This window comes from Globicephala melas, chromosome 3, assembly GCF_963455315.2.
Source record: "Globicephala melas chromosome 3, mGloMel1.2, whole genome shotgun sequence".
NCBI lineage: Eukaryota > Metazoa > Chordata > Mammalia > Artiodactyla > Delphinidae > Globicephala > Globicephala melas.
In genome coordinates, this window is record NC_083316.1 from 167,834,540 (window position 1) to 167,893,249 (window position 58,710).

Here is a 58,710-nt window from a genome sequence, read left to right on the forward strand (position 1 = left end):
GCTTGTCAGAGCAAAACCACGGGCAGGAAGGCCTGGCTGCTGGCGGAGGTTTGCGGTCGCCAGGACGGCCCCTGGGCAGCTGCCGGGGGCCTGGAAGAACCGGGTTGTCTCCACGGATGCCAGGGAGGCTGCAGGTGGCCCAGGATCCAATGTCCCACTGCGTGTGTGAGCCACTGGGAAGCCACACAGCCTGCCTGAGCACCCAGACTGCTGGGAGCCCTGGGTGGGACTCAGCGGGCGAGGCACGCCCCAAAGGTGCTTAATAACCAAAGGCAAGAGGATTTATGCAAGCTGGTGAACCTCTCTGTGCCTCGGTTTCCCATCTGTGGGAGCCTTGTGCGGCTGCTGTGAGGACTGAACAATGCGATTTATGCATCAAACATAAGCACACAGCAGGTGTGCAAGAATTGTCACTTAGATAAATACACAATAGTAAAACTTTTATGGAGCACCTCCTGTATACTGGAGATGCCGGAGGGACCGGGACAGCGTGCAGCGCAGTGGGGGAGACATACACAGTCACACCCATATGGAGAGGTGCTTTGGGCAGAGAGGGACATTGAGGTCCTGAGAGGAGCTCTCTTTCTAAGGTCACAAAGGGGCAGGGAGGTTACAGGGAGGTCTCGGAAACAGGAAGACCAGTTTGTCTTGGAGTCCCAAAGGCCGGGGGCCAGAGTGCTCCCCACCGGCTGAGGGTATGCTGCAGCCCCCTGGGAACCTCTTTTCCCGTCAGGCCCCATGGGCGCTGGGACAGAAAATAGCCATGGTCTCTGCAGCCAGCTTGCTCTGTTCAAATCCCAGTTCTGCCACTTTCCAACTGGGTGACCTTGGACAAGACGCCCCCCATGCCTCAGTTTCCTTACATGTCTACTGAGTCTTGTTTAATATAATGCTTGTGGTTTGAATAAATGTCCTCATATATGAAGAGGGCCATGTAGACCCCCGGAGTTCCTGACGCCGCAGCATCCCCACGATCCCCGCGGATCCGATAGAGGATGGATTCTGGGTATGCGGGACTGGCCAGAATGGACCGGGGCAGCAATTTGGGGAGGGGAGCGGCGATCAGGCCCTCCACCGGGACAAAAGCAGGGTACCTTGTCTTAGGTCACTCCTCCACCCTCCACCCCCGCCCCCGCCCCCAGTGCCGCCGGCCGCCCACCTGGCTCCGCCCTCCGTTCCGCGCCGCCTTTGCTCCGGGCCGGGTTTTGCGCGGCTCCGGCCCGGCTTGGTAAGGGGGGGGTTGCCGGGTGAGGGGGGGGGCGGAGGTGGCAGAGTCGCGAGTCGCAGCGGCGGCCGCGGCGGGCAGAGGAGATGCGGCCGCGGCGCGCCCCCGGTCCGGCCGCCGCGCAGCGCCCCCCCCGGAGCCGACGCCAGCGCGCCGGGGGCCGGGGCTGAGCCCCCTCCCCCAGCGCAGCGCAGCGGGCCCGGGGGCGGGGAGAGCGCGCGCCCCCAGCCCCCCTCCCCACCCCGGGATGCCTGGCTGAGCCGGCCGGGCCGGGACAGGTGCGCGCACGAACCGCCCCCCCCCCCACCCGCGCCCTCCCGCCCTCGAGCTCCCTCCCGCGCACTCGCGGCGGCCGCGGCTCCGAGGTAAGCGCCCCGGGGCGTCTGCAAGAGGGGGGGCTGGGGAGGCGCTATCCCGGGGGTGTCTGTCGGCACGCAGCTGGGGGCTGAATCGTTGGCTGGGGTGGCCGGGTCAGGCGCTATAATGGGGGGCCTGGGGGCCCCGCCACTGCGAGGGGAATGGATTAGGGCCGGAGAGGGGGTTTGTGGAGCTCTGTAACGGGAGGATCTGCCGGCAACGCAACTGGGGAGGGGGCTGGATTTTAGGGGGGTCGCAGTATGGAGCGATATAATGAGGGTCCAGTAACAACGCTTTCAAGGGTCTGGATTTGGGCCTGGGGCGCTGAATGAGACTCCATAATGGGGGTGTTTAATGGCACTGCAGCTGGGGGGGCCTGGATTGTTGACTGGGGGCCTGTATGTGGAGCTATAATAGGGGTTCTGTCGGCACCGCAACGGGTGGAGGTTTTGTCCGGGGGGGCCGTAAGAGGCATAATAATGGGGGCTCGCGGCTGCGCCGCTGGGGAGCTGGATTTGGGCCCAGGTGGGGGTTTCAGGGCAGGCAGGGGGCCTGCTGGCCGAGGGTGGGAGGTGGTGCTGGGGGGCGGGGCCCTGGGCGCTAAGTCGAGGGCCCCCCGGGGCTGGTGCGGTGGTCCTGGCGAGGTGAGGCCCCTCCGCCCCACTCCTTGGTCCAGCCGCCGCACCTTGGGCGCCCCTGAACGAGTCCAGGGCCCGGGCCGCGGGGTAGGGGCCGCGGTGGGGGGAGAGAGTCAGCCGGTCCTGTTCCCCCCCCATGCAGTGGGAGCCCAAGGGTTCGGGGCCCCCCAAGAGCTGACAAAGGGACAAAGAAAGCGTCTCTCTCCGAGAGCGCTGGGAGGGGTGGGGGGCGCCGAGTGTGGCCCCCTCCCGTGGGCGCTGATTGGTCTCCAGGGTGGGGGTCACGTGCCCCCTGTCCCGCTCTCCCCCTCGGGGTGCCCTCCGAGTTTGGGGCACCTCCGCCCTGCTCTGCCCCTGCCCAGACGTGTAGACGCTGAAGCTGGGAGTTTTTGCAAGCGTCCTGGGGCTGGGGGCGATTCCCAGACCCTCAACCCCTGTTTGGCCCTGTCTGGCTGAGGTCTTTGGCATCCTCCCCCTTGAGGCTGTCATCTTTGACTCCCAGACTGGAGGGGAACTGGGGCTTGGGGTTAGGGGATTGGGCCCTTAAGTTTTGGGGGTCTCTTTTGGGTTTAAGGAGGAAGGGGGGGACTAATGGCTGGAGCTTCAGAAAAGCCCCCCCCCCAGTTTGCAAAATTGCATTGCTTCATATTTTTCTGGGTTCCCTCAGCTTCTCAAGGGTACAGCGCACTCTCCAAAATCAAAGTTCAGTACCCCCGGGGCATCTCTCCCCTACAGACGCTGGCCAGTCCCTTTCCCATATCCTAGTAGATATGTTTTCTCTCAAGGATGAAATTTTGAAATTTTTGAATGTATCTGAGCAATTGCTGAAACTCTATTTAGACAGAGTACAGGGTGTGGGGAGAGGCTGGGAGTCATAGGTGGGGTCAGTATTCTCCTGGGAGGGGGTCCTGAGCTCTTTGGGAAGGTAGCTGTCCCTGTGGCACAGAGGACCTTGGATATTGGGTAGGTGGCAGACTGGCAGGAGACTCGTTAAACTGTAGCGTGTCCACCCTGAACTGGCCCATTCCCAAGAACAAACAGGGAGACTGAGGCCCAGAATGGGTGGAGAGGGAAGCCAGGCCTCTCCACTGCTGGGGCTGTTAGACGGGGTCAAGGGGGAAAGGAGCCTCCACACCTGCTGAAACCCAAAATGCCAGCCCAAAGGTTTCCTTGGAAACCCTGGCTCCCCACCCAGCCAACCTGGGCAGGGCAGAAATTAGACCTGGAGCTTCCAACGCCCCACCCCTCTCTAAAAAAAAAAAAGCATCATAGAGAAGGCTGGGGCCTGAGAGGAGGGGTGCTGCTGTGTGGCCTCAGACAGGTCTCTAGCCCTCTCTGGGCTGCGATCTCCCCAGAAGGTTTTAGGACCTGAGTGGAGGGAGACAAGGCAGAGAGAGGTCCCAAGGAATACCCTGGGTTTGTAACCTCTCCCTCCAGTCCCCACCTGCCTTCTGCCAGGGCTGAGCACCCATGGGGCCTAAGGGTCCTGTCGCCTCCTCTGCTTTGAGGTGAGAGCACGACTCCCAGCGGAGGTATTGAGTCACCAGGGAGGGGCCATTCACTTCTGTCCTCTGGTCAAAGAAGGTGCTGGAGATGTGAGCTGCAGGAGGGTTTGTCATCTGCAGTGGCTGCCCAGGGCTTGAGCCGAGAGTTGCTGGGGTTACCGGGGGCTGGACCAGGAAGATAGAAATCAAACTGTCCTTGCAAAGGTGACCCTGACGTCAGCTGGCGGGACAGGTAAGCTGGGTCCCCCGGGGCTGAAGGATCTGCCAGTTGCTGCCCATCTCCTAACTGAGTTAGGGTGTCCCTAACTGACCCTGTGGTGTGGCCCTGTCCTGTGTGCACAGCCCTTTGCCAGGTGATGATGGGGAACCCAGAGAGGACTCAGCCAGGGTCAGGACAGGTGGAAGCAGGGATGCCAGTGCCAGCATCCCCTGCCTGGAGGAGGGGATGCTGGCACTGGCCTTGAGGGGTGAGAAGGCGGTTTTGCCAGGAGGCGGGGGGGACAGGGATCCCAGGTGGAGGGAGCAGTGGGGAAAACCACGGAGGGGTGTGTTGGGGGACTCCTGAGTGACTGGGCTATTTTAAGGGTGGGAGACAATAAGCAATGAGGCCTGAGAGGTGACAGGGGCCGCGGATGCCAAGCTGGGGAGCAGGCTTTATCCCGAGGGCAATAGGGAGCCATCGAAGATCTTAGAGCAGGGGAGGGAATGGGCCACGTTTCGGACCTTGAGCAGCCATGGGGAAGGATAGCTACCAGGAGACAGGTTTTCCAGAATGCTGGAAAAATGTTTAGGATACAGTGATTCCAAAATTCTAAGCCATTTAAGGGGCTGCAGATTCTCAGACTGATTCATCCAAGACCCAGTGGTGATTGGGGTTGACCGTGGGTGGGGCCTCATTTAGCAGAAACAGGGACACTGAGGCTCATGGCAGCCTGGGAGGGGGCCCCGGCCGCCTGCCCCACATCCCGTGGTCCAATTATCTAGGAGGCGGCTTCAGGGGACAGACCCACACGCCAGATACCCCCACCATTGTGATCGGTGTAGGTTTGGCTTGCCAGAGCCAGGGTTTGATGTGTGGCCTGAGAGGTCTGGGCCTGAGCCACATAATTCTCTCTTATTATCACAGTCGTTCATCACCTGCCCTTGAGGGATGTCCAGATGAAGTGGCAGGCATTAGAATGTGCTAAGGAGGTGACTTGGGAGGCCAAGGACCCCCTCTTCCATCTCTTTGGGCAGGGATACAGGGGTGGCCCCCTACCAGCCACGCTTGAAGCTCCTTCGCTGGCCCCAGGGTCCAAAGGTGGTAGCCCCAGGGCCTGCTGGGAGGGAAGCCCAGTCTAGTGAGGACTACATTTCCCAGGGTGCATTTTGTCCCAGGCTGAGCCTGCCTTCCAAGGGCTGACTTAGGAGAGAACTTCCCAACTGCAGGATCCCAGAGAGGATTGTGGGTACATGGGTTTTCAGGAGGGCCCGGGGGAGACCTGGTCCAGAGTGGTAGGGAAGGTCAGTCACTAAACAGATGCTCCCAGTGGCCTCTGTGTGCCTGGCCCTGGGCTGGGTGATGCTGGGATCGCAGAGAGGGAGATTTAGCTCTAGTGCCTGGTTGGCCCTCAAGGGTCTTCCAGGCTCAGGGAGGGGAAACAGGCCGACCCTGGCCCTCTTGGCTACATGGGATCAGAGTTGGGGCAAAATGGGGCTGAGGAAATCTGGCTCTTCCCAGTGGATCAGAGAAGATGCATCGAGGATGGGCATTGCCTCTAGGACCATGATGGATGTGTAGGAGTTCACCAGGGGGAAGCGACATGTTTTCTGATAGTTTCAGAACCTTCTCCCTTTCCTGAAGGCCCAGTAAGAATCCCCTGGGGCAGTTGAGACAGCCCCTCTGAATTTTTGCCTTTAGAGATTGCCACAACAGTTGGGTCAGACTTACCTGGGTTGGAATTCATCTCTTCATTCACTCATTCCCTCATGCCGCCTCTCTAAGCCTCAGTTTCCCCATCTGTGAAACATGGATGCTATTCTCTCTCCTTTAGGGTTGAACATTTAAACAAGAGGATGCAGGGAAAGTGCCAGGTCTGGACTTGTTCTTTTCTTACTCCGGAAAAAGGAATAATTTTGAAAAGCAGAAGCTTGTGGCCTCTGGTCCTGATCTCATTGAGAGCTGTGGAGTCTTTGCTCTCATTTCATGAGTTGACAGATATTTAATGACTGCCTACTATGTGCCAGGTGCTGGGAACCCAGCAATGACCAAGGCAGAACAGGCCCTGTCCTTGCGAAGCTCACACTAGATGGGAACATGGACACTAACTCAGGAAAGAAAGTGAATCAAGTATAACAAGTGCCCCCAAGGAATGACACTGAGAAGGGCGGGGCTGTTTTAGCTGATGATGTCAGGGAGGGTGTCTCTGAGGAGGTGGTGTTTGAGCTGAGACCTGGAAAATGAAAAGGAGCCAGTCATGCAGAGAACTGGAAGAGCCTTCTGGGCAGAGGGCACAGCCCGTGCAAAGGCCCTGGGGCAGGACCATGCACGGTGTGTTGGAGGAACAGTGAGGAGGCCCCTGTGTCTGGAGCAGAGGGAGTGAGGGGGAGAGAGGGAGGAGGGGAAGGCAGGGAGTGGACGGCGCAGGTCGTGCAGGTCCCTGTGGGCCACAGGGAGGACTTGGACTTTTATCCCAGTGAGGTGGGAGCCCTGGAGGACTCTGGGCAGAGGAGAGGCGGGGCCTGACTTAAGTGCTCACAGGCGCCTTTTGGCTGCTGCAGGGAGCAGACTGTGGGCAGCAAGGGCCAGAGCTGGGGGACCAGGGTGGAGGCGTCTGCGCTGGTCCAGATGAACCATGATGGGGGCCAGCCAGGGTGAGGCAGTAGAGGGGAAAAGAAGTGGGTGGATCAGGATAGATTTTGGACTTACTAGATGTGGGGGACTGACAGCCCCTTTCTCTGGGGGCACATAGTGCTAAGGTTAAGAGTGTGGTGTCTGGACCATATGGCCTGGGTTCAAAAACCAGTCTGGCCTTTTCCTAGCTGTGCAACCTTGGGCATATTACTTGCCTACTCTGGGCTGCCTGCAATTCCTCACCTTTAAAATGGGGAGGAAACCCCTCCTACCTACCCCACCAGTACTTTCTGCAAAGCCCTTTGCACAGGGCTTGGAACACAATAGGAGCTCTATAAATGTTTGCTGTTATTTCCCTTTGAATGTCTAAGTCCCAGGGTCTGGGAAGAAATGAGGCACAGATTGGGGTTGCAAATTCCCCGAGGTCACCCAGCAAAACGGGGGCCCCTGTCCCCTCGCCGTTTTGCTCCATTGATGCACAGTTCTCACGCCCCGGCCCCCAGAACCCACGTCACTCTGCCAGCATCTCCACCATTCCTGAGCCCTGACTCACCAGGACTTGTGGTCCTCTAGGACCCCAGGACCCATTTCCCGCCTTTGTCTTCTTCAAGTTCATCGCCAGGTCTTCCGTTCCCAGCAGCACTTGGCAGGGCCCCGCCTGCCTCCCGCCCAGCATCGCTCAGCGGTGTCCCCCTCCAGACCTGCCTTTCTGGTCTCATCCCACTTGGGGATCCCTGTGGCCTCCCAGACAGGGCCTCTAGAGAGGGACAGTGACTGGGGGACTTCTGGTTGGGAGGATCAGCCTCGGGGAGAGGAGGGCTCCCAGAATCCCAAGTGAGAGGGGCCGGGCTCACCATCTTCTGCTTCCTCCAGATTGAGGACCCCAAGGGCAGGGACCAGATCTGTTTGCCCTCCCTACAGTGGAGCCCCCTAGAGCCGAGCCTTACTCCCCTCTGTCTCCCAAAGCTGGGTCCCAAGAGCAGCACCCTGCTCTTCTGTGTTTCCTCCAAATTGTGGTTGAGACCAGGGTACGTTTGCCCCCAGGCCGGCTCAGGGCCCCCCACTTGGGAATCTGTGGGCTCCTGACCCCCAACTCCCAGCACCATCCCAGATTCCCTAGGAGCCCCCAGCCCCCTCGAGTGGCTCCCTCCCAGGCCCCCTAATTACCCGCTGGGTATAAATGACACTTCAATTTCCTCGGAATGGTCGCCGCATCACCAAGAAAGAAGCGCCCCCCTTCCCCATTCCTAATTACAAGTTGCTGCTTCCGATTTGCCTCCTGGCAGCCCAATTTCCAAACAGTGATTAAAATTAATTACCCAGGAGTGCCCCCTGTCTGTCTGGCTGGGAGCCCCGGGGACCTGTCCATGTCCCCCACTCAAGGTCCTGCTTCTGACACCTGGTCTCCCCACTGGCTCTCTGAGTGGCCTGGCACTGGGGCAGCCTCTCTCTGGGTCTCTGCTTGCGTATCTGCAAGATGTGCAATTAGGCTGTGCAGCCTCGTTGACAGATGGCACATTGTGGGCACTCGGTAAATGACAGTAAGAGGCAGTTTAGCCACGTGGCCTGGGTTCGAATCCCAACTACACCCTTCTGTGCTGTGAGACCTTGGCCAAGTGTCTTAACCTCTCTGAGCCTGAGTTTTTCCCTCTGTGAAATGGGGATAATGGTGCTGGTCACTGCCTCATAGGGTTGGCGTGGGCAGGAAACCAGTTCAAACATGTGAAAGTCTTGGTCGAGCAGCTGGCACACAGTAGGGGCTTCATCAAATTTTAGCTTAAATCCCTGCCCTGCTGGGCTGCTGTGGGGTGCACCGGGGAGTCGACTTGGGTACTCTGAGCACCATCCTCTTTAAACGAGATGCTCAGCATTAATTGGGTGCTTACTGCATGCCCGGCTCTGTGCATGGTCCCGGTCAGGGCTGAATCCCCGGCCATGTTGGCACACGGTAGGTGCTCAGGAAGTCTGGAATAAACAGATCTTTGTAGCTCTTTCATAAATTGGATCTTTTTGTGGGACATTCATTCAGCCGGTATTTGTTGAGTGCCTACTGTGCACCAGACCCCTTGCCCCCGTGGAGCCAATGTTCTCATCCCTGATTTACAGAGGCAGAAGCAAACCCAGAGAGGGGAAGGACGTAACCCTGGGCCGCACAGCAGTCAATAGTTTATTAAGCACCTACTATCTGGAGCTTATTTACCCATCATGATAACCCGTTGGGGATGGTTATCGTGCTCAAGTCACTGATGGGGAAGCTGAGGTTCCGGGAACCGAGAACACAGGGAGGAAGGCTGAGGACCAGGAGGATGTGCTGGCCGCCTCCCAGGCTGGGGAGGGATGAGTTAACCAGCGTGGTGCGAACGTTGCGGGGCGAGGGAGCCCCTCTCCTCAGCGCCCCCGTGGCCTGGGCCCCAAGGGACTCCCTCTGGCTACTCTGCCAAGTTCCTAGACAGCCCCAGAGCCCGGCTGGGCTGCGCTGGGGGCAACTGAGGCAGGTGGAGGAGGCAGCTGTAAGCAGAGCTGGTAACTAGACCTGGACGACGCAGGGGCCCGGCTGCCTCGCCAGGTTACTCGATCCCCTCGGGGACGCCGGGCCCCGGAGCTGGAATCCTGGGGCGGCTGGGCTGACAGGAGCTCCTTCCATGGAACTGGAGACGGGCATCCCGCCCCCATCCTTACCACGGCAGATGGAGAAACAGGGGCTCCGAGCCTGGCCTCGGGTCACTGAGTCACCTGCTGTGGTATGGAGAGGCCCAGAGAGGGCAAGCTGCTGGCCCAAGGTCACCCAGCAAGGTCATTTCACAGAGAGTAAACACGTGTGCCAGGCCCTGTTCTAGTGCCTTATTTTACAGATGAGAAAATTGAGGCTCTATGTCTTGTCTGGAAAAGGGGGAAAGTCCCAGGGCTCCTCTCTTATGATATGGCAGCCTCCCCGCCCATCGGCATCTTCTTGCTGTTCCTCTGATGGTTCCAGCCTCCAGGGCTTTGCCTTTTCAGTTCCCTCTCCAGGAGCTCCCCTGACCACCAGCCAAAGCAGCCCCTTTGCCATCACTCTCCATCATTCTCTGCATTTTCATCTTCAGGCTTCGATATTATTGTCAGAAGCTGAGTTCTGTTTTCTGGTAATGCGTGTACCCCTCTCTCCCCACTGGACTGGGAACCCCCCAAAGGCAGGGCTTTGCAACTGTCTTGGCCATCGCTGCGGCCCCATGCTGGGAACAGTGTCTGGCACACAACTGGTGCTCAGTAATTGCTCATCCAATGAGTGAATGAATAGCTTCCAATTTGGGGTACAAAGAGCCAGAGTTGGTCACAGATGCTCCCAAGTTGGTGAGGTTGGGTGGAGCTGAGGGCGGGGTCATGGCTGGGGGAGCCCGGGGAAACGGAGCTCCCCAGGGAAGGCAGTTAGAGAAGGCTTCCTGGAGGAGGGGGCATCCCCTGTGTAGACTTTTTTTGGGGGGGAGGGGGCTGCACCTCACGGCATGCGGAACTGCCCCGATCAGGGATCTAACCTATGCCCCTGCCATGGAAGCATGGAGTCTTAAACACTGGACTACCAGGGAAGTCCCGGGACTCAGCATTTATAACCGCTCCCAAGTGAGGCTGCTGCTGCTGGTGGTCCGAGGACCATATTCGAAGTAACAGAGGGTCTAAGAGGACCCTTTGAGAGTGTGACATTGGACCCCAGGTGGGAGGTGGGTGGGAGGGAAGGGGTTGCTAGAGTCCAGGGAGTGGGGGTGGAGACCTGAAATAAGGAGGGAGCCATGTGGGTATCTGAGAGAAAAGGCTTTCAGGAGTGAGGAACAGCCCGTGCAAAGGCCCTGGGGCAGGACCGGGCCTGGTGTGCTGGAGGAACAGTGAGGAGGCTCACGTGTCTGGAGCAGAGTGAACGAGGGGGAGAGAGGAAGGAGAGGACGGCAGGGAGGGGACAGGGCAGGTCGCGCAGGGTCTTGTTGGCCCCAGGAGGACTTGGATTTTTACTGGGAGGGAGGTGGGAGCCTTGGAGGGCTGTGGGCAGAGGAGGGGCGGGGCCTGACTCGGGTGCTCACGCGCGCCCTCTGGTGGCGGCTGCGGGGAGGACAGACTTCGGGGATGAAGGGTGGGAGCTGTGGACCGGGTGGAGGGGACCGTGGGGTCCAGGCAGGAGATGCTGGGAGCCGACCAGGGAACAGACTAGAGAGGGGTGAGAATTCTGGATGAATTTGGAAGACCCCACAGGACTTGCTGGCATTGGATGTGAGGGTGAGAAAAGAAGGGGCCGGTGCTGAAGGGAGCTGGTGGGGGTGTGACTCCCAGGTGGGGCCTGAACCATTAGCGGAGACAGGGAGCCTGTCCGTCAATAGATCAATTTGGTCTATGCGTTCAGCACCATTCCAGTGAAAATCCCAACATGTTTTATGTTTTATGTTATTTGTTTTGGAACTTACCAGCTGATCCTAAAATGTATGCTGAAGCCCTGGGGTAGCCCAGGTAGCCCTGGCCAGGTGGGAAAAAATGTTCCAGAAGGAAATTTGAACTTTTGACGAAGTTAGAGTAGCTAAGGCCATATGGTACCTGGGAAGGTCGATGGGAGGGCGAAGCCAGGTGGCCTGGGGGGAGTTTCCATCCCTGCCTCAGTTTCCTCATCTGTATAGTGGGACTGTACCAAGGCTTGGAGTGATGGTTGGGAGGTCAGGCAGAGAGGCCGTGCCACAGCGTGAGCCCTCCCGGCTGGGGGTGGACCTCTGTCTCTTTATGACCGTCCCTCCCACCCCCATGTTCATGGATGCACGTCTCCAGGGCTGCAGGCAGGCAGACACATGGGTGCCCTGCACGCCAAGGGGTGCACACGCTGGCCACGCAGCCCCGGGGTTGGGAGGTAGTGCGGCTCCCAGTGACCAGGTGCCAGGGCCGGCGGTGGGGCCACTTCCAGGCAGGTGGGCGCCGGACAGCTGCTGGCAGAGACGCCTCGAGTTTCATGGAGAGAAGCAGATGGTCTTGGAGGGGCGGGAGAGGTGCCACCTCTCCGATAACCCCAGGTCAGGGGGTAAACTGAGGCCAGGGGCAGTGGGTTGGCCCCGACGTGACCCAGACTCCCCCAAAGAGCATGTGGGGTTCAGCTCTGCATGACTGTCAAACTAACAAATGTCGATTGAGCGGGTTTCAGTCTTGGCTCCACTGTTTCCATTTGGGCAAGTGACTTCGCCTCTCTATGCCTCAGTTTCCTCATCTGTGTAAGGGGCACAGCACCCACCTCTCCGGTGTGTTGTGCGGATCAAATGAGTTCATTTAAGTCCTTGGGACGGTGCCTGGCACATCCCAAGTGCTTGGTGTTTGCTACTTTTATTCTTTATTGAGCTTCTACTGAATGCCAGGCCTTATGCTGGGCAGTGGGGACACAGTGGTGGCCAAGACAGACTCAGTCCCGCCCTCTCGGGGAGCTCAGAGTCCAGTGGGGAAGATGAACGGTTAACCAGGCATTTGGAAGATAGGGTGAGCAGGGCCCTCCGGCACAGGCAGGCAGGAGCCCAGAGGAAGTCAATCCGGGCTGATCTGGGGAGTCTTCCTGGAGGAGATGTCTGAGACCTGACGAGCGAGCGTGTTCACCAGGTTACTGGGAGCAGGAGGAAGGTGTTCCAAGCAGAGGGAACAGCATGTGCAGATCCTCAGAGGTGGAGATGGAAGGGAGGGGACTTCATTTCAAGGGCACTGGGGAGCCATAGAAGGGTTTAGAGCAGACGTTCTCAGCTGGGGGTGGTTTTGCCTCCCAAGGGATACTGGGCGGTGTTTGGGGACATTTTTGGTTGTCGCAATTGAGGGATGCTCCTGGCATCGAGTGGGTGGGGGCCAGGAATACTGCTCCACACCTGGCAGCGCCCAGAACCTCCCCACCCCAAAGAATGACCTGGCCCTGAATGTCAGCAGTGCCGAAGGGGAGAGACCCTGGTTTAGATCAGGGAAGAAACAAGTGAGATTTGGGTTCTGGAAAGATTCCTTTGCTACCTTGAGGAGGATACTGAAGGGGCGGGACTGGAAGCCAGGGGACCAGGTAGGGGGTGGGAGCTGGGCTCTGGGGCCCTCAGGGCAGGGGAGGGACTGGGAGGCCGACACTCTTGTCTTTGGCTCAGGAACAATGGGGCTGGTAAGAAAAGCCCAGTTTGGGTTTCAGGGTTCCCAGGGTGGTTCTGAGGGGCTGGGGGCAGCTGTGGACAGAGGGAGGACAAGAACAGCTTTCTAGCCCCGAGTTGCTGCATCACAAAGTTATGAAAACCAGGAGAAAAAATGAGCCGTGAGGTCCCATCCCGAACTGGGGCCTCAGTCTTCCCATCCGTGAACTGGGTGTTAAATAACTGCTGGCCTCGCTGGGTTGAGCGATGGCGGAACGGGTGATTATCAATCTTGCCGTGACCATTCGTACGCTCAACCCCCAGGAGCAAAATCCTGGTAGCAGAGAGCCCTGGGTTCAGTCCAGCTGCTACATCCTCTCTGGTGGGTCATGGCCCCTCAATCAGTCCCTCAGTTTCCCCATCTGCCAAATGGACTGAATGTTATACCAACCGTACTAGAGCCATCAGGGGTCTCCGTGAAGCAATTCCTGGAAACCACCCAGCCCGGCCTCTGGTACTCAATATACCAACAGCAACAACAATAATAATTAGCATTTACTGAGCACCTGCAGCATGCCAGGCACTTTGCTAACACCAACCACAGGCCTGTGAGGTCGATACTGTTACCATGCCCATTTCACAGACGAGTAAACTGAGGCCCAGAGGGGTGGAGTGACCTGTTCAGGGTCACACAGCATGTACATAGCAGAGCTGGGATTTGAACACTTATGGCCTTGGAGCCCCTCCCCTCACCACAATGCTGCATGGCCCACGAGTGGAAGCTGTTGTCCTGAAGTTTCTGAAGTTAAAAATTATTCTGGGGGGCTTCCCTGGTGGCGCAGTGGTTGAGAGTCCTTCTGCCGATGCGGGGGACGCGGGTTCGTGCCCCGGTCCAGGAGGATCCCACGTGTCGCGGAGCGGCTGAGCCCGTGGGCCGTGGCCGCTGAGCCTGCGCGTCCAGGGCCTGTGCTCCGCAGCGGGAGGGGCCCTGGCAGTGAGAGGCCCGCGTACCAAAGGAAGGAGAAAAAAAAAATTATTCTGATAAGACATGGGGTAAAAGGCACAGAGCACCACCTCACACCCATTAGGATGGCTGCTATCAAAAAACAGAAAATAGTGTTGGCAGGAGAAATTGGAACGCATGCGCAATGCCAGTGGGGATGTAAAACGGTGCAGCCGCTTTGGAAAAGAGTGTGGCAGTTCCTCCAAAAGTTAAGCGTAGAATCACCATACGATCCAGCAATTCCACGCCTGCACATACACCCAAAAGAATTGAGCGCAGGGTCTCAAAGACCCGTTCACAACATAGCCAAAAGGTGGAAGCAGCCCCAGTGTCCATCAGCCGGCGAATGGATAAATAAAATGTGGTCTATCCACACAGTGGAATATTACTGAGCCTTAAAAAGTCAAGGTATTCTGACACTCATTACAACATGGATGAACCTTGAGGACATGATGCTCAGTGACATAAGCCAGACACAAAAGGACAAATACTGTCTGATTCTACTTGTGTGAGGTCCCTGGAGGAGTCACAGCCATAGAGGCAGAAAGTAGATGGTGGGGGCCAGGGGCTGGGGGAGGGGTGGGGAGTCAGTGTTTCATGGGAACAGAGTTTCAGTTTGGGAAGATGAGAAAGTTCTGGAGGTGGATGGTGGGGATGGTTGCACAAGAATGTGAATATACTTAGTGCCACTTAAAAATGGTTAAGATGGGGCTTCCCTGGTGGCGCAGTGATTGAGAGTCCGCCTGCCGAAGCAGGGGACACGGGTTCGTGCCCCGGTCCGGGAAGATCCCACATGCCGCAGAGCGGCTGGGCCCATGAGCCATGGCCGCTGAGCCTGCGCGTCCGGAGCCTGTGCTCTGCAACGGGAGAGGCCACAACAGTGAGAGGCCCACATACCAAAAAAAAAAAAAAAAAAATGGTTAAGATGGCAAACTTTGTTATACATTTTACCACAATGTTAAAAAAAATGTTTAGGGACTTCCCTGGTGGTGCAGTGGTTAGGAATCCACCTGCCAATGCAGGGGACACAGGTTCAAGCCCTAGGTCCAGGAAGATCTCACATGCCGCGGAACACCTAAGCCTGTGCACCACAACTACTGAGCCTGTGCTCTAGAGCCCACGAGCCACAACTACTGAGCCCACGCACTGCAACTACTGAAGCCCACGCAGCTAGAGCCCGTGCTCCGCAACAAGAGAAGCCACCGCAATTAGTAGCCTGCGCACCGCAAGGAAGAAACCCCCGCTCGCCGCAACTAGAGAAAGCCCAGCACCCAGCAACGAAGACCCAACGCAGCCAAAAATAAATAAGTAAATAAATAAATCTTAAAAAAAAAAAAAGGCACAGAGCAGACAGAACACCAGAGGCGGGGTGCCCCGGCAGGTGTTGTAAGGAGGAAGCTTGTAGGCTGGGGTAGGCAGCAGCGGGGCTGGTGATCCCGTTGTGGGTCTTGAATGCAGTGTCTGGGGCCTGGCTCGGGGGTCGCTGGGAGCCACGGGACGTTGCTAAGCAGGGGAGGAGCCGGGGAAGGAAACTCTTAAGGAAGTAGAGCCAGATCCGCGCACACGTGAGATCCTGGCGTCCGCTGAGTCACAAATCCTGGAAGTTCAGGGTCACAGAGAGGAAACTTCGCTGTTCCACGCAAGGCCTTCCTGTTTTTTGGCCCTGAATCCTCAGAGGCAGGCGTTCCAGGGCCAAAGTTCCCGCCTCGCGTCCACCTCCACGGGTTCGGGATCCCCGCACCCCAAGGCTGGGGCAGGGCTTGGAGATGTACCTGCTGCTCAGACGGGGAAACTGAGGCACGGGGCTTGCCCAGAGGCTGCGAGTGTCTTCTTGGGGCCTCCGGACTGCACTCCTTCTGGGAGGGGCGTGGAGGGCTGGGTTCCAGAGGGTGAGTTCTGTTCACACCGCCCACCAGATCATCACTTGGGACGGGTGGGGGATGGTCTCCACTCTACACACCTGGAAGTTTCTCCCAATTCCCTTGAGCGGGAGCGGAAAACAGGCCCCCTGAAGAGGTCGTGAGGCTCCTGTCACAGAGGTATTCCAGGAAAGGACAGAAAGGCTGTTATCGGGAAGGAAGTCAGACTTACCGGGGCCTCTGAGGTCCCTGACCAGCTAGCATATTCTGCTATTCTAAAGTACTGCAGTTCCCAGATTGTGTTTTATAAAATTCCAAGAGCCTTCGAATTTTTGGTTTTTGAGACTTTCATTTTAAGGTTTTTGTGTTTTAACTCTAAGAATTCTTTTTTTTTAAATTAATTTATTTATTCATTTATTTAATTTTTGGCTGCATTGGGTCTTCGCTGCTGCACGTGGGCTTTCTCTAGTTGCGGCAAGCGGGGGCTACTCTTCGTTGCGGTGCGTGGGCTTCTCATTGCAGTGGCTTCTCTTGTTGCGGAGCACGGGCTCTAGGCGGACGGGCTTCAGTAGTTGTGGCACACGGGCTCTAGAACGCAGGCTCAGTAGTCGTGGCGCACGGGCTTAGTTGCTCCGCGGCATGTGGGATCTTCCCATACCAGGGTTCGAACCCTTGTCCCCTGCATTGGCAGGCAGATTCTTAACCACTGCGCCACCAGGGAAGCCCCAGTTCTAAGAATTCTTAAAACATATGTTTTGAGGTTGAAGTTTTTATAAATACATGTTTTGAAATGTTTATCTATTTTTTAAAAATAAATTTATTTATTTATTTATTTTTGGCTGTGTTGGGTCTTCGTTGCTGCACACGGGCTTTCTCTAATTGCAGTGAGCAGGGGCTACTCTTCGTTGCGGTGCACAGGCTTCTCATTGCGGTGGCTTCTCTTGTTGCGGAGCACGGGCTCTAGGCATGCGGGCTTCAGTAGTTGCAGCACGTGGGCTCAGTAGTTATGGTTCGTGGGCTCTAGAGCCCAGGCTCAGGAGTTGTGGCGCTCGGGCTTAGTTGCTCCGCGGCATGTGGGATCTTCCCGGACCAGGGCTCGAACCCGTGTCCCCTGCATTGGGAGGCGGATTCTTTTTTTTTTTTTAACATCTTTATTAGAGTATAATTGCTTTACAATGGTGTTGTTAGTTTCTGCTTTATAATAAAGTGAATCAGTTATACATATACATATGTCCCCATATCTCTTCCCTCTTGGGGAGGCGGATTCTTAACCACTGCGCCACAAGGGAAGTCCCTGTTTATCTATTATTATTATTAATTTTTAATTTAAAATCATTTAATTTTTTAAATATTCTCGTGATTATCCTTTTGTTGTTAGAAACTGTTTCCTGAGCTTTCACTAAAATGTGGTCAGAAAGTTGTTCTGGTAATTAATAAGTGCTGGTGTTATTGTTGTTGCCATGATTGTTGTTATTTTTAAATGATTACCCCCCAATGGGGAATTTTTCTGGAAATCGAAGGTCCCCGCCGCGGCGGCTCTCGAGCCCCCTCTGCTGGCAGCAATGGGGACTGCAAGCCACACGGCTCACCGCATGGCCCCTCGCTCGCAGGTGTCACCTCCTGTCGCCCTGACCTCGCCATGCGGACCCCGCGAGCGCCCCCTCCCCGCCCGGCCCTACTGCTCCTGCTGCTGCTACTGGGAGGCTCCCACGGCCTCTTCCCCGAGGAGCCGCCGCCACTCAGCGTGGCCCCCAGAGACTGTGAGTGGGGGGCCTGGAGAGGGGGAGTCCCGAGGGAGGGTCTTGCTCCCCAGCTGGATCTGCTGCCCCTTCCCCCGGGGGCTCACCAGGCCAGGCTCATCCTGGCCCTGAATCACACCCCTCCTCGTCCTCTCCCCAGACCTGAACCACTATCCCGTGTTCGTGGGCAGCGGGCCAGGACACCTGACCCCCGCAGAGGGCACCGACGATCTCAACATCCAGCGGGTTCTGCGGGTCAACAGGACGCTCTTCATCGGGGACAGGTACGAGGGACTGTCGGGCAGAGCGTGCAGGGTGAGGTGTGGGGGAGTAGGTGGTAGCATTTTAGGGAGGTTTGCATGCTGGGGCCTGTTGTTTGGCTGGAGTGTGAATGTGTGTCCCTGGGGTGGGATTTTTAAGGGTGCTGAACTCTGGGTGTGGTTGGAGCCCAGAGCTTGCTATGATGTGTTACCAGGTAGGGACAGCTGTTTGGTCAAAATTCACTGGGTGCTAGAGGGGGTGCTGAAGTGGCCCCAAAGGCTTTTCTGAGAAGGTGACATTTGAGTTGAGAACTGCTGAGGAGCCAGCTATAAGGAAATCTGAGGGAGAGGGAGAAGTCAGGGCATAGGACACAGCCCGTGCAAAAGTCCTGGGGCCGGACTCTGCCTGGCATGGTGGAGGGATAGCAAGGAGGCCCGTGTGGCTGGAGCAGAGTGAGTGAGGGGGAGAGAGGGAGGAGGGGAGGGCAGGGAGGGGACGGGGCAGGGAGAGCAGGGCCTTGTGGGCTGTAGGGGAGGACCTGGGCTTTTACCCCCAAGGGAGGTGGGACCCTGGAGGGCTGTGGGCAGAGGAGGGGCAGGACCTGACTCAGGTGCTCACAGGTGCCCTCTGGTGGCGGCTGGGGGAGGACAGACTGTACTGGTGAGGGCAGGAGCCACTAGACTAGGGCAGAGGGGACAATGCTGGTCCAGGTGGGCAGTAATGGGGGCTGAACTAGGGTGGTGGTCATAGAGGATGTGAGAAGTGGGTGAACCCTCGCTAGATACTGAAGGCAGAGGTGACATATTGGGAGGGAAGGAGAAGGGAGTTGAAGGTGACTCCCACGTCGTGGGGATAGAGTTGCCTCAGCCGAGATGGTGGACAGGGCGGGAGCAGATCTGGGGGATGGTCGGGTGCCGTGTGGCCAAGCTGAGTGTGAGACAGAGTATGAGACACCTTTGAGCCCCCTCGTGGAGACCTTGAGGGTTAGCTGGACCCCAAATCTGGAGCTCAGGGGAGGCCCTGGCTGGAGACAGGACTGTGGGTGTCATCCAGGCAGAGACGTGGTTCCAGCCCTGAGAGTGGACAAGGCGGCCCAGGAGGGGTATGGATGGGGGAGGGAAGAGGCCAGAGGACCCAGGTGTGGGCCCACCAGGGAGAGAGGAAGGGCCCGGAGAGGTGGGAGGGAAGCCAGGAGAGTGCAGGGTCCAAGAACCCAGTGAGGATGGAGTTCCCAGGACGAGGGTGGACTGGCCGGGGGAGACGCTGTGGAGAGGGGGAGGAGGACAGAGAAGTGACCGCTGGACTTAACAGGGGCCAGTGACCTTGATTAGGGCAGTTTCTGTGGCATGGGGGGAGCGCTGAGAGTCTGGGAGAGACTGAGGGGTGCTGAGACGGGGACAGCGGATGTAAAGGCATCAGACAGTGCGTTGTGTTGGGTGTAGGCCATGGGGTGTGTGAGCGTGAGGTGGCGTGGTAAGGCATGTGGGGTGTGCCAGAACCCGTGGCTCACTTTAGGGCACGAGGAGGCGTGTCAGGGCATGCACATGCGGAGCTGCACGTGGCAGAGGCGCTGGCACGCCCCTGTTTGGCACGTGTTGGCCTCACGTCTGCTGTCAGAATAGTGGGCGGGGAGGGGAGGCTCTCCGATCTCATTAACTACACCCCTCCTCTAGGGACAACCTGTACCGGGTGGAGCTGGAGCCCCCCACGTCCATGGAGCTGCGGTACCAGCGGGTGAGGAGGGGGTGCAGGAGGGAGGGGAGGGGGCAATTCTTGGGGCTCCCGCCAGGGGCCCCGGACACTGAGCTGGGGAGCAAGGTGGATTCGGGCCTCCCTAGCAGGGTTCCTAGGGCTGTCAAGGACCCCGCTCACCTCACCAGCTCTCTGTGTCCCAGAAGCTGACCTGGCGCTCCAACCCCAGCGACATCAACGTGTGTCGGATGAAGGGCAAGCAGGAGGTAAGTGGGCCCTGGCCACGCCTCCAACCACGCCCCAATCCGTCCTGGCCACCCCCCCCAGGGCAAATCTTCTGCTTTCATTCTATGCCAGGGCCCTGGTGTTGCCATGGCTAATCCCAGAGCCTGGCCACAACCCCAAGGTGGTCCTCTGTCGTGGCCGTGCCCTTAGCCCTCGTCTTGCCATAGCTCCACCCCTTCAAGTGCCCTATTTCCCTGTCTGGGCCCCTGCCTTAGTCATGGCCTCGCCCCCAGCCGAGTCCTAGTTTAGCCCCCTGATTTTGCCATGCCCACATCCCTGGCCCCTCCTTGCAGGCCCCGCCTCTTTCCTGACCCCGCCCACACCCGTGACCACACCCACCCTGGCTTCTCTCTTCCCGCCGCCCCAATCCAGGGCGAGTGTCGAAATTTTGTAAAGGTGCTTCTACTTCGGGACGAATCCACCCTCTTCGTGTGTGGTTCCAATGCCTTCAACCCCGTGTGTGCCAACTACAGCGTGAGTCACCGCTCTTCGAAGCCCTGACTGCCCCAGGTTCAACCTCCACGCCTTTGCTCACTGGCCCTCCACTGGTCATGCCCTATCCCCAGGCCACATCATCTCCTACAGGAAGCCTTACTGGATATGCCCTCCCAGACCCCTCACCCGGAGCTCCAGAGGAGTCTTCCAAAGGAGGCCTGTACAGGCTGCAGCAACTTAAACTCCAAACCAGTTATAGGATGAATTAGGATCGATTCAGACCCATTTATTACAGATCAGTAAATTGAGTCCCAGAGAGGTTAAATGACTGACCAAGTCACACAACATCCAAGGTGGCGCCAGGAGTCCCCTTGGAGGGGGTGGCTGGGGGAGCCAGGGGCTGCTAGGTATAGACAGGAGCTCTGTCACTCAGTCCCTGTCCCCCCGCAGATGGACACACTGCAGCCCCTCGGGGACAACATCAGTGGCATGGCCCGCTGCCCATACGACCCCAAACACGCCAATGTTGCCCTCTTCTCTGGTGAGTGCCCCCAACTCTGACCATCTGATGGGGCCCCAGTCCACAGCAAGACATGGCATTTTCCACTCGTGGAGTCAGGTCATTTAGAAGATGGCTGGGAGACCATCTCTCCAGCTATGAAACAGGCAGAATCTCAAGGGCAGGGCTCAGCCGAGGTTGGGGATGAGCTGAGGAGTTGGGGCTCAGCCCGGGGCTTAGGGCTCACTTAGGCTCAGGGCTCAGTCTTGAAGTCAAGTTTTGACCCACCCAGCCTCCGGCCTCTATGATCTAATCTCTCACCTGCCTCCCCCTGACTCACCCCCGTCCAGAAGGGATGCTCTTCACAGCCACCGTTACCGACTTCCTAGCCATCGACGCTGTCATCTACCGCAGCCTCGGGGACCGGCCCACTCTGCGCACCGTGAAACACGACTCCAAGTGGTTCAAAGGTGGGGCGATAGGGGCAGACCTGGTAGGGCTGACATTCATCAAATTCCCCCACCAGAATAACAGTCCCAGAGGAGACAGGCAGGGAGCTCCCATCTCATCTTTGGAACCTACTAGCCTCTTTGAAGATAAAGTTAGAAGAAAGATTTAAGTTGGATCTAAAGTAGAGCCTGCTGGAAATGGGTGGCTTAGCACCCTGAAGTGGGACAGCATGAGCGGTATGGTAGGAGCTCAGCTCAACACGTGAAGGAGGAAGGTGACAAAACAGTAGACGTTGTCTGTGGAAAGAAGACACGGTGATTTTAGGATTCTGACACCTACTCCCTCCAAAAAACCCCCAAAACTTTGGTCTCTTTTATTTTGCCCGGGTAATCAGCTTATATTCCCCCCTTCACTGTAAAAGGAGCCACCCAGGCTACTGTGTTCCCAGCCCCAGAAACTCCCTTTCTCCTGTCACGGGCTGAGTTCTGACCCCTCGTCTCCTACAGAGCCCTACTTTGTCCACGTGGTGGAGTGGGGCAGCCACATCTACTTTTTCTTCCGGGAGATCGCAATGGAGTTTAACTACCTGGAAAAGGTAGGGCCCTATTTCCCCTCCCGAAGAGGCCCAGGCAGTGGGGCACGCAGCTGAGAGGCTCTGATCTCGGGAAGTGGGGAGCAGAGGTGGTTCCGTGAAACTCCGCCTGGGGCGAGAGAGTCCCTCTGGTCCTCAGGGCCTTCCACTCTAGCCGGGTCCAGGCCCCTGGGGCTTGAAGACATTTCTGGAGCAGCCCTGGGTGAGGGTCCCGGGTCTGAAGTCAGATACACCCCTGATTCCAGTCCCAGTGCCGTTGCTGTTCACCTGTCCACCCACCCATCTACCATCATTTATCCATCCTTCCTCGACGGCCCATCTGTCTGCCCACTCACTCTCCCACTCAGCCGCCCTCTCACCTACCCACCTATCTGTCCTTCAGCCCACCCACACTTCCAATCAAACCACTTATCTATCCATCCGCCCACCCCCTGACTCAGCCATCCTCCATCCATCCGTCCACTCATCTACCCTTCCATGCACCTATATATCCATCCACCCACCTCCCACTCATTGACTTCTTTATCCATTCATACACCTACCTGTCCATTCATTCATACACCTAACCATCCATTGAGCTATCCTCCTACTGATCAGCTCATCCATCTACCATCCATCTCTCCACCTACCTGCCCACCCCTCTATAATCCAATTATCTATCCCATCTCCTCCTCATCACCTGTTCATCCACTCCATTCAACCTTCTATCCACCCATCCACTGATCTGTCATTACCTCCTTCATCTGCCTTTCCATCCAGCCATTCATCCATTCCCCTACCCATCTCTCCACTCATCCACACTCACATCCATCTGTCCACCCATCCATCCTTTCATCCATCCATCCACCCACCCATTCATCTACCCATCTATCCATTCATGCAGACTCACACCCATTTACTCATCCAACCATCCAGCCAGCCACCCATCCATCCACACACCCATTCATCCATCAGTTGATTATCTCCTTCTTCCTTATCTTCACTGTCCATCACTGTGTCCTTCAAATTCATCCATCCATCCACTGATCCATCCATACATCCATCCCATCCCTCAATCCACGGAGACATTTAAGTGCACAGACTGCCACTTACTACTAGTGTGACCTTGGGCCTCGGTCACTTTCCTTTCGCTGTGCCTCAGTTTCCCCTCTGTACCCCGGGGATATCAGTAGGCCCTCCTCTGTAGAGCTTTGGGAGGAACATGAGAGATGAGGAGGATAAAGTGCCTGGCACTTAATGAGTGATCTGTAAGTGGAAGCGATGATGATTATGCTTGTCCATTTTGCTGGGGAATCTGGTGCTCAGGGGGCTAAGGTGACTGGCTGGGGCACCCACAGTGACCCACGGCCAGGCTCCTGCATCCCATCCTGGGTAGCGGGCAGTGCGACCTGCGGGCAGGCCTTGTGGAACACAGGGCTCAGCCCCCGCCCGCCCCCCCCCCCGCCTGCTGATGTGCCAGGTGGTGGTGTCCCGTGTGGCCCGGGTGTGCAAGAATGACGTGGGCGGCTCCCCTCGCGTGCTGGAGAAGCAGTGGACGTCGTTCCTGAAGGCACGGCTCAACTGCTCGGTGCCAGGGGACTCCCACTTCTACTTCAACGTGCTGCGGGCCGTCACGGGCGTGGTCAGCCTGGGGGGCCGGCCCGTGGTCCTTGCTGTTTTCTCCACGCCCAGCAACAGGTCAGCGGGCACCGTCGGGAGCAGACTGGGACCACCGGGTGGGCACGGGCGGAGAGTTCCCATGTTACCTCACCACATATCCCCTGGGTCCTGCACTGGGTAAGATTTGACTCCCAGGAGGCCTCAGCCCCAGGCCAGGGGGCACCAAGCCAGACACTGACCCTCCGAGGCCCTTTGGCCAGAACTTGGCAGATGGGGGTAGGGGGGCGTCCCCATCCTCTGCCTTTGGAGGAGGGGTCGGGGAGGGCTTTCTGGAGGAGGCATCAATGGTTGTGAGATGGAAGAAGCGGAAAGAGCATTCCAAGTTGGAAGAACAGCCTGTGCAAAAGCCCTGAGGCTGCAATGAGCTTGCTATGTTTAAACCATAGGGAGGAGGCCCGTGTGGCTGGCTTGGAGGGAAGTAAGGGGGAGAGCGGAGGATATGAGGGCAGGGAGGTGATGGGCTGTGGGGAGGAGCCTGGATTTTATCCTGAGAGCCCTAGGGAGCCATGGGAGAGTAAGGAGCAGAAGAGGGACCAGGTCAGGTTTGCATTTTTGGAAAACTACCTGGGGAATGGGTTGAAAGGGAGCAAGGGTGGCACCTGGGAGACTGGATATGCAGGCAAGTGACAAGGCGGGGCCTGGACACGGGTAGCTGTGGAGGGGCTGAACTACGATCCAGTCTGAGAACTGTTCAGCAGGTGAAGTGACTGGACTGGATGGGGGGTGGGGGGGCAGCAACCTCTGGCCCAGGGAACTGAACATGTGACAGCTCCGGAGGACAAACACTCCTCCACCTGCTTGCCCAGGGCAGTCCCCCACCCCCACCCCACCCCTGGCCAGGCTCACTGCTCCCTTTCATCTGCCCCCACCCACAGCATCCCCGGCTCGGCCGTCTGCGCCTTTGACATGACACAGGTGGCTGCCGTATTTGAGGGCCGCTTCCGTGAGCAGAAGTCCCCTGAGTCCATCTGGACACCCGTGCCGGAGGACCAGGTGCCACGGCCCCGGTGAGAGCCCCCTCGACCCTGAGACAGGTGCCTGGGTAGGATCCTGACCCTGGACCAAGGGCTTGGACTTCCAGGCAGTTAGTTATTTTAATAGCTGTTGCCGAGTTCAGCTGTACCCATTATGCAGGTGGGGAAAACCGAGGCCCTTTGGGCAGGGCAGCAGGTCCCCTGGTGAATCAGAGCCCCTATGTGGGGGCCTCCATGTCCACCCTGACCACCCCCTCGTCCCCACCCAGGCCCGGGTGCTGTGCAGCTCCCGGCATGCAGTACAACGCCTCCAGCGCCTTCCCGGACGAGATCCTCAACTTCGTCAAGACACACCCCCTGATGGACGAGGCAGTGCCCTCACTGGGCCACGCACCATGGATTGTTCGGACTCTGATGCGGTCAGTCCCTACACGGGGCCGGGGTCCTGGTGGCCGGGCTGGGTGGGAAGGAGAGCCCTGGCCAGGGTGGTGGGCAAGGAGGGAGGCACAGGGCCAACTTCGGACATGAGGGAGAAGCCAGACACTCAAGACAGCTGGGCATGAGGCTCCGGGGATACCCAGAAAGAGGGAGAAACAGAGAGAGGGAGAGAGAGACCATCTGACACAAAGAGATGTTGGGAGACAGGGAGAGAGACAGGCAGGCCCAGGTAGGAGTCGGGTTTGGGGGGGTGTTTCTCTCCATGATGTGCCCCCTTGGAGCCACGCCCATGTCCACCTTGCCGGGCGTGGGTGGTGTCTCTGAGTGCGCCCAGGACCCCAGGGGGCTGGGAGGCAGCCTGACCTCTGCCCAACCCTGGCCCCAGGTACCAGCTGACGCGAGTGGCCGTGGACGTGGGCGCCGGCCCCTGGGGCAACCAGACTGTCGTCTTCCTGGGTTCTGAGGCGGGCACTGTCCTCAAGTTCCTTGTCTGGCCCAACGCCAGTGCCTCGGGCACCACCGGGCCCAGTGTCTTCCTGGAGGAGTTTGAGACTTACCGGCCGGACAGGTGAGGCCGGGCAGAGGTCAAGGGACAGGGCCAGTGGGCAGGGAGATAGGGCGTGCCCCTTGAGTCTTACCAATCTGCTCACCCCCAGGTGTGGACGCTCTGGGGGTGGCGAGACAGGGCAGCGGCTGCTGAGCCTGGAGCTGGATGCGGCCTCGGGTGGCCTGCTGGCGGCCTTCCCCCGCTGTGTGGTCCGAGTGCCTGTGGCGCGCTGCCAGCAATACTCAGGATGCATGAAGTGAGTACTCCTGGGCCAACTGTGGGCAGGGGAAGTGAGGGGAGGTGAGCATGGGAAGAGGGAGAGAGTCAAGTTCAAGTCCAGGCCCCAACAGCATCCTGACTCACTGAACGATGAGCAGGGCAGAGGGCAGAACATGTGCAAAGGCCCTGGGGCAGGACTGGGCCTGGTGTGTTGGCGGAACAGAGAGGGGGCCTGTATAGCTGGAACAAAATGAGCGAGGGGGAGAGAGGGAGGAGGGGAGGTCAGGGAGGGGACGGGGCCGGGGGTGGGTCGTGCAGGGTCTGTGGGCTGTGGGGAGGACTTGGGCTCCTTCCCCCACCCCTGGAGTGAGGTGGGAGCCCTGGAGGTCTATGGGCAGAGCAGGATGGGATGTGAGTGACATTTCTAAGAGCATCAGGAGCAGAAGCTGGGGACCAGGGAGACAGCTGTTTGTCTGCCTCTAAAATGGGTGGGAGGGACGTCCCTGGGGGTCCAGTGGTTAAGAATCCGCCTTCCAATGCAGGGGACATGCGTTCAGGCCCTGATCGGGGAACTAAGATCCCACATGCCGCGTGGCACAGCCAGAAAAGAAAATTAAATAAATAAAATGGGTGGGAAGATCACATGCAGATAAAACACTGGCACATCTCTGGACTCACAGCGTGCCCTCCACACACTGGAGAGCACCTGACCCTGTGCCCGCCGACTTGGCAATAATGATGCCATAGCACACACCCAAAGCACAGACTCAGGGGCAAGCCTGCCTGGGCTCCAACCCTGGCTCTGTCCCCTGGGCAAAAGTAAACTTTCCTGAGCCTCAGTTTTCTCATCTGTAAAATGGGGAAGAAATAGCCCCCACCGCTAAGACATACCTTGCGAACTCGCAGAGTTGACAGTAAGAGGTGCCTCAGAAGGGGCTGTGGTTGATCTGCTCTCCGGGTCCCTTGTCTGCTCCAGGAACTGTATTGGCAGTCAGGACCCCTACTGCGGCTGGGCCCCGGATGGCTCCTGCATCTTCCTCAGCCCCGGCACCAGGTACTGGGGACAAGGGAGGTGGGGGGCGGGTATGTGACCCACGTGATGATCGGGAGTTCCCCCCGCCCCCAACCACAGCTCTGTGCGAGAGGTTTCTGCTGACTGCGCCTCTCTGCCCCCCTACCCTCATCAGAGCCAACTTTGAGCAAGACGTGTCCGGGGCCAGCACCTCAGGCTTAGGGGACTGCACAGGTAAGCGAGGGAGAGGGGAGGAGGCCTGGGGACTCGGAGTCCTGGTCCTCCAGGGTTCTCACACCCTCTGGGGCCCATGCCCAACGCGAGGGCGGGGGGGCGGTACTGGCTACCGTCAGGGCTTGGGAAGGGCAGGGGGCCCCACTTCCAGGTAGGGAGGTGGGAAAAGGACCGACAGATGGCGAGGGGGCGCTGGGGACCGCAGAGAGAGAGGCCAGGAGACAGATGGGCAGACAAACTTTAAGACAGATGCCAGGGGACAAAGAGATGGGCAGACGGGCGTTGAAAGGGTCAGAGAGGCGCCACGAAGCAGAGAAGCAGACAGACGTTGAGTGCGTAGGCCAGCCGGAGGCCGCGAGAGGTGCGCAGGGGACCGTCCCCGGCCGGGCCCCTCACACGCCGCCCTCCCGGCCAGGACTCCTGGGGGCCAGCCTCTCGGAGGAGCGCGCCGGGTTGGTGTCGGTGAACCTGCTGGTGACGTCGTCGGTGGCGGCCTTCGTGGTGGGCGCCGTGGTGTCCGGCTTCAGCGTGGGCTGGTACGTGGGGCTCCGCGAGCGGCGCGAGCTGGCCCGCCGCAAGGACAAGGAGGCCATCCTGGCGCACGGGGGCGGCGAGGCCGTGCTGAGCGTGAGCCGCCTGGGCGAGCGCCGGGCGGGCGGCCCCGGGGGCCGGGCCGGGGGCGGCGGCGGGCCCGGGGTTCCCCCCGAGGCCCTGCTGGCGCCCCTGATGCAGAACGGGTGGGCCAAGGCCACGCTGCTGCAGGGCGGCTCCCACGACCTGGACTCGGGGCTGCTGCCCACGCCCGAGCAGACGCCGCTGCCCCAGAAGCGCCTGCCCACCCCGCACCCGCACGCCCTGGGCCCCCGCGCCTGGGAGCACGGCCATACGCTGCTCACGGCCTCCCTCTCATCCTCCCTCCTGCTGCTGGCCCCTGCCCGCGCCCCCGAGCCGCCCCCCGCGCCCGGCGAGCCGGCCCCCGACGCCCGCCTCTTCGTCGCGCGGCCCGGCCGCGCCTCCCACGGCGACTTCCCGCTCACCCCCCACGCCAGCCCGGACCGCCGGCGGGTGGTGTCGGCGCCCACGGGCCCCTCGGACCCGAGCTCCGCCGCCGACGGCCTCCCTCGGCCCTGGAGCCCACCGCCCACCGGCAGCCTCCGGAGGCCGGGCGCGCACGCCCCGCCCGCCGCCGCGCTGCGCCGCACGCACACGATCAACAGCGGCGAGGCCCGGCCCCGCGGCCGCCACGCCCGGCCCGGCACGGACTTGGCCCACCTCCTCTCGTACGGGGGCCCGGACAGGACTGCGCCCCCCGTGCCCTAGGCCGGGGCCGCGCGCCTCGGCGGTGCCAGCCACGGGAACCAGGAGCGAGAGACCGGGCCAGCTCCGAGTGGGTGCTCAGACCCCCGGCCCAGCCGCGCGGGGTGGGGGGCGCCCTCCGCCGCCCGGAAGCACAAGGGGCTCGACTCCCCGCCCCACCGCGCCCCGGGGCCGCAGGACCCTGAGGCGGTCTGGGGCAGGCGGGCGGGCGGGCGGAATGTGCTGTGGATTTGAGGTTGACCTTCTGCGCGTGGATTTTTGGTTTGTTTTCCAATTTGCGTTTCTTTTGCAGTTTTCTAACCAATTGCACAACTCCGTTCTCGGGGTGGCGGCCGGGGGCTTGGCGGTGGGAAGGGGAGGGGGCACATCTGCAGACCCCAGCTCCCCCCCCGCCCCACCCAGAGGTCCCTCCTCGACCCGGCCCCCGGCATGTATGTATGTATGTGTGTGTGTGTGTGTGTGTGCGCGCGTGCATGCCGTGTCCGTGTGCAAGGGGCCGGGAAGGGGAGGGAGGCGTGCGCGTGTGCCCGCGGGCTGCTGCGGCGTGTGCGTGGGGGCGGCCACGTGCGGTGTGTGTGTCTGTGTGCGAGCGTGGAGGCCCCAGCGGCCTGGGCGTTGGCTGAGCCGATGCCGGGGCTTCCAGAAAGCCGGGGGCCTCCAAGGTGCCGGTTAGGAGTTTGAGGGGTGATGAGGAAGGGGTTTCAGGCAGGGGGTCAGGACGGCCTGCCCAGAAGTCGTATTGGCGGCTGTCTAAGGGCTCGGGCGATCTGGGAGATGGCGAAGGCGGGCGGGCCCCCCTGTAAATATGGCCCCAGGGTGGTCAGAGGGTCCCATGCCACCCATCCTCTGTGACCTCCCCCTTGACCTCCAGCTGACCATGCATGCCAGCTGAGTGGCCAGCTGAGAGTCCTGGACCCTCTCTGGAGTTTGCCTCCCCCAACCCCCTGTCAATAAAACTGTTTACAACCACCGGCCCCCAAGGCTCTGGGTCTGCTCTGTCTCCTGGGGGTGGGACTTGGACAGTGGCCTGGCCTGGCCTGGGGCAGTTGGGAGCACCTGGGAGAGTCCTGGCTGGGTCACTGCAGCAAACAGAATGATGGGGAGCTGGGTGTGGAAATGTGGAGAGTCGCGGGGGTCCCAGTCTTCATCTGGCTGGGGGCCAGTCTCTGGTCCTTCAGCAAAAATTTATTATGCACCTACTGTGTGGAGACAAAGACCCCTGTCCTCATGGAGTTCGCAGCCTAATGGGAAAGACCAACCACATAAAAGCAAATTAGGACTTGATTTGAATTAGCGATATGTGTAATAAAGAAAAAGCCAGATAATGTGTTAGGTAGGGGGTGATTGTGTATGGTGGCGGGGAGTTGAGGAGAGCCTGTCAGAGGAGGTGACATGTAAGCTGAAATAAGATGGGCTAGAAAGAGCAGCTGTGGGGAGATGTGCAGAGTGTTCTAGGCAGAGGGAACAGCCAGTGCAAAGGCCCTGTGGTAGGTAGGAAGCTTGGCGGAGGGCCCAGGCCATTAGTATGCCTGGAGCAGCCACACTAGGTGAATGAAAGGCGAGCAGCTGGAGATAAGGAGGGAGAGGAGCACAGGGCCCCAGGCAGGCAGGGCCTCACCAGTGAGGAGTACAATTTTTTTTTTTAATTGTGGTAAATAACATATACGATCAAATTTACCACTTGAACCATTTTTAAGTGCACAGCTCAGTGGCATTAAGCACATTCACACTGTTGTACAGCCATCCCCACCATCCATCTCCAGAACTTTCTGGTTTTCCCAAACTGAAACTCTGTCCCCATGAAACACTAACTCCCCACTCCCTGCTCCCTCCAGCCTTATGAATTTTAAGTGGGACAGGAAGCCATCATAGAGTTTTAAGCAGGGGACATGATCTGATTTCACTTTAAGAGATCACTTTAGCATTATGTCACTACAATTCACAACTCTTCCGGCCCATGTCGATTAAGCACCTACTGTGTGCTGGGCTCTGGGGATAGAACAATGAGCAGGACAGAACCCCTGTCCACCGCTTACCGTCGGGAGACTGATTGAAACAAAGAAACACAAAACACCATGATGGCATCTAGCAGCTCCTCCTGTACCTGTGTGTCTGTTTTCAGCTTGATTGAAATATATTTGACATATAAGATTGTGTAGGTTTCTGGTGCATATCTCGATGATTTGATACGTTTGATATATATGGTAAGATAATTATCACAATAAGCTTGACACATCCATTACTTCACATAGTTACTTTGTGTGTGTGTGGTAAGAACATTTAAGATCTACTCTCTTAGCATCTTTCAAGTATACTGTACAGTCTTGTTAACTAATCACCACGCTGTACATTACATCCTCAGGACTTAGGCATCTTAGAGCTGGGAGTCTATATCCTTTGACCAACATCTCTCCCTTTCCCTCACCCCCCCAGTCCCTGACAACCACCATTCTACTCTTGGTTTCTATGAATTTGGTTATTTTACATAACTGAGATCACTCAGTATTTGTCTTTCTCTGCCTGACTTACTTCACTTGCATAATGCCCTCAAGTTTCATCCATGTTGTCCCGAATGGGCAGGATTTGCTTCCTGGTTATGGCTGAATTATATTCCATTATGCATATATACACCACATCCTTATCCATGCATCTGTGAATGGATACTTAGGTTGTTTCCATGTCTTGGCTATTGTGAATAGTGCTGTAATGAACACGGGAGGGCAGATATCTCTTCAAGTTACTGGTTTCTTTTCCTCTGGATACATACCCAGAAGTGAGATTGCCAGATCATATGGTAGTTTTATTTTTAATTTTTTTTTGAGGAAACTCCCTACTGCACCAATTTACATTCCCACCAGTGGTGCACAAGGGTTCCCCTTTCTTTTTTCTTTTTTTTTTTTAAGGGTTCCCCTTTCTCCACACCCTCACAACACTTCTTATCTCTTGTCTTTTTGATGAAGCCATCCTAACAGGTGTGGGTGACATCTCGTTGTGGTTTTGATTTGCATTCTCCTGATGATTAGTGATGTCAAGCACTTTTTCATGTACCTGTTGGCCATTTGTATGTCTTCTTTGGAAAAACATCTACTCAGGTCCTTTTCCTGTTTGTGTGTGTGTCTGTTTTTGTGTGTCCATCTCTGCAGATACGTTGTTCTCTCCTGTGTGTCCTGCCCTGTCTGTGTCTCTGGGTCTATGTGTTTTTCCCTGTCTCTCGGTCACTATGTATGTCCGTGCATTTCACGCAGGTGGTTATCTGTCTTTCTTTATCTGTGCCAGTCTATGCCAGCCTGTGTGTTTCCCTCTCAGCCCGTATGTCCACTAAGACAGAATGCTTAGTCATCCTCACAGCTGAATAGGGACAAAACCCTTCAGAGATTGGGCTGGGAAAAAGAGGCCATAGCCAGGCATGCGGATAAGGATAATACGTCACACCTGAATGTTTAGAACTCAACAAGAATTTAAGCACTGAATAGCCAAACCTGTGAGCTGCAGTCAAACAGTTCTCAAAGGGAAGTGTGAGCCTTCAGATGCACTTATTAGGAGATGAGAAAAGTCCAAAACAAATAGCACATCAGCTTCAGCTGAAGAAAGAAAGAATGGAAGGGGCTCTCGGAGACTGAGTTCAGCTTCACAGATAGGGGAACTGCGGCCAAGAAAAGTTACGCCACTTGCCCAAGTTCACAGAACAGAGCAGTCACAGAAGAGCTGGGATTCAGAACCAGGTTTAGTCCCTCCCAGACCATTGTTCAAAGACTGTGGAGACTTTTAGCATCACTTGCTTTTGAATTCTTTTTTTAAAAATTATTTTACTAAAAAAAAATAAGAATATGTCATGAATATAAGACAAGTGTGTTTTTGTTCTCTTCACTGAGCTTCCTGGTTGCTCAAATTTATTATAAATAGTACCTCTTGCTCAAAGAGTTGTCCCCATCCCCCAGGACAGACTGGCGCCTTACAAACTTGACCCTTGATTCCTAGATTGGCGGAAGTGGGGACTCAGCCTCAGAGACTCTTGGGTACCCACTCCCCAAAAGCAGGACTCAGGGGAAAGAAAAACTAGGTAGAAACAGGGTCGAGAAGGCGGTGGGCAGCCCACCTTCTGTCCTCACTCTGTCAGGAAGCAATTTTGCAATCCTGACCCTTCCCTTTCCCCTGCCTGGCTCAGGTCCAGCCCCTAACGGGAACAGAATGTGGGTGGAGACTTCCCAATGGCTGGTGCCCCTGTCCCCAGCCCAGGCAGGTATAAGGCCACCTTACCAGACCAAGGGAACCTGGATGGAAAAGAGAGAGGCCGCCATGTCCTCTTGGAGCCTAGAGCGAAAACAGAGGTATGTCCCCACCCCGCCCACCCTGGGCAGGCCTGGACACCAGGCAGTGCAGAGATCCATGGACATTCCGTCTGACCCACTGAAGTCACAGGGCCAGACGTAGGCCTGCAGGCTGGAACAGACTGACACTCAGGCTCCGTCTATGGACAGACTCATTCCCATACACACACTCCCTGCAGAAGGCCCAGGTAGTCCACGGGCTGTAGTAACCAAGGATGTTCAGGTGGTCTCTAGGGCTGCTGGGCTAGGGCATTACTGCTGGAGGGACCGGGAGGAACAGAAGCCCCAGCTCTCGAAGGGTTCCAGTACCAACTGTAAATCTCGCCATCCCAAAACCAAATGCCTCCCTCCAGACCTGTACAAGGCAGGATGCACTTTTCATGCTCAGAGTCCTGTCTGTATCTGGAGTCCAGAACTTTGGAGCAAGATGGGGCTGGGCACAGATAACCTAGACAGGGCTAGACAGAAAGAGGAGCAGCCCAGATGGGGAAACTGAGAATTCTGCTTGAGCGGGTCAGAGAAAGCTTTGTGGAAAGGGGGGCCATTGGAGTTGGGGTTTTGCAGGACGAGTAAGAGTTCATAGGCTCTGCCTTCAAAACATGGAGCCAGGGAGACAAGACCCAGAAAACAAGTGAGAGCAGAAGAAATTAGCAAGTTGGACTGCAAATAATTAATAGTCCATTGGGGCTGGGCTGACAATGGGGAAGGGTAGTATGTAGGGGTCAGACTAAGAAACTCAGGTTTCATAGAATTCTTCCTGGAACAGGAGCTACTTCTGGCAGCTGTGGCGGGGGGGGGTGGGTGTTGAGGGTGGAAGCCAGGAGAGGAGGAGGAGGGGACTACTACACTAGTCCAGGCCAGCAATGAGGCCGGGTGAAAGTAGAGGTGGGAAGAAGCAGGCAGATTCTGGGTATATTTTCACTTTGCTGGGTGTATAATATCATTATTTTAACTTATTAAGCACTTTCTGTCATTGCCTGCAGCCCAATAGGCTGGGACTCCCATCTTTCTAGAATCCTCTTCCTGCTGCTGTTATCTGTGGTCTCAGCCCAGGGGGTCACCCCAAATCCAGACGCCTGCCTGGTGTCCCACTCGGGTAACGGCAGCTCCATCTCCTGCCAACCACCTGCCAGACTCCCCCACTACTTCCCAGCTGACACCGTCTACCTGGCCGTGGAGTTCTTCAACCTGACTCAGCTGCCTGCCAACACCCTCCAGGGCATCCCTAACCTCCAGGAACTGCACCTTTCCAGCAACCAGCTGGAGGACCTCTCCGCCAAGTTCCTGCTGCCTGTGCCTCAGCTAAAGGTGCTTGATCTGACCCGCAACGCCCTGACCCGGCTGCCTCCTGGCCTCTTCCAGGTCTCAGCTGCCCTCCACACCCTGGTGCTGAAGGAAAACCAGCTGAAAGTTCTGGAGGCCTCGTGGCTGCACAGCCTGAAAGCCCTGCGGCATCTGGACCTATCCGGGAACCAGCTCCAGACGCTGCCCCCTGGGCTGCTGGCCAATTTCACCGACCTGCTCATCCTTGATCTTGGCAATAACCAGCTGCAGACTTTGCCCCCTGACCTTCTGAGCGGCCCCTTGAGGTTGGAACGGCTGCACCTCGAGGGCAATAGGTTGCAGGAGCTCGGAAAGGGCCTTCTGGTGCACCAGCCAAAACTGCGCTACCTCTTCCTGAACAACAACAGGCTGGCCACGGTGGCAGCCGGCGCCTTCCGAGGTCTGCAGAAGCTGGACATGCTGGACCTCTCCAACAACTTGCTGACCACCGTGCCCAAGGGGCTCTGGATGTCCTTGGGGAAGGCTGCCGGAAACATGAAGGATGGCTTTGACCTCTCAGGTAATCCCTGGATCTGCGACCGGAAACTGGATGACCTCTTTGAGTGGCTGGTGGCCAACGAAGGCAAGATGTTCTTCCGCAATGACACACGCTGTGCTGGCCCTAAAGCCTTGAAGGGCCAAATGCTCCTAGTGGTGGCCAGGTCCCCTTGAAGCCTGGGGCTGGGGGCGGGGTGGGGAGGCAAGGCTTGGCAGGACGCCGCACCCCACTTAGCAAATAATTCCACCTTCTAAGGGTGAGGCTGGGCTTCCCATAGTTGCCGGGACCTGTTTCGCCCATGTTGCCACAAACACACCTCGGGCTCTTCCTGCTTTCTTGCCTCTGCTCGAGCTGTATCCTCTTCCAGAAATCTCTTTCCCCTATTTCCCAGGTCTCTTGGTCTCTGGCTCCTCCAACCTGTCCTGGCCACACTGAGGTTGGCTCATTCTGGCTCTGTCTCCCCCAGTTTCAGGGGTTCTCTGAGTGCAGGGCCTGGGGCTGGGTTCCCTCTTACTCGGCATCACTCGGTTTGAGGTCAGACTGGAAGGGGTTAATAAATAACTGTTGAACAGAATTGGATGTATTTGCTGTGTTCCTTGCATTCTCCCAAGGCGAATTCCTAGGTCTCCAGCATGAAGCAGAAGGAGAGGCATGCCATGAAATCCCAAATCGATAGCAGTTGGGATCTGATGGCTGTGTCTGCTCCTCCCCCTTTCCCCATCCTTGGATTTAACTGGTAATAAAACCCTGACCATTGCCCAAGGTGTCGTTTTACCAGTGGATTCCTTCCAGAGCTTGTGTCCTGGGGAAGGTTTAAATTAAACCAGATTGCTTCAGGGCTCCAAACAATTTTTCATGCTGGCCTGTGATAACCAGGGGAGCAGCTGCCCAGGACGAGCATGGGCAGGCTGGATGGGGCTGAACAGCTGGGCAGAGGCCCTGGGGGCTGTGTTTTCACAGCTCCAGAACCTCGGGGCCACCTTCCAACACAATGTTGGGCATGGTGGGGGTCGAGGTCGGACTGGGGGGACCCTGGGATGTTTGGGGCATGCTCGGTTTTTGCAGCTCCCTGGAAGGAGGGTCATGCCCACGTTGGTGGTCATTCCAGGTGTGGTGATGAAAGCCGGGGTTCTGCAGTCTGGCAGAGCTGTGTTTGAATCAGATTCCTCAATAGCTAGGCGACCCAGGGCAAGTGGTTTAAGCATTCTGATCCTCACTTTGCTCATCTGTAAAATGGGGATCCAAGTGAATGGGCCGGCCTGTCTTCCGGCTTAGTTAAGCGGCAGGTTTTAAAAAGTAAAAAGAAAGACCGTGAGGACTTGCCCAAGGTCACTGGGCGAAGCGGTGGGGGGCTGTGATCGCTCTCCACCGTCTCTGCGGCAACAGCAGTGAGAGTGACAGGTGGTCAAACTTAGCCAAGGAAAGTAACTCAATCCTTAGCATAGAGCGTCCCCAAGTTGCTATGGCAACCGCGGGGCGCTCTGGGAGCCCCTGGGTAGAGCGAGGGGCCCCGGAGCCCCGCCCAGGGCACGCCCCCCTCAGGCCTCTCCCTATTGGTCGGTCCCCGAAGGTCCCGCCCCCAAGTCACTATAAGGGGGGGCGGGGAAGGCTGGGGTCGGAGACCGGAGCCTGAGTCTGGGGTCTGCCGCAGCACTGTGCGGCTGAAGCTGAACGCGCCCGGGTGAGTGCCTCGCGGGCGGCGTTCGGGAGTGCCCAGCAGGCCCGGGGTCGCGGTGGGTGGGTGGGAGGGCGAGAGCCCAGCGGCTTGGGGAGAGAAGTGGTGTGACAGGCCGGAGCAGGTGGCTGAGACCCTTGGCCCAGTTGGCAAAAGCTCAGGACCCAGTTAGGAGAGGACTGGGGTTCTGAGGGCGCTGGGTGCGGACGGGGGAAGAACTGTAGGCGGGGAGTCTGAGGTCGAAGTCCCGCTCTGAGTCTACTTAGCTGAGTGACCTTGGGCCCATCATGGACCTGCTGTGTGCCTCAGTTTCCCTGTGTATCAAACTGGACTGTGGGTTTACTGGGATTCTGCGGCAACCACCTGCACCCCCGCAGGGGGCTGCTTGCACGGTTCCATCCCGGGCCAGGGCAACAGCGATCTTCCCTAACTGCAGCGGAGGCAACAGCCTACACAGATGAAGGCATTTGCCCAAAGTCACACAGCAGGTAATGGTCAGACTCGAACTCAGGTGTCTCTCTGCCCAGAGCCAATGCTTTGAATCACTGCAGGGCCTCCACTTTGTCAGAGGTTCTCTACTACGCACCTGCTGTGTGCAGAGCCCTGTGCATGCATTGTCCCTGCCCAGGGTGCTCCGAGGTAGGCATTATCATTACCTCATTTTGCAGGTGACCCTTGCCCGGGTCACCAAGCCCAGCCAGACAGAACCCAGGGCCTGGGTGGGAGCCGGGAGGGCTGGCGTGCAAGGGCCCATCACTCTGTCCTGCCCCCAGGGTGACCCTGTTTGCAGTCGGCATGTCAGAAGACGAGGCGGCTCAGGCCCCCAGACCCAGCTTGTGGGAGCAGGACCAGCAGGTAAGGGGCTGCACCTCCCATGGAGCTCGGCACGGGAGGAGGTGGGGGGGGCAGTCCCTCCTGGGACAGTTTCAGACTGGGTCCCCCTGCCCTTGCTTCGAGCACCTTACTCTGAGGGCATTTTGGAGCGTGGTTGGGGGAGGCACATTCTACCCATTTCCTAGAGGGGCAAAGTGAGGCCCAGGGAAGGTGTGTCTCTGGGGTGTGTCTCTCCAGACACTCTCAGCCAGCTTACCTGGCCTCTGCCCAACTCTCTCCCACTCCCATCTCTGGGTCTCTACCTGTATCTCTCTGTTTCTGTGTCCACCATCATGGCACTCTTAACAACAATGATAATAGCAATCACGGCGTATACTCTGCATCATTCACTGTTCCGAGCGCTTCACATGTTGTACTCCTTGAATCCCCATCACAGCCCTAGAAACCCAGTTTACAGATAGGGAGACTGAGGCACAGAGCAGTTCACGCACTTGCCCAAGCTCACACAGCTTGGAAGTGGAGAACCAGAACTGAACGCAGGTGGTCTTGCTCCGGAGGCTGTGCCCTTAATAACCAGACACTAATGGCTCTTCCCTCAAGGAGACTGAGTCTTTCAGAACCGGTCCCGCTCTGTGTATGCTGTTGAGAACAGGAGCTCTAGGCGCACCTCGGTGTGGGTGTCCATTGCCTGCGCGCAGCTGCGCTCAATATACTTACCCCCCACCCCTCTCACCTGCCCCTCGTCCCCGCCCAGAGAGGGTGAGTGGGCTCTCTAGCATGTGGCTGAGCCCCCCCCCCCGCTCCACCTGGGACCCCTCTGACACCACCCCTTCCTGCAGAACGTGGTGCAGCGTGTGGCGGCCCTGCCCCTGGTCAGGGCCACGTGCACCGCAGTCTCCGATGCTTACAGCGCCGCCAAGGACAGGCACCCGCTGCTGGGCTCCGCCTGCCGTCTGGCTGAGCACTGCATGTGTGGCCTGACCACGCGTGCCCTGGACCACGCCCAGCCGCTGCTCAGCCACCTGCAGCCCCAGCGTGAGTCCCCCTGGCCAGAGTCCTGGGTCCTGTGGTTTGTCCCACTGCCCCACCCTCTCATGCTCCATCTGCATGACTGCTGCAGTGGACCCCCTGAGACGGGTGTCCCTCTGCAGTCTCACCTATGCTGTGTGCCTTTACTCTGTCCACCTGCCTGTCCCCCATCCACCTGTGTCATCCCCTCTCTTGGTCCTCCTGCCTGTGCCATCTCACCCTCCATTCTCTGCCTGTCCCGTCCCCCATTCTACCTGCATCCCTCGTGCCCTCTGCCTCTGCTTATTTGTTCCTCTGTAGTTTGATCACCTGCCCGTCTGCCCTTAGCTGTTTCCTTGGGGCCCCCTTCCTTTTGTTCCCATCTTGTCTGTCTCACTGTCCTCCTCCCTTTGGCTAGCCTGATGTGCCTTGGGTCCCTTTGCCTGTCCAATCTCCCTCCCCTGTCTGCCCCTTCCTCCACCCGTCCTGAGCCTGTGACCAGCTCAGGGGGTCCAACCTGGCAGTGGGGTTGGGGGACAGAGAGACCCTCGGCCTCGCATCTGACCGAGGAAGGGGATCACCTGAGGGTCCCAGCCCAGGGCCTCGCCTGCCTCCTTCTCAGCCGGCTTGTGTGACCTTGAGCCTGCTCGCTGGGGCGTCTGAGCTGGACATGGGTGAGGAGTCACCTTGGTGCTGGCAGCAGCGGTGGCAGGGCAGAGGCGGGAAGGGCAGAGAGGCAGGGTCCAGCCTGGTGGCTCACCCACACACTCAGGGTCCCGGCCGCTCGCAGGGGGCCAGCCAGGTGGCCCCTCTGTCTTTCCCTCTGTGTGTGTGTGTGTGTGTGTATGTATGTGTGTCTCCTTTTTTCTCTGCCTCTCCCTCCAGCATCCCCTCCCTCTATGTCCCTGTGTCCCTCTCTCCCTTGACATCTCCCCAATTCTCGCTCGCTGCCTCTCTGTCTCCAGTGGCCACAGTGAACGATCTCGCCTGCAGGGGCCTGGACAAGCTGGGGGAGAAGCTGCCCTTTCTCCAGCAACCTTCAGAGACGGTACCCAGCACCACCAGATAGATGGTGGGGAAGCTGTAGGGGGTGGAGGTGGCAGCGAGAAACGCAGCCTGAACACCTGGGCCAGCCGGACTCCAGGACCCAGTCAGGCTTTGGTTAACTGGAACAAAACAGCCGCCAGATGAAAATAATTGACACCTGTGTTTACTGAGCACATAATATGTGCCAGCTGGTGCTGGGGATCCCTTCAGCAATGCCGTGAGGAAGATTTGATTTTCCTCCATTTTATAAGAGGGGAGATTGTGGCCCAGAGCCAAACAGGGGCCAGGAATCCTTGCCTCGCAGCCTCAGGGAGCTGGGGGCAGGGGAAGGGAGCCGGAGACCTACAGCAACTGGAGCTGGGCCCCTTCCGCCAGGTGGTGACCTCGGCCAAGGACGTGGTGGCCAGCGGCGTGACAGGCGTGGTAGGCCTGGCTCGGCAAGGCCGCCGCTGGAGTGTGGAGCTGAAACGATCCATGAGCCACGCCGTGGACGTAGTGCTGGGCAAGTCAGAGGAGCTGGTGGACCACTTTCTGCCCATGACTGAGGAGGAGCTTGGTAAGGCCAGAGCCCTCCCCGCTCGCCCCTGAATCCTCCTACCCATCCCTGGAGGTTACGGATCAGAGAGGGCCCGGCCTCACCCAAGGCCACATAGCAGATCAGTAGGGGAACATGGAGCTCCAGCCCAGGCCTGACCTCCCCCAACCCGCATCCTACTAGAAATCTGACTGCCCAGAGCCCCGAGAGTATATGGGGCTTATAGACTTGAGGGCCACGGCCTCCAGCTGGTGGCCCTCCTTACTGTAGTATTTGGCCTGTGCAATGCCTTTAAAATGATTTAATTCATCACATGCATTTAAGAATCAGGTTTTGCCCTACAAATCCTGATTTCTAACTTGCCTTGGAAAATCAGATATTTGGGTTGAATGGCGTCCTCCCCTTTACGTGGTTCCCTTGAACCCCACCATTCTCCAGTGTTCTGCATCTAGTCCGTTGACCCTGGAGACCATCTGACTTCCAAACCCTGCTTTATGGCACTGGAGGAACATGGGGCGTGCCCCCTCCTTCACAGAAAGGCTGTGAGCCATTTTTGAAGCACCTTCTGTGGGCCAAACACTTGTAAGCGACTCTTTCATTATTATAAGCTCCATTCACAGGTGAGGAAAATCGAGGTAAAGAGACCCGGGATTTGCACCGAGGCAATCAGTAAAGTGGTTACGAGTGCCTGGGTTTGAATCCTGGGTCGGCCTCTTGCACCCCGTGGGACTTCACCTCTCTTTACCTTGGGTTTCCTCATCTGTAAATAGAGCTAATAATAGTGCCTACATCGTAGGACTTGGGGACGGTCGTATGAATTGATATTGTAGAGGGGAAATATACAAGCTGTAGGAGCCCATGGGCGTGTCCACCCAGAAGCGGAGGGCGTGGCCACGCTGACTCCCCTCCCCATCCCGTCCTCCAGCGGCTCTGGCAGCAGAGGTTGAGGGCCCGGAAGTGGGCTCCGTGGAAGAGCAGCGGAGACATCAGGGCTACTTTGTACGCCTGGGTTCCCTGTCGGCGCGGCTCCGCCACCTGGCATACGAGCACTCTCTGGGGAAACTGAGGCGGAGGAAACACCACGCCCAGGACACGCTGGCCCAGTTGCAGGAGACTCTGGAGCTGGTGAGAGCCCTCTGCCTGCCCCCCTTTCCTACCCCGTGATGCCGGCCAGCATGCGTGGATTGAGTGCCCGCGGACTACCTGGTCCCCTGCTAGTCTGAAAGGGGGAGGTGGAACCGTGTATGTGCAGGACTGGGGCAGAGGAGGGACCCGGGGCTGGAGGCATTCAGTGGGGGTCAAGGCTCAGCCTGGGGAGGCAGAAAGAGGTTTTGTGGAGGAGGGGAAGTTATAGGCGGTTAAGATGGATGGGAAGAGAGTGAAGGTACCTCTTCCCGGGCTCTCCCATCACCAATCACAATCTTCCCAGCCTTTAGGTTCTAGCTGATAACCCAGCTTCTTTCCCCGTTGTGCATCGCTCCCTGCTCCAGAGGAACATAACAGCTCCTGTTTTCTATGTTTGATGAGTTCAGATGCCCCTAACCTGCTCCTGCTGCATCCCGCTCCCCATCTCAACTGATGACAGCCCTGTCCTTCCAGGGCCTCAGGCCAAAACCTGGGAGTCACCCTCAACTTCCCTCTTCTCCTCCTCTCCCACATCCGACATATCAGCCAGTACTGTTGGCTCTGCCTTCAAAGTCTACCCAGAACCCGCCCACATCTCCTCCTTCCTCTAGCTCCACCTGGGTCCAGCCATGATTACTCAACCATGGTCCTGGTTTCTCATCCTGGACCCCACAGTCTGTCCTTCCTGAAGCAGCCACCAGAGGGCACCTGTGAGCACCGGAGTGGGCTACTTTCACTGAGCAGCGTGTCCTCAAGGTTCATCCATGTTGTAGCGTGTTTCAGAATTTCCTTCCTTTTTAAGGCTGAATAACAGTCATCCCTCAGTATCTGCGAGGGATTGGTTCCAGAACCCCCCACGGAAACCAAAATCCGAGGATGCTCAAGTCACTTCTGTAAAATGGCACAGTTCTGCATCCACCGATTCAACCAACTGCGAATCTTGGTTGAATCCTCAGATGCAGAGCCCGTGGATACGGAGGTCAGACTGTGTTCTACTGTGTGGATCACAGTTTATTTCTATTAATCTTCTAATACCTGCCCTGGGCACTGAAGACCCAGTGACCCCCTCAGGACACTCACAGTCCAGTAGGGGGACTAGGGTCATGATGGGAGAGCATGCTGGGTTCTGTGGGACCCGGAGGAGGGATCCACCCAGCCAGGAGCCGGGGAAGGGAGGCTTCTTGGAGTGGGTGACGTCTACAGTGAGACTTGAACTGAAGTGAACCAGGCAGCGGGATGGGATGGAGAGGAGAGTGTTCCTAGCAGAGGCACAAGCATGGGCAAAACCTGGCAGTGAGTCTGAGTTTCAGGGGAACCACAGGTCTCAGGTCTGGCCATGGGCAGGGGAGAAAATGAGCAGATCGGCCAGGCTGGATCAGTAGGCGCGGAAGGTGTGCATACAGTGGATGTTCCGTAAGTGCCTATTGAGGCCAGATCCACGCTAGGGTCCTGGTTCCCCCAACACTCCAAATCCTCCAGTTCTGACTACTATGGTCCCCGTCCCCACAGATTGACCACATGCAGTGCGGAGTGACGCCCATCACCCCAGCCCACCCTGGGAAGGTGCATGAGCTGTGGGAGGGCTGGAGCCAGCACTCCCCAGAGAACGGCCGCCGCAGTCAGGTAAGATGGCATGGAGGAGGGGGGTTGGGGGGGCGTGGGAGGGGTTCTGGATCTGCCAGGGGTTGCCAGGGGCGGGGCTCCAGCCAGCTCCAACCAAGTACTGAGGTCAGCTGGTTGGAGAGTCTGTGGGGAAACTGAGGCAGGGCGGGGGTCCTGTTGGGGGTCCATCCGGGACACCCAGGCCCCTCCCCTCCCTTCTCTCCCTTCTCTCCCTTCTCTCCCTTCTCTCCCTTCTCTCCCTTCTCTCCCTTCTCTCCCTACTCTCCCTACTCTCCCTACTCTCCCTACTCCCCCTTCTCCCCCCGCCACCCCGCCCCCCGCAGGCAGAGCTGGAGACCCTGGTGCTGTCCCGCAGCCTGATGCGGGAGCTGCAGAGCACCGTGGACGCGCTGGAGACTAGCGTGCGGGGCCTGCCTACCAGCGCCCAGGAGAAGGTGGCCGAGGTGCGGCGCAGCGTGGACGCCCTGCAGGCCGCCTTCGCCGACGCCAGCTGCTTCGAGGACGTGCCGGCGGCCGTGCTGGCCGAGGGCCGGGGCAGCGTGGCCCGGGCCTACACGTGCGTGGAGGAGCTGCTGGAGCTGGTGGTGCAGGCCGTGCCCCTGCCCTGGCTGGTCGGGCCCTTCGCGCCCATCCTCGTGGAGCGGCCCGGGCCTCCGCCCGACCTGGAGGCCCTGGTGGATGAGGTCGTGGGGGGGCCCGACCCCCGCTGGGCACACCTGAACTGGCCGGCCCAGCAGAGAGCCTGGCAAGCCCAGTACGGGTATGGGATGGGCCTCTCCGGGGACATTCCCGAGGAGGAGCCTGAGCCCCCCAGTCGCCGCAAGCACACCATGATGCCAGAACTGGACTTCTGACCCGATGGGGCCGTGGGGCAGCGAAGGCAGCTGGAGGCCGTCCTGCACCCCGAGATCCCTGCTGCCCCCTAGCGGCCATGCATCAGCATTACTAGCCGATGCCTTGGCCTTGGCCCAGGCAGAGTTGGGGGCTGGGGCCCTAACTCTGAATCCTAGATCAGCTTCACTGATATTAGACCCTCCCCAGGCTTTCCCTTGGACATATGAGGACTTGAACCTAACTCAGGTCTGACTAGCCCCAAGCTGCATTCACTGGCTGTGGTCCCGCATTGCCCCACCCCAAGAAGCTGATCAAAACTCCCCAGAGAGTTGCATGTTTTGCCCAGATAGAAGCACACGCTTCTGTTTGGGGTTTTGAAAAGTGAGTGTCCCTTCCTCCCCCAGCTTGTCTATCCCGGACTGAGGGGTCCCCAAAGATGCTTCAACAGCTGGACCTGCCACACCCACTTGCTTTGCTGTTTGGGGTTTTGCTCTCCAGAATAAAGGTGCTTCGTGTTGTCCAAAGGCCAGTGGCCTCTGTTCCAGCCGAGGTGGGTCTCAGTGGCGGGGTGCTGGGGGCCTCAGAGGTGTGCGACCGTATGGCACAAGCCAGGGTTCGAAATTTGAAAGGAGTGATGCGTCGCTGACCAACTGGACATCTTGTCTGGAGTTCCACGGTTAGTGCCCCACCCACCCGGGTTAAGCATTCAGATGGAGGTTCCTGGAATGGAAGCTGTTCTCACTTTAATGAATTTCTTGGAAACTGCAAAGGATCAAGAGGAGGGGGCTGAGGGGGAGCAGCCCCTCCTATGCCCTCCTCACTGGACCTGTAGGAGCTGAGCTTGCTGTGGCTTCTCTGGCTGCACTGGTCAGGATGGGGGACACAAACACAGGGTAAGGGGCACAGGCCAGTCTCGTGGGGGCCCCTGTCCTCTGACCGTGTTCTTCGCTGTCCCTTAAACTCCCCTGTGGCCAGGCAGGGTGTTAGGAAAGCACAGTCTGATGTGGTGAGGTCAGGGTGTTCCCTGGCTTCCTTGGGACCTGGTCCAGGGGTGGCTCTGGGAGTCCCAACCACTTCCCACCAGTTAGATTCACTTCCCTGCCCCTCCTCGGGAATATCTGTGGCTCCCTTTGTCCTCAGACCAAACGTCCACGCTCCTCACCTTGGCATTTGAGGACTTCTGGTTTCATCCTTGGGCTGACAGAGACACTGCTGCGGTCCCGCTGAATTGTGCACATTCCCCCACCTCAGGGCCTTTGTTCAGGCTGTGCCTGGAATGCCTCCCCCCATCTCTCAGCTACATCTCATCCATCCTTAAGTCCAGCCCCAATGACACCTCCTCCAGGAAGCCTTCCCTGACTCTCCCCTGGTGGGATAGCTCCAACCCTCTGCAGCCCACCTTCTTGGGGCTCCAAGTTGCTTTCTACCTGGACATAAACCACAGGCAGCTTTGCCTTCTCTTCCCTCACAAGGCTGGGGGCTCCTGGAGGGCCAGGCTTGGTGAGGATGAACCGAATGATACACAGAAGGGGCAGGTGACAGAGGGATCGGCTCAGGCAAAGGCATGGCAGTGGAGAATCAGTTTGACCAGCCCTGAGGGGAGGGAAAGAGCATGAGGTAAGTCCTGGAATTTGGGGGGAGGGAGCAGTAGTTAAGGCCCTGAGGTTGAGTCCCTGCCTTGCCTACAAACGGATGGGTAAGCAACTGCTCCTCTCCAGACCTCAGTTTTCTCCTCTGTGAAACAGGTATGAAAGTAGGAGTAAGGTAGCAGCCCTCAATCCTAGTAGGTCGTTCACCGGTGGAAGCTATCGATCATTCACTCATTCGTTGGTTCATTTAACAAATAGTTATTAAATAGCGCCTGCTGTGTGCCAGACAGTCTTGCACCCTGCGGGCACGGCAGTGAGGAAAATGCAGAAAAATTCTGCCCTCTAGGAGGGACAGACCATAAACAAGAAAAATACGTAAATTAGTTGTCTTAGTAGGTGATGAGAAAAGCTGGAGGATGGGGAGTGTGCAGGGGTACAAGGAGGGCGATATTTTTTAAAATAGGAGAGGAGGGGTCCAGGAAGACCTTTCTGAAAAGGTGACAGATGTGCAAAGATGGACGAGCATTCCTCACAAAGGGCAGCTGGTGCAAAGGTCCTGGGACAGGACCGGGCCTGGTGAGCTGGAGGAACAGCCAGGAGGCCCGTGTGTCTGGAGCAGAGTGAGCGAGGGGGAGAGAGGGAGGGGGAGGGCAGGGAGGGGACAGGGTGGGTCTTGTGGGCCACGGGAAGGACTTGGACTTGGGCTTTTGCCCCGAGGGAGGTGGGAGCCCTGGAGGGCTGTGGGCAGAGGAAGGAAGGGACCTGACTCGGTGTTTATGATCATTTTTGTTATTTTTTCTGGGTTTCTCCCCCTTCGCTATGCTGTGGCAGCCCTGCGGGGGGGGGGGGGCACACCCTGTGTTTCCCACCCGCCTTTGCCACCACCTTTGGGAAGCATTGGCTGAGGAGTTTGGGAGACACCCCTGTTTTGTTCCCCAACTGTTTGGCAAACACAGTGATGGCTCCAAGGAAATGACCTGGGGGTCATCAGGCCCAGTGGCTGGACCTTCCCTCCTCCCAGCTTAGCACCCAGAGCCATCAACTGGACACAGCTGGGATCCCTGTCCCAGGGGCGGGCAGGGGGCATTCAAGGAGGGCGTAGCAGTCATTTCTCTGCCTGCACACCCACCCACAGACAGCCTACTGGCATATAGGCTCTGGATCTGGGTTCAAATCCTGTCTCTGCCACTTCCCAGCTCTGTGGCCTCAGGTACAGGATGCCTCTTCCAGGAATCCACCCTCGGCTGGCCCAAGCCCACCAGACTGGATCTCACTTCTAGGGCACCTCCAGTTCTGTTGGTGTCCTCTCTTGGTCTGTATTTAGGCCCTTTCTCAAGGGAAATCCCTTCTGGAGAGTGACACGTCCCCTCACTGCTCAGGACAGACCCTTGCTCCTGTCTTTCTGCCTGGACAATGCTAAGCTGATGTTTGTTGAGCACCTGCTAGGTACCAGGCACTGGGGTTAACAGGTTACATGCGTGACCTCATTTCACGCTCACAACTACCCTATGAGTTGGTCCGTTTAGCTGAACATTTATTAAGTTGCCAACTGTGTGCCAAGTATTGTTCTATTGCAGGGGACACAGCAGTGAACAAAAGACAGGCCTGGTGGAGGTGAGGGAAGAAGCTGTGTGGGTGTCTGGGGAAGATGCTCCAGGCAGAGGGAATAACAGGTGCAAAGGTCCTGGGGCAGGGCCATGCCTGGAGATTTGGAGGAACAGAGAGGAGGCCTGTGTGGCTGAAGTATGGTGAGTGAGGGGGGCAGAGAGGGAGGGAGATGAGGGCAGGGAGGAAGGTAAGACCTTGTGGGCCACGGTGAGAGGAGTCTGGAGGGAGCAACTGAAGCACAAGGATGGTAACTGGCCAAGGTGGCCCAACAGAGCGACTTGAACCACGCCCATCACACAGATGGAAATCAGAGGCCGAGAGTGTGCAGGCTGTGCCTTGAGGGTACAGGACGGCCCGTGAATCACTCAGCCTGGTGGGGGTGGGGGCCACGGGCAGAGGCTGCCCAGTGCTGAGAGCAGGGGAAAGGTGCTGGGCCCGGGGCCCACGCTGGAGCGGGCAGGCACGTGACTATCCAGGGCCCTCCCTTGGCCCACTGGCTGCCTGCCTCTGCCGGCCAGGCCTGCACCACCCCAGACCCTATAAGGCCTGGGAGCTGAGAGCAGGGCTGTGCTGCCTGTCACTCCAGGGGACCCTCACACGGTCCAGGTGAGCAATGCCAGGGTGAGGCTGGCCTCCAGGCGGGTATCGGGGGACTGCTCAGGGTTATGGGTGTGGGGCAGGAGGCCCGGGACCCGCCATTCATGCCCCCTCTCTGCCCTTCCAGCTGCTTAGAGGATTACCATGTCTGCTCAAGATGAAGGAGGCCGGGATCCCCCCAAACCCAAGGGCAAGGTGAGGGCAGGTGTGGGAGGGAAAGATCACAACTGGGGCCTGGAGAGACCCCAGAACCTTGGGAAGGTGACCTCCACAGTCCTGGGGTGTGGAGGGGCTTCCCGGGGGTGTGTGTGGGGGGGTTCCCGGGGGTGTGTGGGGGAGGGAGGGCTCTGAAGGCCACAGTGCCAATCTTCCCTCCGGTCCCAAGCTGGAGGGTGGGGGGTGGGAGGATGCACTCAAGCCTCAGTTCTTTCCTTGCTGTGTTACCCTGTGCCAGCCTCGGCCCCTCTCTGAGCCTCAGTTTCCTCAGCTGAGAAATGTGGGTCACGGAAGGAAAAGGAGAGAGACCCAGAGGATGAACTTTCTCTCTGTCCATGGGAGGCAGGCTGAACCTGCCCATTGCTCAGGCGAGGAGACTGAGGCTCAGAGTGGCTGAGGTCATCCAGGAGCAAGGCCTGAGGCGGTTTGGGAACCCAGGGCTCTCTGATGCTCCCCTCACCCCACCGCCACCACGGCCTGGCTCTGCTCATGCTGCCCCCCACCCCATGTAGACCCTGGGCAGCTTCTTTGGGTCCCTGCCTGGCTTCAGTTCTGCCCAGAACCCGGTGGCCCACGCCCACAGCTCAGCGAGAGAGGCCCGGCCAGTCGCCCATCCCACAGGTGCTCCAGCCGCCGAGACTGCCCAGCCCCAGGCTGAGGGTGAGTGGACAGCTCCATGGAGGCGGGAGCTCTGGAGATGGACCCCTGCAGGGACTTCTGCCCATCTTGGGGGTGCTTCATAGGTGCCTGCGTCACCTCAACAGACCCCACGCAGCTGGCGTGCTCATTTAGCGCCAGATGGGGACCTGAGGCATAAATATAAGTGGCCCAAGGGGGCACAGCCAGCAATGCCCCCCACATTCTCAACCCCCCCCCGTCCACCTTCCATCACCCCGTTTCTGACGCCCTGTGGACCAGGGGCTGGGCATTCTGCATGTCTAAGCTCATCAAAGATTTTGATCCTGGTTCCAGAGAGGGGCAGCAGCTTCCCTGGCGTCACACAGCCTGCTCAGCTGGGGTGCTCGGGGCAGCCCTAGCCCCAAGTCCTGAAGCGGGGCTGGTGCAGGGGAGCTCAGGCTAGGGCGGCCACTCTGGGCCCGGAGCCGGAGGCAGCTGACTTCTGCTCCACATACCCAGGCCCGGCAGGCGGCTGCCAGCTGTGGTGGAGTGGGGCAGGGCGGGGCCCCGAGTCCTCTCCCTGCATCACCCTGGGTGGGCGTCCAGCACCCAGGACCCAGGCAGAGAAAACTCTAGAGAACCCCTGCTCCAGGAGACCGCTCCTGGGGGTTGAGGGAGCCAGACCCATGGCCGTGGATGTCACCTTCTGCCGTCCCTGGCAGGGCAGCTGGGACATTCCTGACCTTTTGGGCTGTGCCCACTGATTGTGCAATGGGCTTCAGGGTGGCTGATGCCAGTGCGTGTCCCTCCCTGGGTTGCCTGATTGGCTCTTGTCCCCACAGTGGCCACCGACCCGGAGCAGACGACCAGGGACGTTGAGAAGACGCTGCCGCTTTCAGACAGGGTGAGAGGGGCTGGCAGAGCCTGGTCTGGTCTGACGGCCTCCGCCTCCCCTTGGGTACCTCCTCCTGGGATGTTTCAGTTCCTGCCATCTGGGGGTTGTCATAGGCCAAGGAGCAGGCAGACACCCCAGTGGGATTCCAGGCCAGTCTTCCCCTCTGAGCCTCTGTTTCCACATCTGTGAAATGGGTGCAGTACTGCCTTACTGCCTGGCACCATGAGGCTCCATCCGGTCTACAGACACCCCCCACCCCCACTCCAGTTCTGTGCCTAGCACATTATGACCCAAACAGTGGTAACTCACTCACCCTGTGTCAGGCTCTGGGCTCAGTGTTTACATGTGCTGCTTAATAGTTAAGCCTCCCAACCGTCCTGCGAGGAAGGGAGCAGTAGAACCCCACACAAAAGCTGAAGCACAGAGAAGCTAAGCCACCTACTGAAGGTCACACAGCAAGACATTGTAGCATGGGATTTGAACCTTGGGCAGTCAGAGGCTGAACAGTGGCCAACGATGCATCCACCTTCGGTCCTGGATGACCGGGGACCGCCCATATAACCACGTCCCCAGGGCCAGGGCAAGCGGAGTGGCTGATGTAAGACTGCTGAGGGCCATAGCAGGGTGACAGAGCCCTGATACAACCCTTCCGCCCAGCACACACCCCACACTGGAGTCTTCCTCGACTCCGCTCTGCCCTCAGCTCAGCCAGATCTGAGCATCTCGGAGGGCAAAGAACCACCGGGCTCACCCTGTGGCCCAAATTAAAATGGACCCCAGCAGCTGAGGGCCCCCCTCCCCACTTTTTCACTCCTCCCCCTCCACCCTTCTTCAATTGCATTAATGGAGCACCTGTTCCCTGCAAAGTGCTTCAGGCACCTTGACTCAGTTTTCCCTACCGATCTTTGAAGGAGGTGCTGTTTTTATTGTTTTTGTTTGTTTGTTTAAATGGCTGGGAGGGGATTCTTTATTTATTTATTTATTTTTGGCTGCGTTGGGTCTTCGTTGCTGTGCATGGGCTTTCTCTAGTTGTGGAGAGCGGGAGCTACCCTTCATGGCGGTGCGTGGGCTTCTCATTTTGGTGGCTTCTCTTGTGGAGCACGGGCTCTAGGCACGCAGGCTTCAGTAGGTGTGGCTCGCAGGCGCTAGAGTGTAGGCTCAGTAGTTGTGGCGCATGGGCTTAGTTGCTCCGTGGCATGTGGGATCTTCCCGCACCAGGGCTCGAACCCATGTTCCCTGCGTTGGCAGGCGGATTCTTAACCACTGCACCACCAGGGAAGTCCAGGAGGTGCTGTTTTAATTGCCACTCTTCAAATGAGGCTCAGAGAGGGGATGTGGCTTGCCTGAGGTAACACAGCAAGTGTGGGGAAGAGCTGAACCCAAGTCTCTGTGGGCAAGATGCCCACTTGAGACGATGCTGGGCAGGAGGCAGGTGGTGAGAATAACATTTCAGGGCTGCTCAACTTCAGTCGTCTTGCCCACTCAGGGCCGGGTCATCCTGTGTGGGGCCATCCTGGGCACTGGGGGTTGTTGAGCAGCATCCCTGACCCCACCCACTCACTCAATGCCAGGAGCACCCTCTTCCCTGAAGTTGTGATTGTCACAGATGTCCCCAGACATCGCCCAGTGTCCCCTGGAGGGGGGGCAGGATCACCCTGGGTCACCCCTAACCCTGGGTTAAGAACCCCTGAATTGGAAATAGGAAACTGCTGGTTGAACCTGGGTGGTGGCAACCCTGAGGCCATCACAGCCCTTCAGCAGTCTGGATGAACGAGAGGAAACTGCCCTGATTTTTGACCTACCAAGTTATCGACAGTTTCCTATGGCTCAAACCCAATACTTGGCCCTGTACTTTTCCAGTTATTACTTTTCTAAACATAGATACCCAGATCCCCTTCTCTGACTTGAATACATGCATGCTAACAAGCATTTGGCCTCCTCAGATTTCTCCCCATGATGGGGAAACCTGTCTCAAAATTGCCATAGAGATTAGGCAAGATGAAGAAAACATGGAATCCAATGGCTTACTGAGCACAAGGCTAAGGGATATTGAGCAAGGAGGGTCCCAGAGGTGCTAGGGGAGAGCTGTCAGCAGTGGGGGATCTATTGTGTCAGGGGAACCACGTGGCGCTGTGACAGAGCTCAGCAGGCTGTATCCTGGAAGCCAGGGAGGGAGGTATGTCGGGGTGGGAGGTGAGCAGGCTGGGCTTCTGGGAGGAAGGTCCCACTCCCCGGGGCATGTTAGGGATGAGGTGGAGATCTGGGGAAGGGTGGGGAGTGAGGTGTCTAGCACTCTCTGCTTGATCACGAATGTCCTTCCTCATCAGGTCATCTCCAGGACAAACGACCTAGTGTGGTCCAAGATGACCAGGACCAAGGATGCGTTCTCGTGTGGGATGGCCAACATCGTGGACACAGCTAAAGGCGTGGTCCAAGGAGGCCTGGGCATGACCCAGTCCACACTCACAGGCACCAAGGATGCAGTGTCCACTGGACTCACTGGGGCAGTGAACATGGCCAAGGGCACCGTCCAGATGGGCATGGACACCACCAAGACTGTCCTGACAAGCACCAAAGATGCAGTGTCCAGTGGGCTCACTGGAGCAATGGGTGTGGCCAAAGGAACCGTCCAGATGGGTGTGGACAGCACCAGGACCGTCCTCACAGGCACGAAAGATGCAGTGTCCAGTGGGCTCACTGGGTCAGTGAACATGGCCAAGGGCACCGTCCAAACTGGCATGGACACCACCAAGACCGTCCTGACAGGCACCAAAGATGCAGTGTCCACTGGGCTCACTGGAGCAATGGGCGTGGCCAAAGGAACCGTCCAGATGGGCGTGGACACCACCAAGACCGTCCTGACAGGCACCAAAGATGCAGTGTCCACTGGGCTCACTGGGGCAGTGAACATGGCCAAGGGCACCGTCCAAACTGGCATGGACACCACCAAGACCGTCCTGACAGGCACCAAAGATGCAATGTCCACTGGGCTCACTGGGGCAATGGGCGTGGCCAAAGGAACCGTCCAGATGGGCGTGGACACCACCAAGACCGTCCTGACAGGCACCAAAGATGCAGTGTCTACTGGGCTCACTGGGGCAGTGAACATGGCCAAGGGCACTGTCCAGACCGGCATGGACACCACCAAGACCGTCCTAACAGGCACCAAAGATGCAGTGTCCACTGGGCTCACTGGAGCAATGGGTGTGGCCAAGGGAGCCGTCCAGACGGGCATGGACACCACCAAGACTGTCCTCACAGGCACCAAAGATGCAATGTCCGCTGGCCTCACTGGGGCAGTGAACATGGCCAAGGGCACTGTCCAAACTGGCATGGATACCACCAAGACCGTCCTGACAGGCACCAAAGATGCAGTGTCCACTGGGCTCACTGGGGCAGTGAACATGGCCAAGGGCACCGTCCAAACTGGCATGGACACCACCAAGACTGTCCTGATAGGCTCCAAAGATGCAATGTCCGCTGGCCTCACTGGAGCAATGGGCGTGGCCAAGGGGGCCGTCCAGACGGGCATGGACACCACCAAGACCGTCCTGACAGGCACCAAAGATGCAGTGTCCACTGGGCTCACTGGGGCAGTGAACATGGCCAAGGGCACCGTCCAGACGGGTGTGGACACCACCAAGACTGTCCTCACAGGCACCAAAGATGCAATGTCCGCTGGCCTCACTGGCGCAATGGGCGTGGCCAAAGGAACCGTCCAGATGGGCGTGGACACCACCAAGACCGTCCTGACAGGCACCAAAGATGCAGTGTCCACTGGGCTCACTGGGGCAGTGAACATGGCCAAGGGCACCGTCCAAACTGGCATGGACACCACCAAGACCGTCCTGACAGGCACCAAAGATGCAATGTCCGCTGGCCTCACTGGCGCAATGGGCATGGCCAAAGGAACCGTCCAGACCGGCGTCGACACCACCAAGACTGTCCTGACAGGCACCAAAGATGCAATGTCCGCTGGCCTCACTGGAGCAATGGGCATGGCCAAGGGGGCCGTCCAGACGGGCATGGACACCACCAAGACTGTCCTCACAGGCACCAAAGATGCAGTGTCCAGTGGGCTCACTGGGGCAGTGAACATGGCCAAGGGCACCGTCCAAACTGGCATGGACACCACCAAGACCGTCCTCACAGGCACCAAAGATGCAGTGTCCGCTGGCCTCACTGGAGCAATGGGCGTGGCCAAGGGGGCCGTCCAGACTGGCGTGGACACCACCAAGACCGTCCTGACAGGCACCAAAGATGCAGTGTCCGCTGGCCTCACTGGAGCAATGGGCGTGGCCAAGGGGGCCGTCCAGACTGGCGTGGACACCACCAAGACCGTCCTGACAGGCACCAAAGATGCAATGTCCACTGGGCTCACTGGTGCAATGGGCGTGGCCAAAGGAACCGTCCAGACTGGCGTGGACACCACCAAGACCGTCCTGACAGGCACCAAAGATGCAGTGTCCAGTGGGCTCACTGGGGCAGTGAACATGGCCAAGGGCACCGTCCAAACTGGCATGGACACCACCAAGACCGTCCTCACAGGCACCAAAGATGCAGTGTCCGCTGGCCTCACTGGAGCAATGGGCGTGGCCAAGGGAACCGTCCAGACTGGCGTGGACACCACCAAGACCGTCCTGACAGGCACCAAAGATGCAGTGTCCAGTGGGCTCACTGGCGCAATGGGCGTGGCCAAGGGCACCGTCCAAACTGGCATGGACACCACCAAGACCGTCCTGACAGGCACCAAAGATGCAATGTCCACTGGGCTCACTGGGGCAATGGGCGTGGCCAAAGGAACCGTCCAGATGGGCGTGGACAACACCAAGACCGTCCTGACAGGCACCAAAGATGCAGTGTCCACTGGGCTCACTGGAGCAATGGGTGTGGCCAAGGGAGCCGTCCAGACGGGCGTGGACACCACCAAGACTGTCCTCACAGGCACCAAAGATGCAGTGTCCAGTGGGCTCACTGGGGCAGTGAACATGGCCAAGGGCACCGTCCAAACTGGCATGGACACCACCAAGACCGTCCTCACAGGCACCAAAGATGCAATGTCCGCTGGCCTCACTGGAGCAATGGGCGTGGCCAAGGGGGCCGTCCAGACTGGCGTGGACACCACCAAGACTGTCCTCACAGGCACCAAATATGCAGTGTCCACTGGGCTCACTGGGGCAGTGAACATGGCCAAGGGCACCGTCCAAACCGGCATGGACACCACCAAGACCGTCCTGACAGGCACCAAGGATGCAGTGTCCGCTGGCCTCACTGGAGCAATGGGCGTGGCCAAGGGGGCCGTCCAGACTGGCGTGGACACCACCAAGACCGTCCTGACAGGCACCAAAGATGCAGTGTCCACTGGCCTCACTGGGGCAGTGAATGTGGCTACAGGGGCTTTGCAAACTGGGCTGAATACAACCACAAATGTTTCAGCTGGCACAAGGAACACCATCTCCAGTGGCATGGCTGGTGCCGTGAACGTGGCCAATGCTGCTGCCCAGTGGGGTCTGGACACCTCGAAGGCTGTCCTCACCGGCACCAAAGACGCCGTGTCCACTGGGCTCACCAGGGTAGGGAACGTGGCCCGAGGAGGTGTGCAGACTGGTCTCGGAACCATCCAGAACTGGTTACCTGTTTCCCAGGATGCTGCCTCTGGTGGACTCGCCACTTCCGGAGCCCCAGATGAAGGAGAACAAACCATCCTGAACCCTCATGAGGCTCACTCCTGTGGGGTCTCCAGGCCCCCGGACACTCTGTGTGCACGCCTGGACCTTGCTGGGAAAGCCACCACTAATACCAAGGGCCTCGTGTCAGCTGAGGTGACTTTCACCCCAGAGGCCGCCCTGGGCAAGAAGGATGATGTAGGGCCTGGGGCCACCACTTGCAGCCAGGAAGGAGCCCGGGGCTTTGCAACACTCCGGCACACACTGGAGGAGCTGGGGGAGATCTTCCAGCCCATGAGCGCCGAGGAGCAAGGTGAGAACAAGACAGGCTGGTCCCAGCTCCCAGGGGCCCGGTCGTCTGTACAACGCATGCCCCTGACGCCCGAGGGGCCTCTCGGGTTGAGCGACCCTGTCTTCCCTTTCAGCTCAGCTGGCTGCCTCCCAGCCCCGGCTGAGGGAGGCCATGGCCGACCAAAGCAGCTACTTCGTGCGTCTGGGCGACTTGGACCCCAGCTTCCGCCAGCGGGCTTTCGAGCACGCCTTGAGCCACCTGCAGCAAGGCCAGTTCCAGGCCCTGGACGTGCTGGCCCAGCTCGAGGACGCCTTCTGGCTGGTAAGAGCCCTCCCTTCCACCAGTGCCTTCCTCAGCCACACGTGGGGGACTCGACAGACACACACTGAGCACCTAGTAGACAATGGCCGTCGGCCACTCAGTCACGGGTCTGCTCTCAAGGAGCTTGTATTCCAGGGAGGAAGATGGACACAAGACCCAATACTTGCCACCAACGGGGTTGCAGAGAGGGAAACAAGACAGTCGTGCAGAGAGGGGCAGGGCAGGAGCGTGTCTGTTTGAGCCAAGTCGTGTGGAAAGTGGGGACCGCAAGGACAGACAGTGGCCTGAGAACAAGCTAGGTGTGTTCCAAGGAGCAGAAGGGCGGCCGGCGGCAGGGGAGGGTAAAGTGAAGGCGCTGACAGGGTAGGGGGAACCGATGCGATCTGGGTGGGGTTCAGTGATGCAAGGAAGGGCCCAGCGGAAGGTGACTTGAACACCACCGTGGGGACAGGCACGGAGCCAGCGGGGTCATGCCCTCTCGCCAGCCCCACTCACCCCTCCGCCCCAGGCTTTCTCCCCCTGCAGCACCACTGACACCCACGCTGGCTCCTTGCGGGTGCTGGGGCTGACCTGCCTGCGGTAGGAAGTTTAGTGGCCTCCCATCTGTGGCTGATGCAGACGGTGATGGACCCCCAGGTCTGAGCACCTCTAGGTTCTCAAGGTCACGGGTCGTCAGTGTCGAACAGCCCCATCTACACAGGTGGCGAGGAACCCAGACATGCTGCCTGAGTGGGGATCCCTGGGATGCGCGCAGGCATCTGTTTTCCGTCAGTGCCCCAGGGGTCTGTGGTGAGCCGCGATTTGAGGACCACTGCTCCAACCCAGAGGGTCTCAACGGAGCAGTCGTGCCCCCAGGGGACACTGGGCCATGCCTGGGGATGTCTGTGGTGGTCCCCCAGCGGGGGGGGGGGCCTCCTGGCATTGAGTGGGTGGGAGCAGGGAGGCTGCTCCACACCCCGCAGCGCCCAGGACTGGGGGCTGAGGGTTGGCCTGATGCAACAGAGGTTTTATTTAAGGGGATTCCTCTGGCTACTGTGGGGAGGACAGGCCACCAGGGTCAAGGGCCAGAGCCACGAAATGAGTGAGGTTTCTGCAAAAATCCTGGCAAATGCTGAGGGGGGCCTTGGGAGTAGCATCGGCGGTGGCAAGAGGCAGTTGGGTTCTGGATGTGTTTCCAAAGCAGACCTACCAGCTTAGGTGTGAGACGTGAGAGAGAGAAAAGACCCTATGAGGCCTCGGGGACTTTTAGCAGGGGACACCTAGAAACGCCCTGGGTGGGTGGGTGGTGAACATTAAGGCTTGGTCTTGGACAGGGTAACCTGGAGATGACTAGTAGGCCCCCCGATGGAGTCGCCGGGGTTAAGAGCTGGGAGGGTGATGGAAAGTTGGAGTCAACATTTGGTCCACTTGCTGAGCTCTCAGGAGGATAAAGGAAGATTAGTCAATGTGGGTGGGGGGCTCCTATGTGCTAGGGACCCAAAAAGCAAGGAGAAAAAGGTCCTGACAGAGCTCCCACCCAAGGCTGGGAGATAAACAACAAAGAAACTCACGGTAACTCGACAGTGATAGGCCTCTGAGGAGAGACGGAGATCTGGCAGGGAGGGCCTGGGGGGGCCACCGTACTGGGCCAGAGGAAGCATGTTTCAGGCTGAGTGGGCAGCACGTGCAAAGGCCCTGAGGCAACAACATGCTTGACGTGCTCGAGGGACAAAAGGAAGCCAGCGTGGCCTGAGCAGGGAGCACAGCGGGATGTCAGCAGGAGGTGAGGTTGCAGGTGTCCTGAGCAGGCCACACAGGCCATGGTGAGGAACTGGATTCGGTCCAAAGGCCACTCACTGGGAGATGTGGGAGGATTTTGAGCTGGGGTGCGACATGGTGCCCCTGCTGTTCTGCTGAGCTCCCTGACAACCTGATGAGGAATTTGGATTATTGCCTCTTTACGTGAACCATTCTGGTGCAGCTGGCCCTAAACCTTTCCACCACGCCACAGGAAAGGTAGACACGAAGCTCCAGGCCAGGCCTGGGAATGCCGACCCCGGGGGAGTATTGGGGAGGTCCCTGCCAAGAAGGCCTCATGTCTCTGCTGGGCTCTTTCCAGATTGAGAAGGCCCAGCAGGCTCCAGACCGGCAGCCGTGGCCGGACCAGGACCTGAGTAGCCAAGCCGGCGCCCAAGAGGTGCGTACCAGGGGGCCGGCGCTCCTGCCCCTCCCCTCCAGCCCCGCTCACCTCCCTCCTTCCGCCCACAGGTGCCAGCCGCCGGGGCTCTGTCCAGGGTCTGCAGCCTTGTCCAGCAGCTCCATGTGGCCTACAGCAGCCTGGCCTCCGGCCTCCAGGGCCTCCCCGCCGAGCTCCGGTGGCAGCTCAGGCAGGCGCGGCACAGCCTCTGCGAGCTCCACAGCGTTGTCTCCTCTGCCGCCTCCGTGGCGGAGCTGCCAGCCGAGCGCCTGGCCCAGAGCCGCCAGGGCGTACGCCAGGCGTGGCAGGGGCTGGAGCAGCTGCTGGAGACCGTGCAGCACAGCCCTCCACTCAGCTGGCTGGTGGGGCCCTTCACCCTGCACCCCAATGGGCAGCAGCTGTAGGCGCCCCTCCCCCACCCGAAACCAGCCCCAACCCCCGGAAGCTCCGGGCTCTGCCGGCTGGCACCCCACCTTTCTCCCTGAGCACGGCTGGCCCTTCTCCTGGCCGAGGAGCCCAGGGCGGCTAAGACCCTCGATGCCGGCGGGGGGGCCCAGGCTTCACCTGAAGATCTCAAGCAAGCGCTTCATTTAGGAACAAGAAGGGGAGTTGTGCCTGTCATGAAGGTTCTCCACTCAGCACCCCCAGTAGGGCCCTTTCATCTTTTATCTCTGGGGGGGGGGTCTTCAACCCCAGCCTGGGCCCTCTAGCTATACCAGCTTGGCAGGCGGCCCTGCTCCTCCATCCTGGGCTCCAGGCAGCTCCGTCCTCGCTCTGAAAGCCCACGCCCCTCAGCAAACAGCGCATGCCCGAAGGTACCAGAACGCCACCATCATCCTGAGGCAGGTAGGCCCCCACCGCCTCTGCCGACCCCCGGCCTGGCCCAGGGGCTTCATGAAGGCAAAGCTGCAGCAGCCACTGACAGCTGAGGACCGGACTGTCCGGGCGGGGTGGGGTGAGTACACGTCCCTTCCTGCTGCAGCCCACTCACCCGGCAGCGCCCCCTGGTCCTGGGTGATCACAAGGACCCCACAGATGATGTTCTCAGGTCCCTGGGCCCAGAGGCTGCCGATGAAGGAATAAAGGGGCTCCCTCACACGGGATGGGGCCCTAGGGAGCACGTGACAAAATGTGCTCGAGGGACTCCAGGTGGTCCAGTGGTAAGGACCCTGTGCTTTCACTGCCGAGGGTGCGGGTTGGATCCCTGGTTGGAGAACTAAGATCTCACAAACCACAAGGCGCAGCCAAAAAAACCAAACAGAAAAACGTGCTCGACACACGTTCAGGTCTCAGTCACGTGCTCCAGGCCAGAGACCAGCAGCCCCTGGACAAGGGCCCCTTCCTTCCCGCCGTACTCTCCCTGGATCCTTGGGGCGCCCTGCGAGGTGGGCTGCACATGGGAAGGTGGGACAACAGAGGGCCAGTTCCCCTGCTCCCCGGGGCCCCGGGAGATGCTGAGGGAGCTGCTGCATCAGAAGTCCAGCGGCCCGAGGCTTGTCAAGCGCCCCCTTTCCACGCCTGCAGCCCCCCTATCTGGCCGCCTCCTTGACGGAGGAAGCGAAGCGGCCCTGCTTCTCAGAAATCACCAGGTGCTCCAAGCCCCGGGACGGATGGGCCAGCTCTCCCCAGAGGGTCACCACGGCTGCCAGGGGCCACAAGGGGCCCTGCGCCACAGGAGCTGGCCGAGGCAAGACACGGGGACCAGTCCGGGAACTTCCCCGAGCCTTTCCTTCCTCACTCCCCATCACGGACAGCCATCGGAGGGGGTGACACTGGAAACAGTCGTTCATGGAAACCGAGCTCAGCGACAACCTCAAATCCAACCAAACCAGACCAAACCAAACGGGGCAGGGGGCGGGGGCAGTACGCCAGGCCCAGGGAGCAAAACCACACCACGCCTCTCTCTCAGCCGGGACAGAGGGGCTCAGCCACCGGCAGGACAGGGGATATACGGTCGAGGCCACCGTTTAACCCGCAACCGCCACGTGCAGGTGCCTGGCTGGGCGCCGCACACACATCCCCCATCTGAATCCAAGCGACAG

The 58,710-nt window shown here is 58.6% G+C and overlaps 4 protein-coding genes and 1 long non-coding RNA gene across 11 annotated transcripts; 4 read left to right on the forward strand and 1 right to left on the reverse strand.

Moving 5' to 3' along the window:
- Positions 1-1,454: 1,454 nt before the first annotated feature.
- SEMA6B (semaphorin 6B) lies at positions 1,455-28,432 on the forward strand. Of its 4 annotated transcripts, none has more exons than XM_060297314.2 (17): positions 1,455-1,590; positions 17,117-17,266; positions 17,406-17,529; positions 19,180-19,240; positions 19,387-19,464; positions 19,856-19,957; positions 20,369-20,459; positions 20,768-20,887; positions 21,374-21,462; positions 22,919-23,136; positions 23,994-24,125; positions 24,362-24,511; positions 24,916-25,098; positions 25,187-25,333; positions 26,273-26,350; positions 26,484-26,542; positions 26,958-28,432. In XM_060297314.2, exons 2-17 carry the CDS (start codon positions 17,146-17,148, stop codon positions 27,860-27,862), a joined length of 2,658 nt encoding a protein of 885 aa, XP_060153297.1. In that variant the 5' UTR covers positions 1,455-1,590; positions 17,117-17,145; the 3' UTR covers positions 27,863-28,432. The 4 variants fall into 4 exon arrangements, with proteins under 4 accessions (XP_060153297.1, XP_060153299.1, XP_060153300.1 ...); XM_060297315.2 differs by having other exon boundaries at positions 1,456-1,590; positions 19,402-19,464; XM_060297316.2 differs by lacking the exon at positions 19,856-19,957.
- LOC132597141 (uncharacterized) lies at positions 20,183-22,889 on the reverse strand. Its single transcript, XR_009563571.1, has 3 exons — positions 22,552-22,889; positions 21,454-21,657; positions 20,183-21,163 (listed from the first exon to the last, which is right to left on the reverse strand). It is a non-coding gene; the product is annotated as an uncharacterized lncRNA (long non-coding RNA).
- Positions 28,433-32,134: 3,702 nt separating the features above from the next.
- On the forward strand, positions 32,135-34,182 carry LRG1 (leucine rich alpha-2-glycoprotein 1). Its single transcript, XM_070045116.1, has 2 exons — positions 32,135-32,187; positions 33,171-34,182. Exons 1-2 carry the CDS (start codon positions 32,135-32,137, stop codon positions 34,180-34,182), a joined length of 1,065 nt encoding a protein of 354 aa, XP_069901217.1.
- Positions 34,183-35,556: 1,374 nt separating this feature from the next.
- PLIN5 (perilipin 5) lies at positions 35,557-43,204 on the forward strand. Of its 4 annotated transcripts, none has more exons than XM_060295612.1 (9): positions 35,632-35,690; positions 36,062-36,172; positions 36,458-36,539; positions 37,358-37,553; positions 38,492-38,574; positions 38,949-39,129; positions 40,034-40,233; positions 41,743-41,856; positions 42,180-43,204. In XM_060295612.1, exons 3-9 carry the CDS (start codon positions 36,480-36,482, stop codon positions 42,708-42,710), a joined length of 1,365 nt encoding a protein of 454 aa, XP_060151595.1. In that variant the 5' UTR covers positions 35,632-35,690; positions 36,062-36,172; positions 36,458-36,479; the 3' UTR covers positions 42,711-43,204. The 4 variants fall into 4 exon arrangements, with proteins under 4 accessions (XP_030735188.1, XP_060151595.1, XP_060151594.1 ...); XM_060295611.1 differs by lacking the exon at positions 36,062-36,172 and adding an exon at positions 36,236-36,323 and having other exon boundaries at positions 35,647-35,690; XM_030879328.2 differs by lacking the exon at positions 36,062-36,172 and having other exon boundaries at positions 35,557-35,690.
- Positions 43,205-46,628: 3,424 nt separating this feature from the next.
- PLIN4 (perilipin 4) lies at positions 46,629-57,072 on the forward strand. Its single transcript, XM_060295613.1, has 9 exons — positions 46,629-46,679; positions 47,213-47,360; positions 48,161-48,222; positions 50,541-52,167; positions 52,564-53,256; positions 53,455-54,192; positions 54,305-54,492; positions 56,591-56,668; positions 56,740-57,072. Exons 1-9 carry the CDS (start codon positions 46,629-46,631, stop codon positions 57,070-57,072), a joined length of 3,918 nt encoding a protein of 1,305 aa, XP_060151596.1.
- Positions 57,073-58,710: the final 1,638 nt, after the last annotated feature.

Excerpts from the sequence above, each read along its gene's own strand:
- SEMA6B (XM_060297314.2), top strand. The coding sequence starts at position 17,146 with ATGCGGACCCCGCGAGCGCCCCCTCCCCGCCCGGCCCTACTGCTCCTG. Across the intron at positions 23,137-23,993 it reads TTCTCCACGCCCAGCAACAG|CATCCCCGGCTCGGCCGTCT; the intron begins GTCAGCGGGCAC and ends CCCCACCCACAG. Across the intron at positions 24,126-24,361 it reads GACCAGGTGCCACGGCCCCG|GCCCGGGTGCTGTGCAGCTC; the intron begins GTGAGAGCCCCC and ends GTCCCCACCCAG.
- PLIN4 (XM_060295613.1), top strand. The coding sequence starts at position 46,629 with ATGTCTGCTCAAGATGAAGGAGGCCGGGATCCCCCCAAACCCAAGGGC. Across the intron at positions 52,168-52,563 it reads CACCAAGACTGTCCTGACAG|GCACCAAAGATGCAATGTCC; the intron begins GCACCAAAGATG and ends CCGTCCTGACAG. Across the intron at positions 54,193-54,304 it reads CATGAGCGCCGAGGAGCAAG|CTCAGCTGGCTGCCTCCCAG; the intron begins GTGAGAACAAGA and ends CTTCCCTTTCAG.
- LRG1 (XM_070045116.1), top strand. The coding sequence starts at position 32,135 with ATGGAAAAGAGAGAGGCCGCCATGTCCTCTTGGAGCCTAGAGCGAAAA. Across the intron at positions 32,188-33,170 it reads AGCCTAGAGCGAAAACAGAG|CCCAATAGGCTGGGACTCCC; the intron begins GTATGTCCCCAC and ends CATTGCCTGCAG.
- PLIN5 (XM_060295609.1), top strand. The coding sequence starts at position 38,197 with ATGGGTGAGGAGTCACCTTGGTGCTGGCAGCAGCGGTGGCAGGGCAGA. Across the intron at positions 39,130-40,033 it reads CATGACTGAGGAGGAGCTTG|CGGCTCTGGCAGCAGAGGTT; the intron begins GTAAGGCCAGAG and ends CCCGTCCTCCAG. Across the intron at positions 41,857-42,179 it reads AGAACGGCCGCCGCAGTCAG|GCAGAGCTGGAGACCCTGGT; the intron begins GTAAGATGGCAT and ends CGCCCCCCGCAG.